Source organism: Mauremys mutica, chromosome 22 (genome assembly GCF_020497125.1).
Source record: "Mauremys mutica isolate MM-2020 ecotype Southern chromosome 22, ASM2049712v1, whole genome shotgun sequence".
Taxonomy (NCBI): Eukaryota; Metazoa; Chordata; order Testudines; family Geoemydidae; genus Mauremys; species Mauremys mutica.
This window is the reverse complement of record NC_059093.1, coordinates 21429749-21488909: the sequence shown is the minus strand read 5'-3', so window position 1 is coordinate 21488909 and position 59161 is coordinate 21429749. Positions and strand designations below refer to the sequence as shown.

Below are 59161 nucleotides of genomic sequence, written 5' to 3'. Positions count from 1 at the left end.
GGGATCTTGTTATACCATGTCTTTTATTTAGGCAATTTCTTCTGTGCTGGCAGTTTTTACCTTCCTTTATCAGTTAGGTAATTTGCATTAACACAGGCTTGGCTTGTGGATTCAAAGCCATTAGCAGAGCTCAGAGACTTTGTCTTAAAAGGGACACAATTAACTTCCACCAGAGTTTTAATTTCTTTCCACTTTCAACTCCTGCTTACAAAACACACAGAGATCTGAAAAAGAAAACAGTCTATTGCGGCTCTTTTTGGAGCCCTAATAGGATTTTAATTCAGTAGCATATTTCATTTGTATTTCTTTTACCCCTTTTTACAATATACACTGCACATGTCCTAGGGAAAAAGCACATTCCTTCTATATTACAACTTTTTTTTTTAAACATTAGCCATATCAATTTTTACATACGATGTAACTGTTTTTTTTTTTCTTACAGAGTTTTCATGTACCCTTATCAAAAGTGACAGTCTGATGACACAGAGCCATTTTAAGGCTCAGTGTTTTTAACATTGCTTCTTTTTGTTTTGTGCACCTCACCTCTGCTGTTGCTTCAGAGGGGCACTGTTAAATTTTTTTAATTCTTTCACTACAGCTCTTATCTGCTATTGTTACCAAAAAAAAAACCCAAAAACAACCAACCAAACAAAAAGACTCCAGAATCTCTCCCTATTCTCCTGATTTTGACTGCCCTATTGCAGCCATGACTTGGTTTTTATTTAAAAAACATTTTAAATTTTATAAAGAATCAAGTTACCCCTTAAGGGTTAAATGCTAAATCCCAAAGCCAAACAACACTAATTACCTGTGTCTTGCAAAAAGGTCTGTCGGTTTTGCAACTTTGAATTAAGAGTCAAATGAATTTTTAGTGGCATTAAAAACAAAAACAAAACTAATTTATCTTACACCTACAAAACAGGAGTTTTACAAACCAGATGTGCTGGTTTAGATTCTTAGAACTTTACATATTTTCACAGACAAATAGATACATACACATTTTCTTTTCCTTAACATTCCTTTACACTGCTTTGTTTTTACATAGCTCTATATATATTTGGATTATTTAGAGGCATTCTTTTGGGAAAAGGGCCCATTTTCCCTTCAGAATGGCTGCAAAGAAACCAAGAATTCTCTCTTTAACATGGTCCTTTTTAACATTTTCACAAAATTTAACTGCTTAATTCTCTCCAGCCTTTGTAGAGTTAACTTTTCACTCTCTTTCCTTAAATCACTTGTTTACCTCCCAAAATAACGCCTTTATCATCTCAGATTTCACCATTTTAAGTATTGTTCCAGGGGTTCATGCCTGCACTTACTGCTTTTCTTACTCCTTACACTATGCCCTTAGGGCTTCCAACCTGTTTTTCAGTTTCTTTATCTGTTGCTTGCCTGCTTTTCTGGGCCCGATCCTGCTTTTTTTTTTTTTTTCTTGAATGAACTGTTTGAGTGATATTGTGGTCACTTCACAATTTTGAAATAAATGTTCAAGGAAAGGGACCAGGAAGGGTGAGGGCTAGTTGAGGAGCCCCTCCCCTTGCTGAATTGGTAGTGGAACACTAAAGAATCAGTTTTTTGAGGCAGACAACAAAGGGGAACAGAACAAGGGGCTTTTTGTCCTTTTTACAATGAGATAGGAGTATTAAGGGGGTTGGATCGATCCGAGGTGGGTTTTTGAGAACGGGGTAAAGGGGAGCGCTCGGTCTGGTGGTGGGAGAGGAGGCTTTTAATAAAGCTTTTAACTTATTATTTGAATATTTGAGAGAGGCGAGTTTTGATTTTGTCTAGCTACGATTTGCCTCTTCCCACCACTGAATGAAACAATTAACCTCTTCTTTAGCCAATTTAGTTTTAGGTTGGCCGAGTTTGTCCTTTAAGATGTCCACTCGGTCTTTGTTCCAAGATTTTAACAGTGGCCACTGAGTTTTGGGATCCCCCTGAGTTAGCCTAGATCATTTTTCCAGAAATTTACAGGAGTCTGGACCCTTCTTACAGGAGTCTGGACCCATCCTAAATACATAAAATGAGCCGGCGTTCGTTTAGGGAACTGTCCCGACTTAGACGTCTGGTTACCCATACAGGAGGACTTCACACACCAATCGCACAAGAAGGAAATTCGGGTTCATCAGAGCAATGCCCGGTGCAACACACAAAAGGAGCCCACAGGCTACTGCCTCAATTGCCCTTGCTTTCACACCCAGGGTTTTACCCAAAGTGTGGTGCGGCTGCAATTGTGCAGATTCCACTCACTCAGACCGCAGGGACAGGAACCCCTTAGTCGGCCGATCCCCGGACGGAGATGGCACCCAGACTCAAACACTCCACAGGAAGACAGATAGACACAGAGACAGGACAGTCCTCAGTCCGGACAAAACACAGAAATAATTACCTGACCAGATTCCTGATGTCAGATCCCGGGATCCCTACCAGAACAGAGTGGGAACCAACAGGTTCAATGGCGTAGACTTCACTGTGGTCGTGCACCTTTCCGTTCTGGTGGAGGACCGCTCGGGCCAAATGCCCAGGTGCCGGCTGCCACGGTCATCCTACAAAAACAGTCAGGAATCACACAGCCCCAGTGAAGACGGTTGCCATCTCGGTGGAACCTCCAAATTGTCAAAGTTAGACTCAGGACTCACAGTTTGTTTGACCACTCTGTTTTATTAGCACAGCGCTTCTGCTAATAACACCCAGATAATGTGAGCCCCATGCAAGACACAAACTATCTTATTTATACAGATAAAAGGGTGAGAACTTAACAAGATAACAAAGGAAGCAGAATCAGATAAGTTTACCTGGGCTAGGCATGCATATCTTATTTCCTTACTACCCATCTTCTGTTAATGTTTCGCCATTAGCACCATTGTTTATGCCTAATGTTTCTTTTCCTGGCACCTGTATTTCAACATTTCTTATTTCTGCTTAAAGGTACATACAACATTTCTTTAATCCATTCTTATTTTTACAATATAATTCATTCTACTTTCACACTAGTCCATTGTGCTCTGCATGCATGGGTTTGAATCCCATTCTTATCGGATGCATTTAGTTTTCACCCCTCCTTTGTAGACAACAATCTCCCCCTTTGGTACAATGACAGATCAAACAATGTTGCTTCTTGCAAACAAAAACCTTCTCAGAAACTCAGAACTCCCTTGCTTTAAATAAAATGTCTAAATCCCAGATTTCTTAAAAAAAGAAATTCTCTAGTGCTGTATTTCTTAGTTTTTATCTCAAAAGGGAACATCCTCATCATCTCCCCCAAACACCCTGGGACCTGCCCAAATTATTAAAATACCCTCACCCCGAGCAACGCCAGAGCAGTGAACCAGAGCTAGTGTCTAGGCCAAGCTGTTCTGAAGGAGACAACTCAAACATTTTCTCCCTGCTTCCCTTGGAAAAGTCTGACTGGGAAAACAAAATTCCCCAAACTGAAAATTTTCTGCCGAAAAACCAATACTAGTCTGTTTGGGGACTTTGGTTTGCAAGTATTATTGTTGTTATTCTCTTCTGATTTCTGAATCAGTTCAGTTCAGTCTTTGTCCTCCAGGTGTGTTTCCACCTGCTGAGTTGTGGGGGAGAGAGGCCAAGTCATGATGTCTCTTCCCCTCTTTCATAGTTTCTTCCAACTTGCTAGGAAGCTCCTTTGCTACCATGTGAGTCAAGCAGTGTCCATTGTCGCTGTGCTATCTCGGAGAAGCCTGCATTGTACATGGTTCCTGGGCTAGTCCTTGGGAGTGTGGATCCCTTCAATGGGCCAGCGAGTCTGGCTCCTCCCTTGTCACACCTGAAAGGCTGGTGGGGGGCATTTCTCAACCTCATAACATATTTCAGTAACACACACAGAGCAAAACTTCATAACTTCCCAACCAATGCGAGCACACACAATCCAACACAATATTAATTTTCAACAGATCAAGACTTTTGAAATGATAAGTCACAAGGCAGACTTTGAACAAACCATGTCATCATTATATGACAGTGGTGAATATGGGGCTTCCAGGTGCTGCTCTGAGCACAGCATGCCACACCTGGGCTTACATTGCAATAGAGACATACCCTTAGAGTCCATCTCTCCTGGGATAAAGATGGCCCACACCTGACTCTCTGCCAATCCCCACTGGGCCCTGACAAGTGTTGTTCGTGTTTGTATTCTATAAAGCAGAGGAGCAGATGAAGTTTTGCTCCCAGGGTGTGTGTGTGATTCTTTGGACAGGTCTATACTACAAAATTAGGTTGGTGTAATTACATTACTTAGGCTGGCAATGCAGTTCTATCAAGCTAATCCCGGTATAGATAGTGGCTCAGCTGTCAGAACTTTCTGGAGCTATGAAAGGGGAGGGACCCAGCCTCTGTAGCAGGAATGCAGGGCAGGTGAGTTCACGGCAGGCATGGTGGGATACTGGTGGAGGCCAGTTATGGTGATATAATGAGCAGCAGCATTTACACTGACATTTGTCACTTTAAGTTTGCTGCAAAAAGCACTAGGCCTCTCGTCAAGGTGTTTTTATTTTGTCACCAAAACAGGGCAATGTTGTCGCCAGACGTGGTATTGCAGTGTGTGCACCAGCCAAAAACTGCCGACCGAGGGAGCGTTGTGTGTTTTTCACACATCTGAGCAATATAATGACGCTGAAGTAACCTTGTAGTGCAGACCTGGCCAAAGATTCACACACACAAACACACACACAGCTTGCAAGGAAAACCTCACCTGCTCCTCTGCTTTGCAGAATCCAAACACAAGCAAAGCTTTTCAGGTCCCAGTGAGGATGGCAGAAAGTCATGTGTGGGCAGATAGTATCTTTTTACCACAGGCAGGCACCATGGCTTAGCTGGCTAAAGCACCTGTCTTGTAAACAGGAGATGCTGGGTTCAATTCCCAGTGGTGCCTTGTTGACTAACTCTTGGGCAACCTGGTATTGGCTACTGTGGGAGGACAAAACATAGAGCTTCTTTGGTCCAGCCCAGTATAGTTGTTTAAATTATACTCACAGGCACTGATAACAGACTTACTGAAAGTTTGGGAGTTAAGAGCTGATAGGTCAGTGGTCCAGCCTGTTACAGATGACCCCTTCCCTCTGGGACAGGGGCAGGTCTGGGCTCTCACACTGAATGGCTCATTGTGGCTGCCAGAACCTGTAGGCAGCTCATTTAGTTTACACCAAGGGTTGAGTTCTGCTTTGTGCACCGGGTATGAGAATGAAAATCCTAAACCGCCCTTTGAAATAACGAAAGCAGCAAGACGTGTTATTGTCCCTGCCCCAAAGCAGACAGACCAATGGAGAAATGCCGTTGAGTCCAGGGTAATACTCCACTGCCATTTTACCTTTTTCACTTGCTAAACTCCCTCCCAACCTTGGGGGGTCCCAGAGCCCGGTATTGAGCCTGAGCCGAGATGTCTACACTGCAAATTTACCACCCCACGGCCCTAGCCTGGGAGCCTGCACTGGCACGGGGCAGCCGTGGGTGTTTCATTGCAGTGTGGACATAGCCTAGCATTATGTCTACACTGCCATTAACACACCCAAGTCACTATTCTCAAACCCTGGGTCAGTTGATTCAGGCTTGTGAGGCTTGTGCTGCAGGGTTATAAAATTACAGCATAGACACTTGGGCTTCAGCCCAGCCTCCGAGACCCCACGAGGGGTGAGGGTCTCTGAGCCTGGGCTCCAGTCTGAGCCCAGATGTCTACGCTGTAGTTTTTAGCTCCGCAACCTGAGCCCCAGGAGCCCAAATCAGACCATCCAGGCCAGCGGGATTTTGTCACAGTATAGATGCCCTCTCAGGGTATGTCTACACTGCAATGTAAGCCAGGGTTAGCAGAAGTCATGTCAGCAGCCCCAACACATTAACATAAACCACGAGGGAAAGACCCACCCCCCAGATAAGCTGGGCAGTGTCCTTCTCCCTACGGTTCGTAAGTCCAGCAACCAAAAGTCCTTTAACATGAGCCATCCCCTCTCTGCACCCCACTCACAGCTGTTGTCCTTAGTCAGTGCAAGCCCAGAGGTGCCTCTGTAGAGTTCTGTGGCACCTTATAGACTAACAGACGTTTTGCAGCATGAGCTTTCGTGGGTGAATACCCACTTCTTCGGATGCAAGTGGTGGAAATTTCCTGGGGCAGGTATATATAAGCAAGCAAGAAGCAAGCTAGAGATAACGAGGTTAGATCAATCAGGGTGGATGAGGCCCTGTTCTAGCAGTTGAGGTGTGAAAACCAATACACTAACGCCAGAACTAATCAACATACCCTTAGAGCCCCGACCAGGGTTATTCTATCTACTACCCAAGATCCACAAACCCGGAAATCCTGGACGCCCCATCATCTCGGGCATTGGAACTCTCACTGAAGGACTGTCTGGATATGTAGACTCTCTACTCAGACCCTATGCTACCAGCACTCCCAGCTATCTCCGTGACACCACTGATTTCCTGAGGAAACTACAATGCATTGGTGACCTTCCAGAAAACACCATCCTGGCCACCATGGATGTAGAGGCTCTCTACACAAACATCCCACATACTGATGGAATACAAGCTGTCAGGAACAGTATCCCTGATGATGCCACAGCACACCTGGTTGCTGAGCTCTGTGGCTTTATCCTCACACACAACTATTTCAAATTTGCTGACAATATATATCTCCAGATCAGTGGCACCGCTATGGGCACCCGTATGGCCCCACAATATGCCAATATTTTTATGGCCGACCTGGAACAACGCTTCCTCAGCTCCCGTCCACTCACGCCCCTTCTCTACCTACGCTACATCGATGACATCTTCATCATCTGGACCCATGGGAAGGAGACTCTGGAAAAATTCCACCACGATTTCAACAGCTTCCACCCCTCCATCAACCTCAGCCTGGACCAATCTACACGGGAGGTCCACTTCCTAGACACCACGGTGCAAATAAGTGATGGTCACATCAACACCACCCTATACCGAAAACCTACCGACCGCTATGCCTACCTTCATGCCTCCAGCTTCCATCCCGGACACACCACAAGATCCATTGTCTACAGCCAAGCACTGAGGTACAACCGTATCTGCTCTAACCCCGCAGACAGAGACCAACACCTAGAAAATCTCCACCAAGCATTCTCAAGACTACAGTACCCACACGAGGAAATAAGGAAACAGATCAACAGAGCCAGACATGTACCCAGAAGCCTCCTACTGGAAGACAAACCCAAGAAAGAAACCAACAGGACTCCACTGGCCATCACATACAGTCCCCAGCTAAAACCCCTACAACACATCATCAGGGATCTACAACCCATCCTGGACAATGATCCCACACTTTCACAGGCCTTGGGTGGCAGACCAGTTCTCGCCCACAGACAACCTGCCAACCTGAAGCATATTCTCACCAGCAACTGCACACCACACCATAGTAACTCTAGCTCAGGAACCAATCCATGCAACAAACCTCGATGCCAACTCTGCCCACATATCTACACCAGCAACACCATCACAGGACCTAACCAGATCAGCCACAACATCACCGGTTCATTCACCTGCACTTCCACCAATGTAATATATGCCATCATATGCCAGCAACGCCCCTCTGCTATGTACATCGGCCAAACTGGACAGTCTCTAAGGAAAAGGATAAATGGACACAAATCAGACATTAGGAATGGCAATATACAAAAACCTGTAGGAGAACACTTCAACCTCCCTGGCCACACAATAGCAGATCTTAAGGTGGCCATCCTACAGCAAAAAAACTTTAGGACCAGACTTCAAAGAGAAACTGCTGAGCTCCAGTTCATCTGCAAATTTGACACCATCAGCTCAGGACTAAACAAAGACTGTGAATGGCTTGCCAATTACAGAACCAGTTTCTCCTCCCTTGGTTTTCACACCTCAACTGCTAGAACAGGGCCTCATCCACCCTGATTGATCTAACCTCGTTATCTCTAGCTTGCTTCTTGCTTGCTTATATATACCTGCCCCAGGAAATTTCCACCACTTGCATCCGAAGAAGTGGGTATTCACCCACGAAAGCTCATGCTGCAAAACGTCTGTTAGTCTATAAGGTGCCACAGGATTCTTTGCTGCTTCTACAGAACCAGACTAACACGGCTACCCCTCTGATATCTGTAGAGTTCACCTGCCATCCTGGGTGGAAAAGGGGGAAAATAAGAAGGCACCGTATGTTCCCTGCCTAGCAAGTGCTATTGAATTGAGCAAGTGCAGTTGTGCTGCCCTCGATTCACACAACAAGGATAACAACCCTTTATTTCTCGTGCCCCTGTAACATGGAGACTGGGAATCCAACACCAGCCACAAGTGATCATTTCGGCAAGCAACCCAACCTATTTCCAACATACTGTAAAATCCACATGCAGACTCATACACGAAACCTTGCAAGAAAATCTTCCTGAGGGGGTCTGAAGCACCTGCTGCTGGAGGGAAGGAGGGAGCTGTGGGTTGGGATTGAGGAGCAGCGTGAGGAGGTGGGGCCTGTGGGTTGGGATTGAGGAGCACTGGGAATAGGAGGGGGCTGTGGGTTGGGATTGAGGGGCACTGGGAATAGGAGGGGGCTGTGGGTTGGGACAGAGGAGAAGGGTGAAGAGGAGCAGGCTCTGGTTGGGTGTGAGGAGCAGTGAGCATAGGAGGGACTGAGGGCTGGGATTGACGGGCACTGGGAAAAGAGGGGACATGGGTTTAGGCTGAAGAGCATCCTCGTTTGGGGATCCAGCAGGACAGGGGAAGGCAGCAGGTGATTCTAATTCCTTAGGGATATTCTGTGTGTGTGTGTGTGTGTGCAGGGAAGGAACATGCTCTATGCCCAGAGGCCTTTATTCCTCCCGGCTGCAAGGACACAGGGGCTGTCAGGAAGTTGCCCCTTCAAACCCACACACAAAAAGGCCCTTCTGAGGAAAGAGAAAATCCCGAAGAGAAAAAGTAACATCAAAGAGAACTCCAGGTTAAGATCTGGGTGAGTAGCTTATCACCTGACTAGGGACTTGAACCCTGGACCCTCAGATTAAAAGCCTGCTGCGCTGCCAACTGACCTAGCCAAGCTCACAAAAAACAACAGCAAGTTGGTGCAGAGGAGAAGCTAGTCAAGAAAACAAGAGCAGGAAACAATACAGGAAACCTGCTGCTCTCTCTGGCCTGGTCAACACTATGAGTTTATATCGAATTTAGCAGCGTTAAATCGCATTAACCCTGCTCCCGTCCACACAACGAAGCCCTTTATATCGATATAAAGGGCTCTTAATACCGGTATCTGTACTCCTCCCCGACGAGGGGAGTAGTGCTGAAATCGGTATTGCCATTTCGGATTAGGGTTAGTGTGGCCGCAAATCGACGGTATTGGCCTCCGGACGCTATCCCACAGTGCATCATTGTGACCGCAGTCTGGACAGCAATCTGAATTTGGATGCACCGTAAAATCAGAATAATCCCGTAGTGTAGACATACCCTGTGATTAACAACTTTGGTGGCTAATTGAAAGGTTGATGGTTCAAACCCAAGTGAAGATGGCGGTGTTTTTTTTAGTGATGCTAATCCAGTACATTTTAACAGGCAGAAAAGCTCCTCAATGCTGCTCTAGCCTCATTGGGCAAGCATAATTGGTACTTTTGCTATATGCATTAGTGGTATAGTGGTGGGCATAGCTGCCTTCCAAGCAGTTGATCTGGGTTAAATTCCCAGCCAATGCAGGGATGTGATGTTTTCTCTGCTGGGAATGGGTTTAATTTCAGTCACATTGTATCAGTTTAGCAATGGAAGGAAAGAATCAATGTGCTGCAGGTCATTCAACACCCAGTGGAGGAAAAATGGGGTGGGACTATACAATGAGCTGTTGGAGTACTGTGTCCAGTTTTGGGCCCCACACTACAAGAAGGATGTGGATAAATTGGAGGGAGTCCAGCGGAGGGCAACAAAAATGATTAGGGGGCTGGAGCACATGACTTATGAGGAGAGGCTGAGGGAACTGGGATTGTTTAGCCTGCAGAAGAGAAGAATGAGGGGGGATTTGATAGCTGCTTTCAACTACCTGAAAGGGGGTTCCAAAGAGGATGGATCTAGACTGTTCTCAGTGGTAGAAGATGACAGAACAAGGAGTAATGGTCTCAAGTTGCAGAGGGGGAGGTTTAGGTTGGATATTAGGAAAAACTTTTTCACTAGTAGGGTGGTGAAGAACTGGAATGGGTTACCTAGGGAGGTAGTGGAATCTCCTTCCTTAGAGGTTTTTAAGGTCAGGCTTGACAAAGCCCTGGCTGGGATGATTTAGTTGGGTTTGGTCCTGCTTTGAGCAGGGGGTTGGACTAGATGACCTCCTGAGGTCCCTTCCAACCCTGAGATTCTATGATTCTATGATTCTATGATCCTGGTATTACAATGTTTGGTTTATATTTTAAAAAAAAATTCTTTACTTCCCTCTCCCATTTAGACTCAGAGCCTTTAAGGTCAGAAGGGACCAGTGTGATCATCTAGTCCGACCTGCTGCACCTTGCAGGCCAAAAGACCCCACCCACCCACTCCTGTAACAGACCCGGGAGGGGAGGCAGCTCTGTTCACTGCCCCTACCCCAGGCAGCACATGGAGGCCCTCTGCTCCCCTCCCCCCATGGATGTGCAGAGATGTGCCAGCAGCACTGAGGTGGCTCCCTGCCCACTCTGCCTCTGTCCCTCCGTGCCGCTCCCAGAAATGGCTGGCATGTCCCAGCATCCCCTGGGCCGGGGGGAGTGTCTCCATTCATTGCCCCTGCCCCAAGTACCAACTCCGCAGCCCCCATTAGCCAGGAACTGCAGCCAATGGGAGCTCTGGTGGCAGCGCCTGCAGGCAGCGGCTCACAGAGACCTCCCTGGCATGGCCCACCTAGGACCTGCTGCCGGAGGGTTGTGTGTACCAGTCACTTTGGGAGCTGCACTGGCCGGGGTAAGCGCCACCCCGCCTGTACCCCAACCCCCTCCCCCAGCGCAGAGCCAGTACCCTGCACCCAAACTTCCTCCCAGAGCTTTGCTTGTCTTCCTTTCACCCAGAACTCTCCTTCTTCTCCTGGGCTGCAAGTAGCCATCCCTGGGAAGCCAAGAGGCAGGCACAGGATTCTACCTCCCAGTAGTCAATCGCACCTCCCCAGGCTTTGCAGAATGACTGCTGGTGCTCTACTAACCCCACTTAGCCGCACTGAGGTGCTTAGCTTCTGCCCTGCCTTCCTCAGATCAACTTTCCTCTTTTGCTCCATTCCTGCCTCACTCCCTCCTTTGGCAAGTCACGCAGAAGAGCCGGCCGCCATAGGCCAATCTCCCAGGGCAGAGGAGACCAAGCCACAAGGCTTCAAAAGGTGACTGGCCAAGATCCTCTAGCTTTCCCCTGCTGATGCCAAGGCTTTTTCTCAGCTCATTTCACTACCCTCTATCCTGCAGGGGTTGGGGTTTATCGCAGGTGTTACCCGAAATTGGGCCAGCTAGTCAGCGTAGGGAGGACTAATGACCCACCAGAGTTTGGCAGAAAGCAGCACGTTTGTTATAATGACAGCTAAGCTCAAAAGAAGGGGGGGCGGGGGGTGTCACACTCTCCCTCCCAGGACAGGCACAGCACTGGAGATGTCAGGATTCTGCAAGGTAAGTGTCCCACAGCACCGTGATGGATGGTGTGATGAAGGTAAGTCTTCCTGAGGCACAATGAAATACAACGCTGTGAACCACTGGCCAGGCGGTTCGGGCAAAGGGCATTCACTGGAGGTACAAGCTTGTGAGTGCTCCCCTGAGCACAGGGCCCCTTCCCCTTTTAAGGGCCTGCACCTCATGCCCTGTGACTAGAGATGACTTGGCTGCATCTGGTGGGTCACACTCCACCTTGGGCAGTGTCCATGCTCTGGGTGTGTGAGTGCTGCCTAATTAGCGTCCCAGACACCTTGTCTACCTGGAAGCTCTTCTGCTCTTCAACCAGCCCATTCATCCCACGAGCATTCCAGGGGGGAGCGGGAGGGGAAAAGCCACTTCACAGGCATTCAGAGAGGGAGAGGAGAGAAAAGTGGGAGCAGGGGAAGTATAACAGACCTTCTGAGCACAGAAATCACTGCTGCTCCTACAACAGCAGGGACAGGCCAGTAGGAGCTGGGAAAATTAAGCCAGCATGTTTCTGCCTGGTTTTGAACTAGGGACCTTTTGTGGGTTAGGCAAATGTGATAACCACTACACTACAGAAACTCTGTCCCAGGGCTGTGCCCCTCCCTTCATAAGACCATAAGAACGGCCATACTGGGTCAGACCAAAGGTCCATCCAACCCTGCATCCTGTCTGCCAACAGTAGCCAATGCCAGGTGCCCCATACGGAGTGAACCTAACAGTAATGATCAAGTCATCTCTCTCCTGCCATCCATCTCCACCCTCTGACAAACAGAGGCTAGGGATACCATTCCTTACCCATCCTGGCTAATAGCCATTCATGGACTTAACCTCCATTCATTTATCTGCAAAAAGAACAAGGAGTACTTGTGGCACCTTAGAAACTAACAAATGTATTTGAGCATAAGCTTTCCTGGGCTAAAACCAACTTCATTGGATGCATGTAGTGGAAAATACAGCAGGAATATATATATATATATATACACACACAGAGAACATGAAAAATTGGGTGTTGCCATACACACTATAACAAGAGTGATCAGTTAAGGTGAGCTATTATCAGCAGGAGAAAAAAACCTTTTGTAGTGGCTTTCATGGCCTTTGAGAAAGCAAGACAGAGCCTTGGAAGACCCAGCAGGGTTTGTGGCACAGGAATTATTCTCAGATTCCACTGAGACTTCACCTCAGATTGCAGGATTCAAAGTCCTGAGCGCTGGCCCTTACACCATGGGAACAGCACAGCACCTGTTGATTACTGTAGACTTCCAGCAGGGAGGACTCTATGGGCAGGGGCAGCTCTAGGCATTCTGCCTCCCCAAGCATGGCAGGCAGGTTGCCTTCAGCAGCTTTCCTGCGGGAGGTCCGCCGAAGTCGCAGGACCAGCGGACCCTTCGCAGGCATGTCGCTGAAGGCAGCCTGCCTGCCGCCCTTGCGGTGACCGGCAGAGCACCCCCCGCGGCTTGCTGTCCCAAGCACGTGCTTGGCATGCTGGGGCCTGGAGCCGCCCCTGTCTGTGGGGACAATTTTTTCTGGCAGGGAGGACTCAGTGGGAACATGCCTCTCTGGCCAGCCCTGCATTTGCTCAAAAAGTCAGAACACAGCACTTTACTGCAGGCCCAGATGCCTTTCTTCCTCCAGACTGTGAGGCCACTGGACAGGTGAGGCAGTAGCACCTTCAGTCCCAGGCAGTAAAGGGCCCTTCCTGGGAAAGGCCATGTCCTGAAGAGGAAAAACTAAAGTCAAGGAGAGTCCTTCTGAAACTCTTTGGGGATGTCACAAGGGGAAAGTGTTTCTTTGCTTGACCAGGGACTGGAACCCTGGGCTCAGATTAAAACTGAGGTAGCCAGGGTCATGTTGGAAAAAAAAAGGCAAATTTCTTGCAGAAGAGAAACTAGTCACGAAAAATGAGGGCAGGAAACAATACAGAAAGCCTGCTACTCTGGCTCTCTTAGCAGTCCTAGCCCCAGCCTGCTTCTCCATCCAGTGCCCTGAGACCATATTCTTTTTTTCATTAAATATCAAATCCAGGAGAAAACACAGTTATACAAAGCAAAACAAAATCACAAACATCATTGGAAATACAGAAATAAAAAAGGAAAATGCAATTCCCATCGCTTTATCGTATCTGGGCCATTCCTGTATCGAGAGCACCCGCCAAGGTCCCTGTGTGCTTATGAGAAACCTGGAGGAACTCATTCCACAGCCTGAACATGAAACTCAACTGCTCCCAGGTGCCGCAGTAAAACCCTTTCACTGCTGTGAAGTTGCACTCCATAGGATTTTATGAAAATATGCTAATGAGTGTGAATATAAAGTGACTGGACTATGCTTCATGCAAAAGGTCTCTTGTAAGGTATCATTACAAAGCTTATAATCTATTGTGTGTGTTCATCCTATTTGTATGAACTGATCATTCTTGGATCTGAAACTAGAAATATGAACTATAACTCTGAGGTCCTGTTGTAATGATGCAAAGTGTGGGCCATTAATAGTGGTTTGGACTCTTGATGGCTCCCATTAACCAGGACAATTGACTGGAGATGGCTCTGTCCTGCACCATCTGTGAGTCAGGCCAGGAAGAATGAAGGCTTGGGGGTCTCACAGGACATGTGACCATGTCACCTGGTACAGGAATCCATCTTAAACCTGGGGCTCTTCCCCAGGAGAGAGACAAAAGATTCCTGCCTTGTACCAAAGCTGTATAAGGGGGTGGAACTGAACAAACATGGCTGCAGTCATGAGACATCCCCCAGCTACCACCTGAGCTGGAACACGGACTATACCAGGTGAAAAGATTGGGCCCAGACAAGAAACAAGTCTAGTGTTTGCCTCTCAGTCTGTGCAGATGGGACCTTTCCCCTCCAGTGCTGGCAGATTCTCCTCTCTCATCTACCCTTGTCCCAAGCAGCACAGCTGGTGGGAATCTTAAATGTACAGAGGAGACTTAGGAGCAGAAACCCCCCCAGACCTTCCATGCAATTGGCACTTACCTCTCACTGAGCAGGATTGAAATTCCTGCAGGGTCACATCCCCTCTGGGCATGAGCAAAGCAGCAGGGTGAAAAGAACCTGGAGATGCTGGGGATTGAACCCAGGACCTCATACATGCAAAGCATGTGCTCTACCACTGAGCTACATCCCCACATGGGCCATGTGTGCTATAGGTTACACTCAGAGCCCTTTTGTTTCCAGAGCACCCAGTGGCCTAAGAGCAGCCTGGGGGACACATTCCCTGCTCTGAGGCCAAACTTGCTGTCCTGGAGGTTGCTGGTTCTTAGGGGTCACTTTGCAGCAGGGCCAGATTCGATGTGTGGGGCAGAGAGAGTGGGTGCCCTGGACTCAGGGTGCAGAGATACACTCAGCCCTATCCCCAGCATTGGGTGGGGGGTGCTGTCACCTCCTGCTGGAAGGTAATGGGAGGGAAGAAGCGCTGTGAGTCACTCAGCACCTGACCCTGGTGGCAGCAGTGGTGTGGGAAGCTCCAGGTGTTTCTAGGATCTGCTATTGCCACCTGCCTGTGAAGTCCAGCTTTCCCCTGCACATTCACTGCGGTGCAATTGGGTCACTGTTTCCATGGCTTAGCAGCAAAGAATCGCTCCCAGTTTCCCTTCTATCGGCAGCAGGATTAGCCTGTGCTGGTGGTTAATGAGGTGGATCTAGTTGTAGATTGTTATTCATTCCCCACCTTGACAATTCACACAGTCCCTTTCCCATGCAGATTCCCCGCACCTCGGTGATCCTGGTAGCAGGGGTTGGGGCCTGAGATTTTCAGGGTCATTTTTCCCCTCCACCTGCAGTGAACTCAGCTTTTCCCCCATCCCAGACAATCCATGAAATAACAACAGGGGCATAAAGAAAGCGGGGAGGGAACATCTCACGGCCAGGGCTGGATGTGCCCAGGGCCCCCTGCTTGTCCATTGTTTCCATGGAATTTGGCCCCCTGCTTTGCACAAGGGACAGAGAAAGATCTTGCTGTTCCTGTGTCTGTGCAAGGAAAATTGTGCTTCCCTAGGAAAGAGAGGCAGGAAATGGCCCCATGGTGGGACATTATCCTCAGGATTAAGACCTAAGGACTCAGGCTGAGAACTGATAGAACTGCACTCATCTGGGATTTAACAAATTGTCTTCCCTGGCGCAGGGCCTGATCCAGCATTTTTGGCACCCCAAGCGGAAAAAAAAAAGCTGTAATCAATGGCAGCTCTACCGCTGCCACTTTTGGTGGCAAGTCCTTCCATCTGAGAGGGACTGAGAGGGCTTAATTGCTGCTGAAGCCTCCCCTTTCCATTGACCACCCCAGGGACCTGCTTGCTGTGCTGCCATGGAGACACTGGGAAGATGGGGGAATCAGGAAAATAGCATGGATTTATTTACATCGCAAGTGAAGAAAAATCAAAGCTTTTTTTGGTTTAAAGTCACTTTTCCCTGACTGGGAATTGAACCCAGGCCTTGGCAGTGAGAGTGCCAAATCCTAACCACTAGACCATCAGGGAAGAGAATATGTTGTTTTTCTTCTCACTTATGCTACACTTTCTTAGGCTACTTTCTAGCCACTTCCTGAAATTGCTCCATTATCTACTCCCTGAGGGCCTAGGAGCAGAGTGCAGGAACCCCTGTGCTCAGGGTCACAACCTGAGCCCAACCCAAGCCACTGAAACAAACTCAAATGATGCTTCAGCTTCCTCCAGCAGGATCACAGAGCAACACAAAGAAAACCCATGAGGAACAATCCTCCTCTGTCTTCATTTACCCCATCACAGCCCTCTCAGCAGCCCGCTCTTGTGGGAAGGACACTGAGCTGATAGGAGCTCTGGCACAGAGACCAAGGGAGGGGTGTTGCTCCCCCACACTGTGAGCTGATCACATTCTGATTCTGTGTAACGGGGCTCTGAGCTTTGCCATCTTGTGAGTTCTGTGTCCTCAACAAGCAACCACAGCGCTGACCCCTTTCCTTGTCTTCCTCAGATTCCCTGGCCCTTCCCCACAAATGGTTCTATCAGGCGCTGGAGGGATCTAAGGACCTGCAGGTTTCCCTCACCCATCTCTTAAGGCAAACAGTGATTCCCTTCTCTGACACTCCTGGGCCTGGGCTTCTTTTGAGTTTTTCCCCAGGGGACCTGATTCCCTGTGAAAATGTGTGTGTGGCATGTGGGAACTCAGACTCGGACTCTCCCCCACTAGATGAGTCCAACAGCACCTCCCCTTGGTGGGAGAATCCTAAATTCCACCCTCCCACCCTGGTTACTCTGACCAGCTGATGGCGACAGCATGTTAAATCAACCCCAGCTCTCTGGGCTAGAAAGCAGCATCTAACCAGCCTTGTAACAGCTCTGGTTTGCTCGCTGGAGCCATAATGAACCAGGAAAGAAGGCAAATGTCAGACAGGGAACCTCAGCTCCACAAATAAACACCCTCAGGCTCCTTTTACACTGCGACTGGGCAGTTGACTGACTTCAAATCCAGCTAACCCAGTTGGTAGAGTGTGAGACTCTTAATCCTGCCATCATGAGTTTAAGGCCCATATTGGGCAGCAGCAACAGGCCTTAGGTGTCACTCTTCTGCTTATAGTCACAGCCCAGAATGAAAGTTCCACACCCCAGGATAGGCTTTGCAGCAAGACAAGATAAGCACATTAGCCAATGGTTAACAGGTTACATAATGTCTCCGCCCATGGTCTTAAATTAGCAAGTTAACATTTAATGAATACTTTGATACAATGTTAGTTGTATAAAATATCTATGTTGAATTCTGATTTGGGGTCCATTGGAATGGAGCAACTCCTTTGATTGTCCAACAGGTAGATTCCTAGGGGTTAAAGCAAAGAAACAGTGAAAGTATATGGCAATAAAGATTGTTTTCTGTGTGTCTAAAGGCAGGCATTGGTCCCTGGGAAGGGAGGTGGAAGGATGCCATAACTTATACTGACATGTGACAACTTCTCATAAACTCAAGGTTGCATCTGTGGGAAGAACGTCTCCCTACAGAAGAGACTAACACAGTAGGAACAGGGATTCTTTGTTCAATCTGCAACTCTGAATAAGACACAGTTATTTAGTTCTTAGCTCCAACACCTGGCAATTTGCTGACCAGGCCTATCTTAGCAAGCAAGGCTTTCTGTTTACCCAGCTTTCTCTTAGCTGATCACGATTTGCTAGGCCTCTGGTCCCTTGACTTTGCTACCCCTGGGTGTGAGCTGATCACATTCTGATTCCATGTAACGGGGCTCTGAGCCAATGGTTAACAGGTTATATAATGTCTCCGCCCATGGTCTTATATATTTTATACTAATAACATTTTATCAAAGTATTCATTAAATGTTCTTCCCTGGACTTTGGGTCTGGAAAAGAGCTGGCACAATCCATAGACCAGGTTGTTATACAAAATGCACATGGATTTTAACTCTTCACATACAGTAATGGCATAGTTCTTGGTTTAGGCTTGTAGCAGTGATGGAATAAATTGCAGGTTCAAATACAGTCTCTAGAGTCCATCCACTGCTGGGATGGGACATTGAGTCCTTTGTACAGAGCTTCAGTTTGTAGCAAAGTCACTCCGGAGGTATGAAGCAGGATTGGAGATGAGGCATCAGCCTTTTATAGTCTCTTGCCATGTGGTCTTTGCTTTCTTTGTCTCAAGGACACTCTATCCAGCACGTGGCATAGAAAAACCGGAGTTCTGTCCATAGGCAGGTCCCTGCATACCTTGCTGAGTCACAAGGTGTATCTGCCTTCTCTCAATGGGTCAGTTGTACAGCTGATGCTCCTTAATTGGGTGATCCACAGGGAGTAGCTCAAACCTCCAAAGTGCCTGGCCAGGGGCAGGACATTAGCACAGCAAGGGAGGGGTGCGGCAGTGACATCACAAAGGCCTTTTGCAGGACCTCAGACTATTGGTCAAAGGTGGTGGGGAGGTGGTGACCTCACAGAGAGATGCTGACATCAGGCAGGCAGGACAGGGGCGAGGGGCCAGGGAAACCTCAGAGACCCCTGTGGCTTTGCTTCAGCAAGTCTCCTTCTCCAGGTCTCTCTTTGAGCACTGAGGGAGTATTCGGGTTCATGTACGTGAGCGCCAGGAGCCTCTTTTGAGTTTTCTCCTTCCCTTTTAGTGATTTTACTAGAAAACAGCCGTCCCTGTTTAGAAGGTAAGAGCCTCCTCGAGGTTTGAAACCTGTTCAGTCTGATCCATCTGGTGACAGTTGAATTCTAGGCATGGAAAACATGAACTTAAGGAGGCAGAATTTTATTCCGCACCTGGGATTTTGTCCCTTAGAATCACTGGGGACATTAGGGTTTGTCCTTTTTGTTTCACCTTCTCCTCCATCCATCCCTCCCTCCTTTCTCTTCTTCTCTTGCTTCTTTTGTCCTTTCTCGTGTTCCCCTCCCAACACCAGGAGGGGTGTGTGTGTGTGTGTGTGTGTTGCGGGGGAGCAGTGTGGTTTTTCCCCGTGTAGCCAGCACCAGACCTGGCACCATCCCCAGCTCTGCCCCCTTCCTGCCACTGCGACCCCATCTCACCTCCTGACCCTGGCTGGGCGCCCCTGGCCCCTCATAGCAGGGGGCTGTGCAGGAGGGTGCAGGGGGGTCTCCTTGCAACCATGAGTGGGTGTCTGGTGGGTGCTGTCACCTCTGCCAGAGACCCCCAAGAAACTCACTAGCTTCCTCCACATGTGGGGAGGGGCTCCTACTTTCTGACTTGGGTGGGGGGAGATTCCATTATGTCAGAGCCCGTGGGGGGAGGGGTTCAAATCACGAGTCTGAGTGGCAGGGCAACCCCCTCCCCCAGTCAGATTCTGCTAGGGGGCTGGGCTGGGATCTGTAGGGAGGGAGACACAGGAAAAAGCAGCCGCTACTATGGAACCCAGGAGTCCTGGCTCCCAGTCCTCCTGCTCTCACCTCTAGACCCACCCTCCACTCCCAGAGCCAGGGATAGAACCCAGAGGTCCTGGCGCCCAGCCCCCCTCTCTGCTCTGACCACTAGACCCCACTCCTCTTTTAGGCTTGCTGCCTCTTCTATCCACCCAGCCCACCTGTCCATCCCTTTGCTGCAGGTTTCTGGGGTGTCACCCCTGCTCTGCACTCCCCCAGTGCAGCCCAAGGCCTTTCCTCCCCCAACCACACATCCTCTCCCCCTCGTGCTGGATCGTCTGCTTGGCCCCCCACCTCCTCTCGGGGTGCGCTGTGCGGCGTGGCTGGGGATTGTGCAGTGGCTCAGCACCAGGCAACGCAGAACAGACACCACAGGCCCTGCCCTGCCCCACCGCACTGGAGCTGCCTTCCAGGTGCATTGAGCCCAGCACCCTGCACCTGTGCCCTCCTGCCCCACAAGGGGTGAGCTGCAGTCACCACCACGCTCTGCAGAGGGGAGAAGGGTCAAGCCAACCAGCCCATTTAGGATGGGGGAATCAACACCCTTTTTTCTGCACAGCCACTGACCATCAGCAGGATTCCTCCTCCCTCCTGTGCCTCAGTGCAACTAAATCTCTGTACCTAGACAGCCGGTCCATCCGCTGTACCTCAGTCCCCCATGCCTGAGCCTCCCTGCCAAGCCCTGCACCTGGCTCCATAGAATTAAGTCTCACATCTCGCTGGGAACTCGACTTCTGTGCCCAGAGAGTCTCAACCCCCCTCAGTAGATGACCTGAGTCTGAGAAACACAGTGTCCGTCTTCTCTAAAGAAGTACTTGGAGATATTTTTTCTTGTGTGACCACGTGGCCTAATGGATAAGGCGTCTGACTTCGGATCAGGCGATTGAGGGGTCACGTCCCTTCGTGGTTGTGTTTGTTCAGTTTTACCTTTGGGCTGAAAGTCCTGCTCCCTTCAGGGCTGGAACCTCTTCTTGGCCGCTCAGGCCAATGCTCTGGCTTCAGCTAGAGCCCCGGGAAGGAGTTGGGGGTTGGGTGTCACAAAGGCTGGGGCATGAGCCCCAGGTGCTTCCAGTCTCGCCTTTGCCATTCCTGACTTGCCAAAGAAAATGGGCGGCTGCCCGGGCTAGTGTGTGGAGCAGTTTCCCTCTTCCAAGTGTGCGCCTGTCCCTGTGCTGGAGGGGGGTTGCTACATAGCACCTTGGGATCCTGGGTGTTTCTCTGCTTCTCGCCAGCTGGGGAAAAGCCTCTTGGGGAAAAATCTCCTGCCCCACTGCCAAAGTGAGCACCTGGAGTGGGAACGGTAAGAGGCCCCACCAAGGGGGCTGGCCCTGCTTTCCTACCGTCTTCTGATGTTGGCCATAGAGCATCAGCAGCCGCCCCCGCATGCTGGTCTGTGGGTGGCCTTCAGTGGGTGTTTGGCATGGCAGGGAGCAGGCTGGCTAGGGGTCTTTGTCCCTGTCTGCTGGCCACGCATAGGCATGGGCCTCCCCTCCTCTGAACAGCCAGAGTTAGTCTGTGCTTAGAAAGCAGAGACACAGGAGACTCAAGACAAGAGGGTGAGAAAGATTGAGAAAGGACCTATGCAGACAGCCCACACTACAGGGACACTGCCTGGTTAAGGGATGTGGAGGCACCAAATTGCCCCAAATTTCCCGGTGCCCCACGCAGCTGGGTACTGCTCCAGTGGCGACCTCGATCCCCCGACTGGCTGAGCCGGCCAGGAAAGCTGCCCCTGCCCCTGCCCCTGCTCCACCTCTGCCCCCCCCCCCGCTCCACTCCATCCACCCCCCACTCCGCTCCTTCCCCTGAGTTACACCCCGGTGGACGGCAGGAGGGATCAGGTGCACCATGCACTCACCGAGCGGTGGGAAATGGAACGACCTGGCCCCAGCCTGCTCTGCTCCACCAGCTCCCAGCCACACCACTGGTGAGTGCTGGGGGGTGTTTTTCCCCCACCCCCCATGTTCCAAGGCTGGGAGCAGAGTGCAGCAGGCTGGGGCTGGATCACTCCACTTCCCGCCGCCCAGTGAGTGTGGGGTCAGGCCTGCCCTGCAATTACCGGGCGGCGGGAAGTGGAGTGACCTGGCCCCAGCCCGCTCCGCTCTGCCAGCTCGGGCTGGGGGACGGGGGTGCCGTGTAGGGCACCAAAATGTCTAGGGACAACTCTGAATAGATCATTTTCCCACAGGGACCGATGGCTGTTAGAATAGAGATATTCAGGCTGCCTGCACAGGCCTGGACTTTAAGAACTGCGGTGTCAGAGCTGGGAAGGGGGACACTGGGGAACAGACTCTGTCGGTGTATAGAGATAAGCCCGACTGGTGTGAAGGGTTTCGGAATCTGCTTGCTGGGAAACTAACCCCAGTAAACATCCCTTTGTCTGCGTTTCTGACTTCTGGTCTTTTGCTGTTTATCGATTGTGTGACAAGAGCCAGGGAAGTGGGCAGGGGAAGGGAAAGCCCTCTAACAATGGCTCCTTGCTCCTCTCCCTCCCCAGGCTCAGGGGTCAAGGATGGGCAGGACTCCAGGCTCTGCTTGAGGGATCCTGGCACAGGGGCTGCAGGGGAGGGGGGGAAGAAAGGATTGCAGGTTCTGACCTGTGCTCTGGAGAGGAGGTAATAGGTGAAGGGGGTGTTTTTGACTCTTCCCCTGCCTCAGGGTCCCCAGGGCTGGAATTCTACCTGCCACAGGGCCAAATAAGGGGGTGAAGCCATTTGGCTAATGAAAACCAGTGCTCCAGGTGAGGCTTGAACTCACAACCTCAGCATAGCTCCTCTCAGCACTGCCCTATAAGTACTGTGCGCTAACCAATTGTGCCACTGGAGCACCTGCTAGTTATCATTCTCTGAGACCCCCTAGGTTGATACAGGCAAGGAGTGACCCCAAAACATTCTCAGTGGGGCTGGGAGCAGGTAGCAACAAGTGTTGGTACTCAATGGGGTGGATTCTTCTTAAGGGTTCCAGGCCCCATTTGACCCTTTTGTTCTTCCCTGTGTAATAACAGAGCTGGTTAAGACTCAATGGAGAGTCTTGCTGCAGACCGACAGAGCTGAAATCACTGGTAACCAGCTCTAAGCATTAGTCCTGCTTTGGGACAGAGTCTCTCATGCAAGAAACTGCCCAGTCTGCGCTAGCAGTGAGGCTCCCTCACTAACAGCTGAAATCAGGGAGAGCTGTGTGAAGTGCAGGGCCCCAGGGGTGCCTGAACAGGGGGGAACAACACCCCAGGGCTTTTAAAAATGGGAGGGCTCTGCCTTGCCACTTTGTAATGACCGTAAGGGCGAGTGAGTGGGGGAGGGGGTGGAGAGCAGTGAGTGGGAGGAGGGGTCTTGGGGGAAGAGGCAGCGTAGGAGCGGGGCCTTGGGGAGAAGGGAGGGCAGGGGCGTGGCCTCGAGTGGAAGGGATGGGGCTACTGTTTGGGCTCTAGTGGCTGCTACTTTTAGGCAGGGCAAGTGCGGGGGGCAAGTGGGGCAATTTGCCCCACAAGCCCTGGCCAAGAATCCCTTCCCTGGCTAGAGGCGCCTTTTTAATTTTTACTCACCCGGCAGCGGTCCGGGTCTTCGGCAACACTTCAGCGGCGGGTCCTTCAGTTCTGCCGAAGACGCGGAGCGAGTGAAGGACCCGCTGCCACTGAAGACTCGGACGCCACCCAGTGAGTACAAGCGCCGCAGCGGATGGCACCTTTTTTATGTCCCCTCCCCCGCTTTGCTGCAGGCCCCCGAATCCTCTGGGCGGCCCTGCTTTTAGGGAGCCTGTTCTGCTCCTGGTGGGACCACAAGGTGTCAAATGGTGCCTGGAACCATTAAGAAGGATCCACCCCACCGAGTACAACACTTGTCGCTACCGGCTCTCACCTCCACTGAGACTGTTTTGGGGTCACTCCTTGCCTGTATCAGCCTAGGGGGGTCTCAGAATTATATTTAACAGGTGCTCTAGTGGTGCAATTGGTTAGTGTGTAGTACTTACAGGGCAGTGCTAAGAGGAACTATGCTGGGGTTGTGAGTTCAAACCTCACCTGGAGCACTGGTTCTCATTGACCACATGGCATCACCCCCTTATTTGGCCCTGTGGAATGTAGAATTCTAGCCCTGGGGACCCTGAGGCAGGGGAATAGTCAAAAACACCCCCTTCAATTATTACCTCCTCTCCAGAGCACAGGTCAGAACCTGCAATCCTTTCTGCCCCCCTCCCTCCTGCAGTCCCTGTGCCAGGATCCCTCAAGCAGAGCCTGGAGTCCTGCCCCAGGCGTCTGTACTATTGACAAAGACTAAGTGACAGGGACAAAACACTCAAATCCTGCCTGGTGCGGGGAGCCAGGTTTGCTCTTCAAATTCTGTCGTTGGTACATTTCCAGGCCTGGGAATGTCCCACAACAGCATTGAATGGGAAGCTGCCTGCAGAACAGTTACACTGCACAGAGCTCCTGTGGAGGAGGGGTGGGAATTAGTAACATTTTGAGGATCGTTTGGGAAATGAGCCTTTGCTGACAAGGTTTGTCTCTGTTCATATTTCACCTTCAGGTGTTATGTTGAGGGATCTTTAGTATATTTTTGTGAGGTTAATAACTATCTCCTCAACTTTATTTACTCAACTTGAAAATTGGTGTCACTTGATTTTTGCATCTCCCTGTGAAAATACAACTGACACGTGTGGCTTTCTACAGGGGGTCATGATGTTATAGTTGGGGAATTCAGTCTCTGTACTTCTGGGGGGGTGTGTTGCTTTTTTACAGCTGCCTCACGGCCAGGCACACTGGGCTGTTAGCTGCACCCACTGTCCTTGCCAGGGGCCCCTGCTGAACCCTGGGCGGCTGCACTGCCGTGCTGGGGTGACTCTGCAGGGGGAGAAGCTGCTGTGGAGCAATGTAGAGCAGGTGCAGGAAGGAGACGAGGTCACTATTCACATTCTGAACTGCACAGTTTTCACTCCCAGCCCTACCGGTGCCCCTCAGTCCCAACCCGCAGCCCCCTGGGTTCCCCGCTGAGCTCCCCAGTCACTGAGCGGCTGGTGCTCCTCACTCCCGACCTGCAGCCCCTGCTATCCCAGCCCTGACTTCCAGACTCACAGGTCTGCTGGTGCCCCTCACTCCCGACCCGCAGCCCCCTGGGTTCCCCCCAGCTATAGCGGTGCCCCTCACTCCTGACCCGCAGCCCCCTTGGCTCCCCACTTTGCTCCCCAGTCACTGCGTGGCTGGTGCCTCTCACTCCCGACCTGCAGCCCCCTGGGCTTCCCTCAGATCTACCGGTGCCCCTCACTCCCGAACCGCAGCCCCTGCTATCCCAGTCCTGACCTCCAGACTCACAGCTCTGCTGGTGCCCCTCACTCCCGACTTGCAGCCCCCTGGGCTCCCGCTGAGCTCCCCAGTCACTGCACTGCTGGTGACCCTCACGCCCGACCCGCTACACCTGCTATCCCAGTCCTGACCTCCAGATTCACAGCTCTGCTGGTGCCCCTCACTCCCGACACGCAGCCCCTCGGCTTCCCCCAGCCCTACCGGTGCCCCTCACTCCCGACTCGCAGGCCCCTGGGCTCCCTCCAGCTCTGACGGTGCCCCTCACTCCTGACCCGCAGCCCTTGCTATCCCAGTCCTGACCTCCAGACTCACAGCTGATTGCTTTGAGAGACTGGTAGTGAGTTGGGTGTGGTGGCTAGAGAACAGACAAAGTGGTTACTGGTTTATGATTTTCTGTTTGCTCCTTTCGGGTAAGGGAAATAGGGAAAGAAAAATAAGCAAACTAATGAAGAGTGAAGAGCAGAAGAAGCTGGAACTGCACAGGTTGCAAGTTGCTGCCCAGAAAGGCTGAACACTGGGCGCTGGGAAAGTCTCTGTTAACTAAGAAGCCCCCTGAGCTGAGTGCATCCCAGTTTCAGTGAACTGCAGAGGGGGTGTCTCAGCACAAGAAAGGAGGAAAATGACTACCAGAGAGGCAGCTACTTAACTAGAGCTGGCCAGACTGGAAGCAGAAGAGAAGGCAAAGGACCGGGAGTTTCAATTGAAGCTCAAAGAAGCAGAAGGGCTATGGAAGCAGAGGCAGCCAGGGAGGGAGCTGCTCACACAAGAGCCCTGGAGTTAAGAGACAGAGAAATAGAGGCCCAGACTGAGGCCCAGAAGCATGGACTGGCTGTTATGCAGTGGAAGAGACAAAACCCTCCAGCAGCTGGCTCCACTTCCCCAAAAATCCACAAATGGGAGTGACTATGTCCACAGTATGATGAATCCAGTGATATTGCTGAATATTTCATCACCTTTGAGAGACTCTGCACCTCTGTGAAATCCCTGGTGATCAAAAAATGGTCACATTGGTAGCCAAATTGACTGGAAGAGCTATGGACATATTGAATGAGATGCCTATTGATGATGCTACAAACTATGGTAAATGTAAGGAACTAGTTTTAAAACAGTTTCAGATGACACCTGAAACCTACAGGGTTAAATTCAGGAGTCTTAAGAGGGGATCTGGATTCAGTAATGTGGTTTATGTAAATGAAATGAGAGATTTGTTCGATACGTGGGTGAGGGGAAAAGACATTACAAGCTTTGAAGGAATATGTGATTTGGGCCAAGGGCAGGCATGGTTGCAGTGCACCCTTCCTTGCCAACACCTCAAGCACATGCCTGAATTTAAAACCTTCTCCAAAGAGGCAGAACAATCTGCATCAGAGCACTTACGAGGGTACACAAAGGAATTGGGAAATGTAATAGACACTAAACAAGTTAAATTGTGTGAACAAAACCTGTCTGCTGTAGATTTGCTGTTAATCTGGGGGTCTTTTGCTACGTCATCAAGACCAAGGAGTTAATACTAGTGGTAAACCTTTAAAGATGAGGGACATACCTGATTTGTGGGGGAAAAAAAAACTTTTGTACATGCTAGGGATGGTGACAAGACAGTCCCACAAGCATTGTTTCTTTTCAACTCATACCTGTAAACAGGCTGGAAGCTTGGCACAGCAGCAAAAGCATAGCAGGTCTACGCTGCTGTGTGGGAGGGGAAACCGAGGCACATTTGTGGCTAAATGTCAAGACACCTACACATTAACATATATTGCTGTCTGAACTCTGTTAGCAATACTACACCCCAACATGTTTTCAGGCAGCCGGGGACCAGGAACCCCATACCTTGCTAGACCACCCATGTAGGAGATCATACAGTTTAAAGGTACTGAAAGGGTGTGTGACCAGAGACAAGCAGGGATTTTAGGCATCCCACCTCCGCCATGGACAGTGTCCAAGCCTCTGGCAGTAAGTTCAGGAGGAGGGTGTGACGTTGCACCCCCGCCCCAGGCCCGCCCTTCAGCATTCCTGGGGAAAGACCATCATGGCCAACATGACTTTGGGCCAGTAGGTCAACCAAGAGGGCTGTCTCCTAGGCCTGGCTGCAGCTCAGCTGCAGGACTCAGAGTAAAGCCAGCTCCCATCCTTCCCTATAGGGCTCCAGGCGAGGCCAGTCTGCTGACTCCGGCGTCCCCTCTGGTGCACAAGTCACAACAGCCAGCAGGCAAAAGACCGGCTCCCGCGTAATTTGAAAGAGCAAGACAAAGCCTTGAAACTCCAACTTAGGTATGAAGCAACAGGTCCCAGAGTCCCCCTGAGATCTGAGCTCAGCTCGCACTAGTCAGTGTTCTGACAGCTGAACTTTACGCCAGGGGACCAGATGGCGTCACAGTCTCTAGACACCTGTGACCCTCAGCTGGCAGGTTTGCACTCTGCACTCACAGCTGCTCCCGCTCTCTTCTCCCCTCGGCTTTCTCAGCACCTGGCCCCACAGCGCTTCCTGCCAGCCAGAGACTGCGCTTTCTGGGCCCGCTCCTGCAGATGTGGGCTTCTATCCTGCTTCCTAAGAACTCAGCAGGAGAAAGGGGCCTTTCCAGGAAATTGCTGCGGCTTCTGGGAATCCGTGTGTAGCTCTGGATACCACCAGGAATCACTGGACTCCTGGCACACAAGGCAACTTAAAAGTTGAGTGCTTAGAGAGGGGTGGCTTAAACCCTGGGCTCCCAGATTAAGAGCCTGATGCTTTAACCAACGGAGCTAACCAGATTCGCTGGCTGGGTCTTCTCCTTTTACCACAAGAGCGAGCAGGCAGGTAAATAGAGGCAAAAAAACCTCCCAGGAACCCCTCCTCTTTTTCTGCACAGCCACTGCCTATTAGCAGGGTTCCTCCTCGTCCTCCTCCCTCAGTGAGACTGAATCTCCACACCTAGACAGCTGCTCCGTCCGCTGCACCCCAATCCCCCATGCCTGAGCCTCCCTGCCAAAACCCTGCACCTGGCTCCAGAGAATTAAGTCTCACGTGTCGCTGGGAACTCGACTTCTTGTGCCCAGAGAGTCTCGGCTCCCCTCAGTAGATGACCTGAGAAACACAGTGTCCGGCTTTTCCAAAGAAGGGCTTAGACCCCCTCATCATGTGGCCTAAAGGATAAGGCATCTCCCTGTGGATCGGATGATTCAGGATTTGAGTCCCCTCGTGGTTGTGCTCACTTTGTGCTGCAAGTCCTGCTCCCTTCACAGCTGGAACCTCTTCTTGGTCACTCAGGCCAATGCTCTGGCTTCAGCTAGAGCCCCGGGAAGGAGTTGGGGGGTGGGCGTTACAAAGGCTGGGACATGAGCCCCAGGTGCTTCCAGTCTCGCCTTTGCCCTTCCTGACTTGACAAAGAAAATGGGCGGCTCCACTGCCAAAGTGAGCACCTTGATTGGGAACGGTCAGAGGCCCCACCAGGGGGCTGGTCCTGCTTTCCTACCCTCTTCTGATGTTGGCCACAGAGCATCAGCAGCCACCCTGCATGCTGGCCTGTGGGTGGCCTTCAGTGGGGGTTTGGCATGGCAGGGAGCAGGCTGGCCCAGTGGGTCTCTGTGGCTGTCTGCTGGCCACGCATAGGCATGGTCCTGCCCTCGTCTAGCTTGGCCTTCCATTGCTCTGTGGCTTTTAAACCTTCCCTTGGAGCTGTCAGCACCAGCCGCCTCTGCTCTAGGTGCCCAGAGGAGGAGAGGTGCTGGGCTCCCGACTGGGACTCTGCCTCCCTCCTGCCTTTCCCTGACTATGAAGCCTGGCCCTGGCCCTCCTTCCTTTAAATGCCATGTGGGCAAGAGGCAACATGTGGCTGCAAGCAAGATGGCCAAACTTGTGGGCATCAGGTGAAGCCATGAGAATCCCAACCCTCAGTAGCCAGTTCTAGAGCCCTGAACCACCCCACCCAGAGCCTGAGCCAGCAGGATGGGAAAGACTGGTTCTTGCACAGCTGGAGACAGGGAAGTTGAGCACTGTGAGCTCCAGGGCTTTACCACAAGGTCTCACTGAGATTTGAACTCAGCTTGCAAGATTCAGAGTTCTGAGTGCTGCCCATTACACCATGGGACCAGCTTGTGCTGCCTTCTTTGCACATTGGTGACCCTCATGGGACTGGCTCGTGTAAGGGACTGTTGGCCCCTTAATGAAACTTAGTGGGGGTTTGGTTGGCTAGTTCCCAGCACCAATAGAAGGGGGAAGGGCCAATGGGAAATCAGGCCCCTGAGACTGACAGTCCCCTGGGCAATGGGGAGAGGCCAAAGCTCCAAGTTAGCCGCACTGACAGGCCAGGCAGTGTAATGAGGGAGTCACCAAGCCAGGGGGTCCCATCCTCCGTGGGAGCTGGAACTGCCTGGGCCAGAGTGGGGTGGAGCTAAGGAGAGAGCAGGAGCCCGAGAAGAGCCGGGGAGCAGAGCTGTGCAGGTGTAGTGCCAGAAACTGCTCCCTGTAGGACTATGCTACCTGCAGCAGTTACTGACACCTGAGGTTGTTCTTATTTGCTGACTTGTCCTAATTGGCTAAAACTTGACAGTGGTGGGGGATGGAAGCATAAAGGCTTCATCCTCCAAACAACCCTGCCTGGTGTCCATCTGTATCTATTACCTCTTAACACAGGATTGTAAAAAATAGAGTGAGGTCATTTAAACATCATTTATTTTGCAGCTTCATTTACTGTGCTAACAATGTAGCATCCTGACACTGATACTTCTGCCCATGTGACCTGTGGGCTGGATTCATTATAGTGGGATGCGGGACATGTGGAGGATAATTTAAACTCTTAATTTCCTTAGGGTTTCCCTGCAATATATTTTGATGCTGGTGCGATTTCTGACCATTGCACGTCTATTGTATTTATTACAATAGCACAAGTAAGTCACACAAGTGACATAGTCTAGGGCAGGAGTCGGCAACCTTTCAGAAGTGATGTGCTGAGTCTTCATTTATTCACTCTAATCTAAGGTTTTGCTTGCCAGTCATACATTTTAACATTTTTAGAAGGTCTCTTTCTATAAGTCTCTAATATATAACTAAACTATTGTTGTATGTAAAGTAAATAAGGTTTTTAAAATGTTTAAGAAGCTTAATTTAAAATTAAAGTAAAATGCAGAGTCCCCCAGACTGGTGGCCAGGACCTGGGCAGTGTGAGTGCCACTGAAAATCAGGTCACATGCCACCTTCGGCACACGTGCCATAGATTGTCTACCCCGGTCTAGGGGCTTGGCTACATTGGAAGTTAGCGCTCATTAAAGCAGCCCCGGGCGCCCTAACTCCTGAGGTGTCCACACTCGCAAGGCACATGGAGCACCTGGGCTCTGGAGCTCTCCTGGTAATCCACCTCCATGAGAAGCATAAAGCTCGCTGAGCCTCTGCTGAAATGCCCGGGCGTCAGGGTGGATGATGTGTTGTGTTACTGCACTGTGATCGGCCTCAGGAAACATCCCATAATCCCCTGAAGTCAAGTGCCCACTCTGGTCATTGTTTTGAAATCGGCTGCAGGCATGCGGATATCCCCTTTCAAAGCTCCGTTTCTGACAGCCGGCTGCTTATCTGCTCCAGGACAAAGCAACCATTAGTGTGGAATGCTGCTGTTGTGAGTGTGTGTGCGAGAGGGGGGGTCTGCTGCTGTCCAAACACACAAGACAGCATGCTGACACACTCTCAGCCCCCCCAAACACACTGTCGCTCCCCCCACGTACACACAACACACTCCCTGTCACATTCCATCGCCGTCCCCCATTTGAAAAGCACGTTGCAGCCACTTGCACACTGGGATAGTTACCACAGTGCACTGCTCTCTGTGGCATTGCCAGAGCTGCTAATGTGGCCACTCCAGTGCGCTTGCAGCTGTCAGTGTGAACACACGGCAGCGGTTTCCCTGCTGTGGTTTAACTCCCAGTGCTCTACCTCTGCAAGTGTAGCCAAGCCCTAAATTTGCCAGACCAACCGAACTCAGTAACTGCCCTCCACCACCACATGCAGGGAGTAGGGGCACCATGGAGCACACACCACACTTGCTGGCTCAGCCTTGTGCATGGTGGGGTGGCCACTTCCCCATTGATGAGACCTGGTCCCACCATCTCCATGGAGCTCCAGTCTGCCCTGCTGCCATCCCTGTCTGTGTTGTCTTCTCTAGCAGTTGACTGGAAGGTGAGCACTGGCCGCATGCCATGTAGCCGTGTTGTCTCGAAGGGCAAAAGCAGGAGAAATGGTGCCTTCATAGCCCACCTAATATTCCATAACAGAGTTAAGGAAAATATTTCTCAATGAACTCTCAGTAAAAGATCAGAAGCAGCCAGTGTCCGCATCAGTCTACGAGCACTGGTATTTTCTTGAAATTTGTCAGACCAACCTATCTAACACCTAACACACATTTGAAGTTCTTCTTTTCACACCGTTGCTCATTCTCAGGTTCTGCTTTGTCTCCAGACAGATCCATTCTCTCTCAGGACGGCCTTGCTCTTTCTGTCTGTGTCACTCACTGAGGTGTCGGAGTAAACACTCCCCTTCCTTCTATTCTCAGACAAACACTAGTATTAAGTGTTTGCTACTGATGGGTCTAGAAAGCATTTGTCAAGTGGAAGATGCCATTTCTGGGCGTTTGCTCCCAAGATCCAGTACTTTGGGTTCAAACGTCTCCCAGCTTCCTTGGTGAAAATAACACCAAGGCTTCCTTGCAATATACAAGAAGAAAGGCATTTTTCACCCCAGATGGGACTTGAACCCACAATTTTTGGTTTAGGAAGCTAATGCCTTATCCATTAGGCCACTGGGGCCCAGAAGAACAATGGAAAGAGGGATGGAAATTCCCTCTCAGGATTGCACATTCCTCACATTCATTCAGAAGCCAAATACCCCATTTAATGGCCTTACAGAAACGTCTGCATCCCCTGGCAGCGAGGCAACTGGGCAGGTCGCTGACAGAGCTGAGCACCACCTTTCTGCCAGCCATCTTTAGAGAAGAACCCCACCCTAGAGTCACCCCTCCCTCCTTCAGCACCTCCACGTCTGTGGCTCTGAGCGGCAGTAGGATGATTAGGGGGCGAATCCGGGGCTGGAAGGGGGGTAAGGTTGGCCTGTAAGGAGTAACCAGGTGGGGCAGACCCAGGGGGAGGCTGTGGGCTGCTGGTTGGTTGTTGGGATCCGAGCTCTAGATCAAAGCTGCACCGTGACCTGACACCCAGGGTTATAGGGCCGACATAGTGACCCCTTACTGGCCTCGGTGACCCCCAAACCCTTGTTACTAAGGGCATTGAGGAGTCTCTGTCCATTAATAACTTCTGGGAGCTCCCCAGCAGGCTGCGGGCGTCAGCCGCCTCCTGCCGCACAGGTTAGACTCTTGGTGCTGTGCCAGCCGCCCCCTCGCTTGCAGGCCCAGTGTAAGAAGCAGGAGGCCTGGTGCTGGCAGAAGAGGGTTTTGATTAATCAACCTCTGTGTTCTGGGCACAGGAGGGGGAGTTTATGCTCCCCCAGGGATGCCACTGAAGGCTCCTCGTGGGCTCCTCAAGGTCTGCTGGAAGCTGTGATGTTCTCCTTTTGTCGCCTCGAAGGCTCGCTCTTGGACACAGTGGGGTCACCTGCTACCTACAAGAGTGTGGGGGCCGCGCTGCAAAAGCCCATATCCCAGCAGCCACGCCGGAGCCTCAGGTTTAATCCTCAAGGCCGAGCGCAAAACCTTCAGCCGGGAACGTTTCGCTCCCTTCCCGCCTCCGCCCAAGGAGCAAGGGAGAAGCGGAGGAGACAGGCCGGCTCGAAGACGCCTCCCTCCCTCTTCCCTGTACACTCTGCAAAGCTCTTGGCCTGCCTCATGCCTCGTCAGGAAAGCGCGGCCATGCGGCCCAAGCCTGAGTCACATCCGCAGCCTGGCCCGCCCCGCCCCGGCTGACGGCGCGCAGAGCCACGCAAGTCAATGGCAGGTCAAGTCGGGAGCCTCGGCTCTTTCCCCTGACAGCCACACACACAGCGCTGCCTAGCGCCCCGAGAGCCTCCCTCGTGTTCTCCCGCAGCAGCCGCCTGCCGGTGTGGGTGGGAAAAAGGGGACCAGGAAGCACTGCAGCCTCATTCCAGGACAGGAGGCCCTCGCCACGCCCAGGCCTGCCTCTTGCCTTCAGCCCAGGCAGCCAGAGGTGCCGGGGAGCTCCCTGGCAAGCCGCCGCCTCAGCCAGGAAATAAGGAAAAGGGGATGAATGAAGAAGTCAGGAAATAACAAGGAAATGAAGAGGTTTGTCGAACGGGTTTCTGCCCGATTTACCATCTTCTCAGATACTGCTCAAAGTTAAAGACCTAAAGTCGACCTATCGGCATAAGTACAGATGGTTGGATGGGAATTAAAAGGAGCTGCTGTCACAAGTGTTAGGTGCCTGCAAGCAGCATGCAGACCGTTTAAAAACACTGCAATTAGAGGCTCAGCGGAAACGTTTGCCCTAAATCAGAAATGACAATAGGAGGACCAGCAGAACGCCACTCTAGGTAAACCGCCGAGTAATGGAGGCTGTTAGAGGCAAAAAGTCATTCCTCAAAATTTGGAAATCAGATCCTAGTGAGGATAATAGGAGGGTGCACAAACTCTGGCCTGTTAAGTGTCAAAGTGTAACAAGTCAGACCAAGAAAGAATCTGACAAGCAACATGCTAAAGACACAAAAGCTAAGCATAAATCCGGTCAGTGCAAGTCCTGGTCTGTCCCCGCAGAAAGGTGAACCCCCTCTGTGGCTGGAGTGAGCTCCTTTAAGCTGACCTCACTACAGACCTGTGCCAGGTAGTGCTCATTGTAAAAATGTTTCTTCTGATGGTTGGGAAAACGGGACCAGCGGTCCTCAGGCCGGCTGACACAATTAAAATCCCCCCCCCAACAACAAACATCATGCAGTCCAGAGGAAGGGAGCCTTTGATCTTCCCTCTCATGCCTTAACTGGGGACCATACACACTAATATAGCAGTAACCAGTGCCACAGAGCACAAAGCCCACCAGTAATGCCCTCCCTGGTCGGAGCTCCAGCCCCTTCTGTACTCGCACCGCGAATGTGAAGATCAAGACTCCAGCCCCATCATTCTTCCCTGGCCAGGAGGCCCTTCCTCCAATCACCCTCTGCCCATTGATCTACCCTAGAGTTGTTAATGTGCATTTCCTGAACACCCACCATGGCCAAGTCCAGCTGCTCCAAGGCACTGAACATCAAGCGCCTCCTCTTGGGCCTCCAAATCCCTGCCACCATCCACAGGGCCACTTTCACAGACGCCCCTTCCCTGGTACTGCCCTCGCTCAGCTGCGCAGAGGAGTTTTCATCCCCAATCCCTGCCTGTCACTGCCCAGCAGCCCTCTGGCACCATTCCTGAGGGTCACCCTGCCTTGCTCTCTTCCTACCATGTTGGGAAAGACAGCTCCCATCTCTCCTTGTTAAAGGTCAGGTGGGCCAACTAGGGGCAGAAGCCCATTCTATGTTTTCCTACTGCAAAGCCCAAGATCAGAGACTCACCTTCAGGGCCACCCAGAGCGGAGGCAAGTGAGGCAATTTGCCCCAGGACCCGCAGGGGCCCCATGAGAATACAGTATTGCCACTTTTTTTTAATAGAAGGGGCCCCCAAAATTGCTTTGCCCCAGGGCAGTGCTGCTCACCTTGGGTACAGGCACTGCTGTGCTTCCAGAGAACAAGCTGCCTCTGCACAAAGAGGATGAAAGATCCTGCTAAAGCCTGGGATTGAACCAGAGACTTTTAGATCTTCAGTCTAACGCTCTCCCAACTGAGCTACTTTGGCAACTGTGTAGCAATATTTTGGCCTGTTGCTTCTCTGTCTGGGAGGTATTTGCAGATGCACACAAAAAGGACGTCATTGTGAGCGGCCCATGAAGACAAGACTCGCTTTTGCCTGCCTTGCTCAGCTTGACTTGCTGCCTCACCCCGTTCCTGCCTTAGTGCCCGGGTTGACCTGGTGGTGGAAGGGGACTGGGGGCCAGTGGCGCGGGGAGGAGGTTGAGCTGGACCCTGAGCTAGACTAGACCCTGGCGGTGAGTCTGGCCACCACCTGCCGCCCCACCCTGTTGTCCTGGCTTCCCCCACTGGGCATCATTTCGGGAGGGACGTGGGGCTTCTGCCTCCCCTCCCCGATTTTCACACCGCAGAGGAGTGCGAACAGGAAAACGAACGGCTGCTCCACACCCCCACCAGAGGAACCCGGCGCCCTTAGCTGTGGGGAGTAAGAAGTGGCTGTTGGCTGACAGGGCCTGTCCCCGAGGAGCTGGAACAGCAGCTGCCGCCTCCCGCTCGGCGCCAGGCTGTGGGAAATGCTCCTTGCCTGGCTGCATGGGCGGCTGCTGCTCCCTGCTCTGGAGAGCGTCTGTATTGCTCTGTCAACCCCTCGTCTTCACTGAGCCAGTCTGGTAAGGTCCCAAGTGCCCCCTCCGGCCTGGCAGCTGAGAGTCTGTGCAGACATCAGCCCCCCTGCCAGCCCCACAGGCGGCAGCAGCAGCACCAGCCCGCCAGCACCACAGGGGCACTCAATGCACTTCCTGTGGGGAAATGGCTCCTTGGCGTCCAGCTGCTAGAGTGAGAGCCAGGAGAGAGCAGTGTCTGGCTCACCGTGGGGGAGAGAAGAGACCTGGTGAGTGCGGATCTCCCTCAGCCTCCCCCGCAAGGCTGGTCAGTTGTATTGTCACTGTGATAGTCGGTGCTTCCCTTCAGGGCTGTCCCGGAACAAATCCCCCCCTTTCCTCCCTAGGCCCTGTCCCCACTCCACCCCTTCCCCCAAGCCCCCACCCCTGTCCCATCTCTTCCCATCCTGCATCTTCCTGCCCCATTCCTCTCCCTCCCCCACCTCTTCCTCTCCCTGCTCCTCCCCATCCCCCGCCAGCCCCTCCTGCACCCCACTGAACAGCTGATCACTTTTTTTTTTCTGTTGGTTCTGCAGCCCCGTAGCTCCCATGGAGTTGCTGACTCAGCTCCTTTCACACTCTAGAGGGAGGAGCAGAACCAGGGCTATGGCTGATCTATGGGGCACCAGGTGAGTGGCAGTGGCTTCAGGTGCTGAGAGTTTGCCTGACCCCTCAGGGACACAGTGTGAGGGGGTGTCCCAGGGATCTCTATGAAAGGAGCAGAACAGGATTTACTTGGGGTGGGGAGAGAATTGAGAGTGTCTCAGGGGGTTGTACAGAGGTGTTGCCGGGTGAGAGACTGGCTAAAAGACAGGCCTCGCTGTGAGCAAGATTTGAACCTGTGCAGGGGAACCCTATTGGATTTTGACTCCAACCCCTTAACCACTTGGGCATCACAGCTCTGAGCCCAGTAATGCCTCAATGCCAGAGAAACTGGTAAAGAATCACAATGCCCAGGTGTGAAGTCATCTGAACTACAGGATTCCCACCGCAAACCTGGCTCCCAAAGCACAGGGGATTGGTGGTTCGTTCCCTTTGCTTAGCCATGTGCAGTCGCACAGCAGGATGCAGCTGGTGGGACAGGGATACTGAATGCTCAAGGGTCAGACCCAGGAAGGTTGAAGCTGCATAAGCTTCTTGCCCTGCAGACAGCCTGCTCAGAGAAAGGAAACTCCTGCAGAATCCGGACTGGCTGTGTATAACACACTTCCACAGCATTGCCCAGCGCCCCAGCGACAAGCCAGAGCTGTGGTCTGGGAGTGAGAGGCACAGGCAGAGCGCTGACTGGGAGCTCAGGGCTGGGACAGCAGGGGCTGCGGGCTGGGAGTCAGGGGCACCGGCAGAGCATTTAATTGAACCGATTAAAATCCCAATTTTGATCATTCCTGGGACTGGACCCAGCTACGACACTAGGGCATCACTGAAGTGTCCTTGAAATCAGGTTTCAGCTTTGTCCAGCCCCGTCCTTTTCTGAGCTGGGCTGCAGCCCCTGACGCAGCCGCCGGCCGGCCGGGGAGAACTGGGCCCAGCAGAGGCCCCAGAGGGGACTGGGCGGCACTTGGTCAAGGGCTCTTGGTGGCGCTGAAGAGCCGGGGAAGGCCAGGGGAGTGAGCTGGGCAGGCAGACAGGGGGAGGGGTCCAACTGGAGGGCCGGAGCCGTGTGAGCAAGTGTGGGAGCAGTGCATTGCATTGTGGGAGAGAAAGCAGGAATAATCCAGTGTATTTTCCTGTTGGATTGACCCGCGTTTGGTGAATTTAACGTTCGGTGTTTTGCAATCTTTGCCACAATCTAGTTGAAGCAGGGTCAGTATGAACTCTCCCCTGCCATCTGTTGGTGATCTGTCGTCAAGGCCTTTTGGGGCTGATGTCATTTGCATGGTCACACCCACCCCAGATTGCATGATGGGAGAGCTTGTCCAAACGGTCATTTCAGCTGCTGTGGGATCCCCAGTCTCTTTGTTATTGGGGCAGGAGTAATCCAGTGTATTTTCCCATTTATTTTGGCTCAAGGACAGAGTAACTGTACCTGGGATTTGAGGCCTGAAAGCTTCACCCTCGCCTGGAAAGTCCTCACCATTAAGGGGTATGGGTTCCAAACCACCAAAACCTGGTGGGAGGTAGAAGTGGATGTTTGTTGGCGGGTGGGCGTGTGTGTGTGCGTGTGTGTGTGTAAAGGCAGAGGCATTTTTGAATCTCTTACAATCGTTGTTAGTGCTGCAGTTGCTTGCCCTAAACTTATGCCATTAGGTTTCTTTCACGGTCTCTTTGGGTCCTGAGTGGTAACAGGCTGCTCTGTGTGTGGGGTTATGGAGTGAGGTAGCAAAGATTGGTTGCAGAGATGGTGCATGTGCCAAAAAAGTTGTGGACCTTGCTCTCAGCCACCCCTGTCCCACAGTGCAATCTGCAAAATTTCTTCTGAGGGGAAAAGAGCATTTTACTCTATTATGAAGTTGTTTATAGCTTTTGGTTTTTAACCAAAAACAGAACCTACTAATTTGAGTAATCATAATTTTAAATCTGTGTTATAAAACTAAATTTTTAGTAGGAACATAAATATTATTTTTTAAACTAAAGAGAAAAGAAAACTATATAATGTGCATTTACAGATCTCAAAAGAAACCTGTAGTGCTAATTGCACATATTCATTTTCACTCTCTTTTAATTCATCATGCTTTGGAACCCATGTCCCTTGCCTAATGAGAATTATATAGGTTCGGGTGAGTCCCAAAATCATGACCTGCTAAGTACTGTTCTACTGTCCTTGATGCATATCACCAGGATAACTACACTTTATTACTCCTGCCCTAATAACAAAGAGACTGGGGATCTCACAGCAGCCAAAATGACTATTTGGACAAGCACCCCCATCATGCAATGCGGGGTGGGTGTGACCATGCACATCAGCAACAAAAGGCCTTTACAACACATCACCAACAGATGGCAGGGTAGAGTTCATTCTGACCCTGCTTACATCCTCCCCACAGCCAAGAATTGGTGGTCCTGATAAATCAGTTTCTCTATTATACCAACTCATTGGTATTGAATGCTGAAGTTATGGCTAGCAAAAGTAGCCACCCATCTCTGCCCTGTAGCATCCAGCTTATCCCTTGTTAACACATAAGTCAGTGGATTGTTCTCTGTCCATACCTGAAACTGAGCACCAGACAAGTAGTCTGGAAATTTCTCAGTGATGGCTCATTTCAAGGCCAAGAACTGCAGCTGGTGGATGGGATAGCGAGTTTCGCTATCAGACAGTCCTCAGCTGGCAAAGGCTACAAATTTACATTTACCTTCCACTTCCTGGTACGGGACTGCTCCCAGACCCTTCAAACTGGCATCAGCATGCAGGATAAACGGTTGGTTGGGTCAGCAAGGACTAGGACTGGCACATGAATCAGGCAAATAATGATTTCCCGTAAAGCCCTGTCACATCTCTCATCCCGCCATGTCCCATACGGAGAGGAGAGGATTCCCTCCCCTGTCCCAGGCGAGGACTACCAGATCTGTGGGGGTTAGAGGTTTATGATCCAGCCCTGTTTCAATTCACCCATCTTGCTCTTACTAGAGTTGCTGGAGAGAGAAGTTCTTTTTTCAACCTAGGTCTACTAGAGTTGCTGTTGCAGTAGAGAAAAGATGTTCTAGAGAGAGCAGCGGGAAAATTTTGTTCTTTCTGCAGTTTTCATTTTTCTTCTTTTTTTGCACTAGCCTGGTTTCTTTTTGCATCTCAATTTTATTTTTCCCTGCTTTGTTCCAGAGGCCTCACAGCCCAATTTTCTGCTCTAATTCTCAGTCTTCTACTGCACCCTGAACCTTTCATTCCAACCCCACCCCAGAGTCTGCACCCCCCAGAGCCAGTACTCTCATCCCCCTGCACTCCAACTCTCTGTCCCATGTAGCCTGATTTAGGATGTATTAATATTAATTTGGATAATATGATGAAAAATTAATTTATTATTTTACATTTAATTTAATTTAATTGAGTTACAAAGTTACAGTTGCATTACTGCTATTCAAAAGATACATATGGCATTATAGGCAACAAAGTTTTGGTTAATGTACTCACACCCTTCCTTGATAACCTGGTGGGTAAGAGACACAAGACCAGCTTTGCAGTTCAGGTTTCTCAATTCTTGAGTGAAAGATGCATTGTTTAGAAAAAGCTAGTGTTACTTAGGGTTCACTTGACTATGTTATACTTAAAATCAAAACCTAATAAACAATAAAAACTTAGGGAAACCGAGCTTAGCCTAGTTCCCTTGAAACTTAAAGTTTAAGAACTTAACTTAACTGATAGATAGAGAAAGAGAGAGTGGAGAAAGTAAGTCAGAATGATAGAGTGAAGTGCTCTAGTGAGGAGGGTTACCTCTTTTATAGGGCACAAGCACTGGAAATCCTTCCTCCTCTGCCCAAATTTCATTCATCACCCACAAAACATTAGGGTACGCTTACTTCATAGGCTAGTATGTTTGTGCGTGTTGATGACATGTACATATGCACATAAGTTCCCTTGTGGTGTACCTAAGTCAAGTCTGTGGGTACAACACTGAAAAACCCCCTATGCCATTCTCCATTGTCAATTGGTCTCGGTAAAGGTCTTAGACAGGCGTGGGTACTTCTCTATTTAAGTAACAAGATAAAGGTCAATATATAGATATGCTAACTTTGCCTTAGCTTAACATACAGGATAGGGCCTGTAGGTCCTCGTAAGTCATGTGCCCCAGCCTCCTAATCATTTTTATTGCCCTCTGCTGGACTCTCTCCAGTTTGTCCACATCCCTTCTCATGTGGGTCCCAACCCCAAAAGTACTCACATTTCACCCCAATGGCTCCAAAATGCCGGCTTTTAATATGTAAATAGGGTGCTGCCATGGTCAAGTCACTCCCGATCTCTCCAGTGGAGCCTGCGGGCGGAGAACAAGGTGAAAATTAGCCAGGATATCACTCAGTCAATTCCCTGTGCTCCCAGCAGGTGGTATCAGAAACCTCCATGATGGCTCACTTCCCTTTCTCTCATCAGCTTCAGGCCCCAGGGTTACAAATGCACAAACCAGTTGGGAGTCTCTCCTGGGCTCAGGGTGTGGGGCTGCTCTGAGGGGATGGACTTGCACACTTGGGATATTAGTGCAAAGATACAATTTCAATTTCTTTTAGAGAAATTTGAGAGCAGATTTAAAGTTTATTAGAGAATATTTAAAAATATTTAAAAATAAACGATACAAAGTGTTTGAAGCATCAGTTATTGTGTCATTGGGGGTAACATACAGGTTGTAGCGGGATGTTATCATTTTGGTATTAGACGGCATATACATATACACAGTCTGTCATGTCCCCAATGTGGGGTATACGGTGGGTGAGTTCAAGGTACAGCCAGCAAGCAGTGAGGGTACATCACTCATACAAACAGGTTATGGATAGTCATGGGCATGAATAAATGAGCGGACTGGGTAATGATGATAGGATGACCTTCACAGGGCACTTGATCTGAGCTGCGAGGCTCCTTATTTAGTGAAAGGAAAGCTGCAGTGACAGCCTGGTTACTGGGGTGCAAAACACTTTCCTCCTGGGAGAAACAAGAAGTTAGAAATAGAAATTTACATCGTTTGTTCCAATGTTGGCACAGGTTTAATTTTGCTTATGTGTAGGTTTATTTCAGGCTGTGACTGTTTTGGTTTATTGGGTTGTTTTGGTTTTTTTTAGTTGGAATGGAGCTTTTAAATGACATTTGCTGGATTCGAATGGCTGACCTGCAACACCAGTTTTGACATAGTTCTGCATATTTTATACAGATTGGCCAGTATTCAAGGATTTGATTCCTTTATAGGAGGTTTTAGTGGTCAGGCTTATTTATTTTATGTTATTTTATCATCCTGCTGTAGCACACCTTTTTGATAAAATGTTGAAATTATTAATTTATGGCATTTGTTAGTTTTTATTTTTAAAAACAAAGTTTTTCTTAGTGTTTGGGTTTTAAATTAAGCATTGTTTTTTGTTTCAATTTTTCATTTAGGTTTTGGTTATTGATGGGATCTTTAAGAACTTTGGATTTAATACTAAAATTTGGACAGATTTAAATTATTTAAAGTAAACCCTGTTTACTACTTTATTTTAATAAAGGTTGTATTGCTGTAAACCCTGGCCGGGTGGAGAGGAGATGAGCCTAGCCTTAAAGTGGGAAGGAGCAGATGCATGGGAGGCATGGCCTCCCGTGAAGGGTGGGGCCAGATGATGGGGGTTACAGCCCCCTCAATTTCTTTTGTCTAGCCCACCTCAGTTCCCCACCAAACGAGAAGAGTCTGATGCCACCTGCTGGTCACTGGGTGTCACTGCTGCTCCATGGGAAACATGCTCTGTGCATTACCCAGATTGGTGGGAAACACACTCTGTGCTTTACCGTGACTGGTCAGTGTGGGGTCACTGCTCCTAGAAGGCAGACACACGCTGTGCATTACGCCACTTGGCCACTGGGTGTCACTGCTGTATCAAGGGAAACACCTTCTGTGCATCACCAACAGATGGCAGGGGAGAGTTCATACTGACCCTGCTTCAACTAGATTGTGGCAAAGATTCCAAAACACCGAACGTTAAAACGCACCAAACGCGGCTCAATTCATCCTCATCGTCGTAGCCGCTCGTTATACTCCGCTCCTGAACGTAGCCCTCACATGGACAACATACCCTCCTAACTCAGTATCTGTACGTTAACCTTTTACCCCCCAGTCGGGGCCATTGCAGATTATGTGTTCCTTACGCCACCCGATCTTAAACCGAACTTCGCACCCCCTGAGTAATCTATACGTTGTTCCCTGATCACCAGAAACTTCTATGCCTAAACGCTGTACCGAACACTTTTTTTTCTTTGAATGTCATCTTAATAAAATGTTGACATTTGTTTGACATCCCGGCTCCTGTTCCTTTGCAAGGCATGTGCGTTTGCTCCGGATTTCAGTCTGCTAATACTGGGGCGGGGGAATGAGCCAGAGGCGCCTGCCTGCTGCAGACACGGATCCAAGGCTGAACCTCGTCCCCCCACAAGCTGAAGGCTTAACTGAAAACAGTTTAAGAAGTGCTCCCGTCTCCGGTACTCAGCTACCCAGCTCCCAATGGGGTCCAAACCCCAAATAGATCCCTTTTACCCTGTAGAAGCTGTACAATCCTGCGACCAGGGCAGCTCCCTAGTAGCCTGTGCATCTGCCTGCCAGCGCGAGAGCTCGTAAGGCACTAATCCGGATAGTGGCGAGGGAGGGAGCGTGAAGAGCTAGCAGAGTGGCGCAGCAGAAGCGTGCTGGGCCCATAACCCAGAAGGTGTACCAGAGATGCTGGTTGTGATCTCCCTGCGCCACAGAACAGGGTGATGTGTTTTCCTTTCCCATCTTTCCTTATGTTTTACATTGATTGCTGGGTAATAAATGGTGTTTGCTTGAAGCACATGCAATGAGGAGTGGGTCAGGGAAGTGCCCAGAGTGGGGACACTGTAGCCCTGTTCAAGTGATCATGACAAGATTGGGGGTCATCAAACCCCCCAGGATTCCTGGGCCCAGCCTTGTCGGGGTTACGAGGTCTCTGCCACACAGGAGAGTAGAAAGAGCGTCCTTGGGGTCAGGCAGCCTCTGGGTAAGGGGGTGGGGACTCAGATCCTTCCCCTGGCCAATTCCACCAGGGTCATGTATAAACCAGGGAAGTTCCCCACAATAGCCAGACCTGAACCCCCTGTACACTTATACTCTGTCCTCATTGCTTCTCTGTCTCTCTTACTCTCATCTCTGCTGCTCCCCCTCTGGGCTTTCTCAGCACTCAGGACTCTGTATCCTGCAATCTGAGTTCAAATCTCAGTGGGACCTTATGTCGGCTTGTGGTAAAGCCCTGGAGCTGAGAGTGTTCCACTTCCCTGTCTCTTGTTGTACAAGAACAAGTCTTTCCCATCCTGTTGTGTGACTCAGGCCTCTGGGTGGGACAGCTGCAGTGGGTCAGGGCTCTAGAACTGGCTACTGACACCTGAGGGTTGGGATTCTCATGGCTTCACCTGATGCCCACAAGTTTGGCACTTGCCTCTGTGCTTTTCCTCTTGCCCACCTGGCGCTTGAAGGAAGGAGTGCCAGGGCCAGGCTTCATAGTCAGGGCTAGGCAGGAGGGAGGCAGAGTCCCAGGCTGGAGCCCAACACCTCTCCTCCTCTGGGCACCTAGAGCAGAGGCGGCTGGTGCTGACAGCTCCAAGGGAAGGTTTAAAAGCCACAGAGCAATGGAAGGTGGGGCAAGAGGAGGGCAGGACCATGCCTATGTTTGGCCAGCAGACAGCCACAGAGACACCTGGCCAGGCTGCTCCCTGCCATGCCAAACCCCCACTGAAGGCTACCGTCAGGCCAGCATGAAGGGCGGCTGCTGATGCTCTGTGGCCAACATCAGAAGAAGGTAGGAAAGCAGGGCCAGGCCCTGGTGGGGCCTCTGACTGTTCCCACTACAGGTGCTCACTTTGGAAGTGGAGCCGTCCATTTTTTTGGCAAGTCAGGAAGGGCAAAGGCTAGACTGGAAGCACCTGGGACTCAGGTCCCAGACTCTGTTATTGCTACTGATCTCACTGACAAACTTCCTTTTCTCAGGGCTGCTCCCAGCACTTAGGGAATTTTTCCTCTTCTCTCTTCCAGCTGTGGTGATGGGACTGCAGCAGCTCCCTGGATGGCCGGCTTTGCTCTTTCACTTACATCCTTCACTTCTTTGGCTGAAGCTGTGTTTGCCACCAGTTTAATCCATAGCTGAGACCTCAGGTACCAGCAGCTAGTTACAAAGGCTCAATTCCCATCACCATCAGTGGGAGGTTATCCTGGGCTGCAGGATTTGGCCCATGGACAGTCAAGGTGCTACAGCAGCTACATGCTTACGTGGTGAGTCCTGCAGCCTATTACCAAACTGCTCTGCCATAGTCTGCAGGGGGCCTGACTTGCTGAGAATCTGGCAGAAGAGAGACCCTGGAGCAGAGAAGGAAAATGTCCTCAGCAGTCACAGCCGGCAGGAGCAGCAAAGACTGAGTATCAGACACACTTTTTCACCAGGACAATAAATGTGCACAACCCCCTGATATATTGTCAATTCACGCCCACACCCAAGGAAGCCCTATTCTGCTCTATTACACTCCCATGGGATGAGAGGGAAGGTCCTCTCATGGGTAAATAACTGATTACAAGGTAGGAATAAATGGTCAGTTTTCAAAATGCAGAGAGGTCAATAGTGGTGCCCCCCAGGGGGTCTGGGACAAGTACTATTCAACATATTCATAAATGATCTGGAAAAAGGGGTAAACAGCGAGGTGGCTAAATTTGCAGATGATCCAAAACTACTCAGGAAAGTTAAGTCCAAAGCAGCCTGCAAAGAGTTACTAAAAGAGCTCACAAAACTGGGTGAAAGGGCAACAAAATGACAGATTCGTTGATAAATGCAAAGTGATGCACATTGGAAAACATAATCCCAACTATACATATAAAATGACGAGGCCAAAAATAGTTGTTGCCACTCAAGTGAGGGATTTTGGAGTCACTGCGGATAGTTCTCTGAAAACATCCACTCAGTGTGCAACGACGGGCAAAAAAGCAAAGAGAATCTTGGGAATCATTAAGAAAGGGATAGAGAATAAGACAGAAAATATCATATTGCTTATGGCCGACCGCATGCATTGGCCTCCCCTCAGGCAGGGGACTTATAGGCCCTTCTGCCAGTTGGTGTTGGCAGCAGCAAGGGCTGGGTTCAATGTCTAGGGGAGGAGAGCAGCAGAGAGGGAGGAGGAGAGAGAGTCCCAAGAGCAGAGTGCAAACCAACCAGCTGAGGGTCTCACAGGAGTCCTGAAATAACAGTAGCTCCAGGTCCCATCAGGGCCGCCCAGATGGTGGAGTAAGTGGGGCAATTTGCCCTGGTCCCCATAGGGGCCCCCACAAGAGTTTTTTGGGGCTCCTGGAGTGGGGTCCTTCACTAACTCTGGGAGCTCTGGAAAACTCTCGTGGGGTCCGGGCCTCCGGAGATTCTTCCACTCTGGGTCTTCGGCAGCAATTCGGTGGCGGGGGGTCCTTCATGAATGAAAAGTGACTTCACTGAAGTGTTGAAGTGCCTTAATGGAGAGAAAAGATTGGGTATGAAAGGGCTCTTGAATCTAGCAGAGAAAGGCATAACAAGCCCCAATGGCTGGAAGGTGAAAAGAGACAAATTCATATTACAACTAAGGCACAAATATTCAACAGCAAGGATGTTTCACCACAGGAACAAGCTACCAAGGAAAGTGCTGGATTCACCATCTCTTGATGTCATTTAATGAAGACTAGATGCCTTTCTGGAATGTGTTTGCCCCAAAAGTAGCTCTTGTGTCATACAGGAGGCGTGTGATATGCAGGGGGTCAGATTAGATGCTCTAATGGTCTCTTCTGGCCATAAAGTCGAATAATTTCTGAAAAACTGAGTGTAGCACTGGGAGCAGCGTCTGATGTTTTCCTGTCTAGCCGGCTTGCTGCCTAGAACGAACGCTCCTTGAGTGGGGTGATCCACAGGGAGTAGCTCAAACCTCCAAAGTGCCGGGGCAGGACATTAGCACAGCAAGGGAGGGGTGTGGCAGTGACATCACAAAGGCCTTTTGCAGGACCTCAGACTATTGGTCAAAGGTGGTGGGGAGGTGGTGACCTCACAGAGAGATGCTGACATCAGCCAGGCAGGACAGGGGCGAGGGGCCAGGGAAACCTCAGAGACCCCTGTGGCTTTGTTCAGCAAGTCTCCTTCTCCAGGTCTCCCTTTGAGGACTGAGAGAGTATTCGGGTTCACGTACGTGAGCGCCAGGAGGAACCTCTTTCGAGTTTTCTCCTTCCCTTTTAGCAATTTTACAAGAAAACAGCTGTCTCTGTTTTGAAGGTAAGAGCCTCCTCGAGGGAAGGGGTGTCATGGTGGCATCACAGTTCGGATGCCGCTGCCCCCCCCCCATGTATGGAAGTTCCCGCCACCCTGCTCTGTGTTCGCAGGGCGGGAGAGAGCAGCATCCATGGCAGTGATTTGCTCCTGGCTGCCAGAGTAGAGCAGCAGGCTCAGCTGTCAGAACTTCCCTGAGCGATGGAAGGGGAGGGGCCCATGGCTCTGTAGCAGGAATGCAGGGCAGGCAAGTTCACAGCGGGCATTGTGGGATACTGGTGGGGGCCCGTTATGGTGATATAATGAACAGCAGCGTCTACACTGACACTCTGTCACTTTAAGTTTGCTGGAAAAAGCTCTAGCCTTCTCATCAAAGTGGTTTTATTTTGTCACCAAAACAGGGCAGTTTTGTCACCAAACGTGGCATTGCAGTGTGTGCACCAGCCACAAGCTGCCGACCGAGGGAGCATAGTGTGTTTTTCAAACACCTGAGCAATATAATTCTGCTGAAATCACTTTGTAGTGCAGACCTGGCCAAAGATTCACACACAGAGACAGCTTGCAAGGAAAATGTCACCCGCTCCTCTGCTTTTCCAAACACAAGCAAAGCTTGTCAGACCTAGGTGAAGATGCAGGGAGTCTGGTGTGAGCAGACACTGTACCTTAGTCACAGGCAGGCACCATGGCTTAGTTGACTTTATGAATATTGGCTTTATGCTGTCCATATTTCAAACTTGTGCTATGCTTCTGGGGAACACCCCAGCCAGACAAGTTGGTGTCAGTTCTGCCTAGCCTGCTTGATGGCCCATAAAGGACCATCAGCTGTACAATTGACCCATTGAGAGAAGGCAGATACACCTTGTGCCTCAGCAAAGTATACAGGACCTGCCTATGGACAGAACTCAGGTTTTTCTATGCCGCGTGGTGGATAGAGTGTCCTTGGGACAAAGAAAGCAAAGACCACATGACAAGAGACTATAAAAGGCTGATGCCTCGTCTCCATCTTGTCTTCAATCCTGCTTCATACCTCTGGAGGGACTTTGCTACAAACTGAAGCTCTGTACAAAGGACTGAATGACCCATCCCAGGTGTGGATGGACTCCAGAGTCTTGATTTGAACCTGCAGTTTATTCCATCACTGCTACAAGCCTGAACCAAGAACTTTGCCATTACTGGATGTGAAGGGTTCAAATCCATGTGCATTTTATATAACAACCTGGTCTATGGATTGTGCCAGCTCTTTTACAGGCCCAAAGTCCTGAGCATGGTCAAGGGACCACAGGCCTAGGAAATCATGATCAGCTAAGAGGAAGCTGGGGTAAACAGATGTAGAGCGCTGGGAGTGAAACCAGCCCTCGGAGATTGCAGCAGGGAAAACGCTGCCGTGTGTTTACACTAACAGCTGCAAGCACACTGGAGTGGCCACATTAGCAGCTCTTGCAAATGCCACAGAGAGCAGTGCAGTGTGGTAACTATCCTAGTGTGCAAGTGGCTGCAACATGCTTTTCAAATGGGGGGTGAGACAGTGTGTTTGGGGGGCTGAGAGTGTGTCAGCATGCTGTCTTGTGTGTTCGGACAGCAGCAGACCCACCTCCCCTCATACACACTCACAACAGCAGCATTCCACACTAATGGTTGCTTTGTCCCAGAGCAGATAAGCAGCCGGCTGTCAGAAACGGAGCTTTGAAAGGGGATATCCCATGCCTGCAGCCGATTTCAAAACAATGACCAGAGTGGGCACTTGACTTCAGAGGATTATGGGACATTTCCGGAAGCCAATCACAGGCGCAGTGAGCTTTATACTTCTCATGGAGGTGGATTACCAGGAGAGCTCCAGCTGCAGAGCCCAGGCGCTCCATGTGCCTTGCGAGTGTGGACACCTCAGGAGTTAAGGCTGCTTTAATACGCTCAAACTTGCAAGTGTTGCCAAGCCCTTAGACCAGGGACAGGGGCACTTTTGGAAGAGGGAAACTGCTCTACACGCTAGCCTGGGCAGCCGCCAATGTTCTTTGGCAAGTCAGGAATGGCAAAAGCGAGACTGGAAGCACTTTATGCCCATCCCCCAACTCCTTCCCGGGGCTCTAGCTGAAGCCAGAGCATTGGCCTGAGCGGCCAAGAAGAGGTTCCAGCCCTGAAGGGAGCAGGACTTGCAGCACAAAGTGAGCACAACCACAAGGGGACTCAAATCCTGAATCATCCGATCCACAGGGAGATGCCTTATCCTTTAGGCCACATGATGAGGGGGATCTAAGCGCTTCTTTGGAAAAGCCGGACACTGCGTTTCTCAGGTCATCTACTGAGCAGAGCCGAGACTCTCTGGGCACAAGAAGTCGAGTTCCCAGCGAGACATGAGACTTAATTCTCTGGAGCCAGGTGCAGGACTTTGGCAGGGAGGCTCAGACATGGGGGATTGGGGTGCAGCGGACCGACCAGCTGTCTAGGTGTGGAGATTTAGTCGCACTGAGGGAGGAGGACAACAAAGAACCCTGCTAATAGGAAGTGGCTGTGCAGAAAAAGAGGAGAGGTTCCTGGGCATTTTTTTGGCCTCTCTTTTGCCTGCCTGCTCACTCTTGTGGTAAAAGGAGGAGACTCTTCCCATGAGTCTGGTTAGCTCAGTTGGTAAAATATCAGGCTCTTAATCTGAGAGCCCAGGGTTTGAGCTGCCTCTCTCTAAGCACTCAGCTTTTACGTTGCCTTGTGTGCCAGGAGCCAAATGATTCCTGGTGGTATCACAGAGCCACACATGGATTCCCAGAAGCTGTAGCAATTTCCTGGGAAGGCCCCTTTCTCCTGCTGAGTCCTTGGGAAGCAGGATAGAAGCCCACATCTGCAGGAGCAGGCCCAGAAAGCGCAGTCTCTGGTTGGCAGGAAGCGCTGTGGGGCCAGGTGCTGAGAAAGCTGAGGGAAGAAGAGAGCGGGAGCAGCTGCAAAGAAGCTGTGAGTGCAGAGTGCAAACCTGCCAGCTGAGGGTCACAGGTGTCTAGAGACTGTGACACCATCTGGTCCCGTGGTGTAAAGTTCAGCTGTCAGAACACTGACTAGTGCGAGCTGAGCTCAGATCTCAGGGGGACTCTGGGACCTGTTGCTTCGTACCTGTGTTGGAGTTTCAAGGCTTTGTCTTGCTGTTTCAAATGACGCAGGAGCCGGTCTTTTGCCAGCTGGCTGTTGTGACTTGCGCACCAGAGGGGACGCCGGATCCAGCAGGCTGGCCTTGCCTGGAGCCCTGTAGGGAGGGATGGGAGCTGGGTTTACTCTGAGTTCTGCAGCTGGGCTGCAGCCAGGCACAGGAGACAGCCCCCTTGGTTGACCTACTGGCCCAAAGTCATGTTGGCCATGTTGGTCTTTCCCCAGGAATGCCGAAGGGCGGGCCTGGGTGTGTGGAGGGGTGTGCAATGTCACACCCTCCTCCTGAACTTACTGCCAGAGGCTTGCACACTGTCCACGGCGGAGGCGGGACGCCTAAAATCCCTACTTGTCTCTGGTCACACCCCCTTTCAGTACCTTTAAATGTATGATGTCCTACATGGTGGTCTAGCAAGGTATGGGGTTCCTGGTCCCCGGCTGCCTGAAAACAGGTCAGGGTGTAGCATTGCTAACAGAGTGCAGACAGCAATATCTGTTAACGTGTAGGTGTCTTGGCATTTAGCCACCAATGTGCCTCGGTTTTCCCTCCCACACAGCAGCGTAGGCCTGTTATGCATTTGCTGCTGTGCCAAGTTTCCAGACTGTTTACAGGTATGAGATGAAAAGAAACAATGCTTGTGGGACTGTCTTGTCACCATCCCTAGCATGGTACAAAAGTTTTTTTTCCCCCCACAAATCAGGTATGTCCCACATCTTTAAAGGGTTTACCACTAGTATTAACTCCTTGGTCTTGATGACGTAGCAAAAGACCCCAGATTAACAGCAAATCTACGGCGGACAGGTTTTGTTCACACAATTTAGCTTGTTTAGTGTCTATTACATTTCCCAATTCCTTTGTGTACCCTCGTAAGTGCTCTGATGCAGATTGTTCTGCCTCTTTGGAGAAGGTTTTAAATTCAGGCATGTGTTTGAGGTGTTGGGAAGGAAGGGTGCACTGCAACCATGCCTGCTCTTGGCCCAAATCACACATTCCTTCAAAGCTTGTCATGTCTTTTCCCCTAACCCACATATCTAACAAATCTCTCATTTCATTTACATAGGCCACATTACTGAATCCAGAGCCCCTCTTAAGATTCGTGAATTTAACACTGTAGGTTTCAGGTGTCATCTGAAACTGTTTTAAAACTAGTTCCTTACATTTACCATAGTTTGTAGCATCATCAATAGGCATCTCATTCAATATGTCCATAGCTCTTCCAGTCAATTTGGCTACCAATGTGACCATTTTTTGATCACCAGAGATTTCACAGAGGTGCAGAGTCTCTCAAAGGTGATGAAATATTCAGCAATATCACTGGATTCATCATACTGTGGACATAGTCACTCCCATTTGTGGATTTTTGGGGAAGTGGAGCCAGCTGCTGGAGGGTTTTGTCTCTTCCCCTCCATAACAGCCAGTCCATGCTTCTGGGCCTCAATTTGGGCCTCTATTTCTCTGTCTCTTAACTCCAGGGCTCTTTTGTGAGCAGCTCCCTCCCTGTCTGGCTCTGCTTCCATAGCCCTTCTGTGCACAGGTGCCTCTGCTTCTTTGAGCTTCAATTGAAACTCCCGGTCCTTTGCCTTCTCTTCTGCTTCCAGTCTGGTCAGCTCTAGTTAAGTAGCTGCCTCACTGGTAGTCATTTTCCTGCTTTCTTGTGCTGAGACATCCCCTCTTCAGTTCACTGAAACTGGGATGCACTCAGCTCAGGGGCTTCTTAGTTAACAGAGACTTTCCCAGCGCCCACTGTTCAGCCTTTCTGGGCAGCAATTTGCAACCTGTGCAGTTCTAGCTTCTTCTGCTCTTCACTCTTCATTAGTTTGCTTATTTTTCTTTCCCTATTTTCCTTACCCGAAAGAAGCAAACAGAAAATCATAAACCAGTAACCACTTTGTCTGTTCTCCAGCTACCACACCCAACTCACTACCAGTCTCTCAAAGCAATCAGCTGTGAGTCTGGAGGTCAGGACTGGGATAGCAAGGGCTGCAGGTCGGGAGTGAGGGGCACCGTCAGAGCTGGAGGGAGCCCAGGGGGCTGCGGGTTGGTAGTGAGGGGCACCAGCAGAGCTGTGAGTCTGAAGGTCAGGACTGGGATAGCAGGGGCTGCGGGACAGGAGTGAGGGGCACCAGCAGAGCTGTGAGTCTGGAGGTCAGGACTGGGATAGCAGGGGCTGCGGGTCAGGAGTGAGGGGCACCGGCAGCACAGTGACTGGGGAGCTCAGCGGGGAGCCCAGGGGGCTGTGGGTCACGAGTGAGGGGCACCGGTAGAGCTGGGGAGAAACCAGGGGGCTGCGGGTCGGGACTGAGGGGCACCGGTAGGGCTGGGGGGAACCCAGGGGGCTGCAGGTCGGGAGTGAGGGGCACCAGCAGAGCTGTGAGTCTGGAGGTCAGGACTGGGATAGCAGGTGCTGTGGGTCGGGAGTGAGGGGCACCGGCAGCGCAGTGACTGGGGAGCTCAGCGGGGAGCCCAGGGGGCTGCGGGTCGGGACTGAGGGGCACCGGTAGGGCTGGGGGGAACCCAGGGGGCTGCAGGTCGGGACTGAGGGGCACCAGCAGAGGTGTGAGTCTAGAGGTCAGGACTGGGATAGCAGGGGCTGCGGGTCAGGAGTGACGGGCACCAGCCACGCAGTGACCGGGGAGCCCAGGGGGCTGCGGGTCGGGAGTGAGGGGCACCGGTAGAGCTGGGGAGAAACCAGGGGGCTGCGGGTCGGGACTGAGGGGCACCAGCAGAGGTGTGAGCCTGGAGGTCAGGACTGGGGTAGCAGGGGCTGCGGGTCGGGAGTGAGGAGCACCAGCCGCACAGTGATGGGGGAGCTCAGCGGGGAGCCCAGGGGGCTGCGGGTTGGGACTGAGGGGCACCGGTAGGGCTGGGAGTGAAAACTGTGCAGTTCAGAATGTGAATAGTGACCTCATCTCCTTCCTGCACCTGCTCTACATTGCTCCACAGCAGCTTCTCCCCCTGCAGAGTCACCCCAGCACGGCAGTGCAGCCGCCCAGGGTTCAGCAGGGGCCCCTGGCAAGGACCGTGGGTGCAGCTAACAGCCCGGTGTGCCTGGCCCTGAGGCAGCTGTAAAAAAGCAGCACCCCCCCCCCAGAAGTACAGAGCCTGAATTCCCCAACTTTAACATCATGACCCCCAGTAGAAAGCCACACGTGTCAGTTGTATTTTCATGGGGAGATGCAAAAATCAAGTGATATCAATTTTTAAGTTGAGTAAATAAAGTTGAGGAGATAGTTATTAACCTCACAAAAATATACTAAAGATCCCTCAACATAAGGTGAAGGTGAAATATGAACAGAGACAAACCTTGTCAGCAAAGGCTCATTTCCCAAATGATCCTCAAGTTGTTACTAATTCCCACCCCTCCTCCACAGGAGCTCTGTGCAGTGTAACTGTTCTGCAGGCAGCTTCCCATTAAATGCTGTTGGGGGACATTCCCAGGCCTGGAAATGTACCAACGACAGAATTTGAAGAGCAAACCTGGCTCCCCGCACCAGGCGGGATTTGAATGTTTTGTCCGTGTCACTTAGGCCTGGTCTACACTAGGAGGTTATGTCGAATTTAGCAGCGTTAAATCGAATTAACCCTGCACCCGTCCACACAATGAAGCTATTTATTTCGACATAGAGGGCTCTTTAGTTCGATTTCTGTACTCCTCCCCGATGAGGGGAGTAGCGCTAAATTCGACATGGCTATGTCGAATTAGGGTAGGTGTGGATGGAATTCGACGCTAATAGTTCCGGGAGCTATCCCACAGTGCACCACTCTGTTGACGCTCTGGACAGCAGTCCGAGCTCGGATGCTCTGACCAGCCACACAGGAAAAGCCCCGGGAAAATTTGAATTCCTTTTCCTGTCTGGCCAGTTTGAATCTCATTTCCTGTTTGGACATCGTGGCGAGCTCAGCAGCACTGGCAGCGATGCCGAGCTCTCCAGCAGAGGTGTCCATGCAATCTCAGAATAGAAAGAGGGCCCCAGCATGGACTGATTGGGAAGTCTTGGATCTGATCGCTGTGTGGGGCGATGAGTCTGTGCTGTCGGAGCTGCGCTCCAACAAACGGAATGCGAAGATCTACGAGAAGGTCTCCAAAGCCATGACAGACAGAGGATACAGCCGGGATGCAACGCAGCGCCGCATGAAAATCAAGGAGCTGAGACAAGGCTACCAGAAGACCAAAGCGGCAAACGGACGCTCTGGATCCCAGCCCCAGACATGCCACTTCTACAAGGCATTGCATGCCATTCTCGGTGGGTCTGCCACCACTGCCCCACCAGTGACCGTGGACTCTGAGGATGGGATAGTGTCGACGGACGGTTCCTCGGAGATGTTCGCGGACGGGGAAGATGAGGAAGGAGATGAGGAGGACGAGGCAGTCGAAAGCGCTTACAATGCTGATTTCCCCGACAGCCAGGATCTCTTCATCACCCTCACGGAGATCCCCTACCAACCCTCCCCAGATGTTAACCCGGACCCTGAATCAGGGGAAGGATCACTCGGTAAGTGCTTTAAACATGAAAACATTTATTTCTAACAGAACAGGAATATTAACTATGCGAAAAAAGGTCAATATGAACGTGGATAGAACAGAAATCCTCTTCGGAGATCTCCACCAAGCTCTCCTGGAGGAAATCGAAAATCCTCTGCATGAGGTTCCTGGGGAGAGTGGCCTTATTGGGGCCTCTGTGGTAGCACACTCTTCCACGCCAGGCTATCCTCTGGTACTCTGGGATTATAGCCTCGCAGAGCATGGCGGCATAGGGCCCTGGTTTTTGCTGGCTTTCATGCAGCATGCGGTCTTTATCAGTGGCAGTGATCCTCATCAGGATGATGTCGCTCATGGTGACCTGCTTTGAATTAGGGGAATGTTAGGATTGGGACTGCTTGCCTGTTCCTTTACATAACTGTAACCGGCGGTTTACAGCCACGCGGTGGAGGCGGGACAGGGGCAGCATACAGGGATCTTTCCTGGGGACAGCCACGAGGGACAGAGTGCATGCTTTCTGGAATGCCGGCAGCAGGAACTGGCCAACAGTAGGAGCATTGCTTTGACCATGAAAGGAGGGCACTGCTATAAATTAAGTTTTAAGCAGCCAAAAGTCTGCGGCTTACCATGTCTGCCTGCAACACGAATTCTGCTGTCCTGCCCCGCTTCTCTGGTCTCCACTGAAAGGCCCCAGGCACTGAATGCGACGGCCGAAAAGTCGACCTTGTCCTGAGTGCGCATGAGATAGGTGCTGTGCATGGTCTTGTTCACAGAGACAGACTAGACTATGTTCATTGTTCACAAAAATGTATCTTTGTAAGGAATTCACTCCCTTTTTCCCATCACACAGCTGCGGCTGTCTCCCGACCTACCCCGGCATCCCCCTCACAGAGGCTGGCGCAGATTAGGCGGTGAAAGAAAAGGACACGGGACGAGATGTTCAAAGAACTTATGGGCTGCTCCTGAGCCGAGGCGGCCCAGCAGACCCAGTGGAGGGAGAACATTTCTCAGTACCAGCGCTCACACAGCGAACGGGAGGACAGGTGGCGGCAGGAAGACCAGCAGGTGACTCAAACGCTGCTTGGACTAATGAGGGAGCAAACGGACACGCTCCGGCGCCTTGTGGATGTTCTGCAGGACTGGAGGCAGGAGGACAGAGCCCCACTGCAGTGTATCTGCAACCGCCCTCCCCCGCCACAAAGTCTCATACCCACCTCACCCAAAGTACCAAGAAGGAGGGGCGGCAGGGGCCGTGAAAACTGTCACTCCACCCCTGCACAGTGCTCAATTACAGGAAGGCTCTTATTCCCTAAATTTTGATAAGTCCTTTCCTTCCCGCCTCACCCAAGCCCCCGTCCCAGTTTCATCCCCTAAGTGTGTAGTTGATAATAAAAAATACTTTTCTGTTAATTACTGTTTCTGTCATGTTCTTTTAGTGGAGACTGTGTTTGAAGGGGGGGAAGGGGGTTGGTAATTGGACAGGACAGTCACCTTTACCAGGGTACAGACACGGGGGCAGGTTCAGCAGCAGGTCTCACACACACAGTGCAGTCACTAGGCACCCTGGTCAGTCTGGGAGGTGGTTTTCATGTTCTGGGGGGGGGGCTATGTGACTTTGTGGCGGGGGAGGGCGGTTAGAGATCTTATGCAGCGGTCCTTATGCTGGATCACAGAGCCACGCAGCAGGGGATCTGTAACCGTCCTCCCCCGCCACAAAGTCACATAGCCCCCCACACACAGAGTCCCGAAAAGGAGGGGCGGCAGGCTCCATTGAAACAACCAGTCCGGCACTGCAGACCGCTCTAGGAGCAGGAGCCTGTCATTCCTCGAGTTTAGAGGCGGTCTTTACATCACTACACACCCTACCCAGCACAGTCTGCGTCCCAGTTTCAACCCTTTACCGCGAAATCAGTAATAAAGAAAACGGTGCTAATTAACAAAGTTCCATGTATTTTATTTTTAAACGTGTGTTCGAAGGAGGGGGGGAACGGGGTGAACGGGGTATGTAACTGCAGAGGATAGTCAACATTAACTGGGTAAAGAAACGGGGGCAGGTTCAGCTTCTCTGTAAACAAACTTAGTAGTCACAGGTTACCCTGCTCACTGAGGAACTTAGCTTTCAAAGCCTCCCGGATGCACAGCGCTTCTCGCTGGGCTCTTCTAATCACACAGCTGTCTGGATGGGCGTAATCAGCAGCCAGGCTATTTGCCTCAACCTCCCATCCTGCCATAAAGGTCTCCCCCTTGCTCTCACAGAGATTGTGGAGCACACAGCAAGCTGCAATAACAATGGGGATATTGGTTTCGCTGAGATCTGAGCGAGTCAGTAAGCTTCGCCATCTCCCCTTGAGACGTCCGAAAGCACACTCCACCATCATTCTGCACTTGCTCAGCCGGTAGTTGAAGAGTTCCTTGTCACTGTCCAAGGCACCTGTATAGGGCTTCATGAGCCAGGGCATTAGCGGGTAGGCTGGGTCCCCGAGGATCACTGTAGGCATCTGCACATCCCCAACCGTTATTTTGTGGTCTGGGAAGAAACTACCATCCTGCAGGTGTCTAAACAGACCAGAGTTCCTGAAAACATGCGCGTCATGAACCTTGCCCGGCCATCCGACATTGATGTTGGTAAAACGTCCCCTGTGGTCCACCAGTGCTTGCAGCACCATTGAAAAGTAGCCCTTTCGGTTAATATACTGGCTGGCCTGGTGGGCTGGTCCCAGGATAGGGATGTGAGTTCCATCTATAGCCCCACCGCAGTTTGGGAATCCCATCGCGGCAAAGCCATCTATGATGACCTGAACGTTTCCCAGGGTCACTACCTTTGAGAGCAGTAGCTCAACGATTGCATTGGCTACTTGCATCACAACAACCCCCACGGTAGATTTGCCCACGCCAAAGTGGTTTGCTACTGACCGGTAGCTGTCTGGCGTTGCAAGTTTCCAGAGGGCTATGGCCACTCGCTTCTGCACACTCAGGGCTGCTCGCATCCGGGTGTCCTTGCGCTTCAGGGCAGGGGACAGCAACTCACACAGTTCAAGGAAAGTTCCCTTATGCATCCTAAAGTTTCGCAGCCACTGTGATTCATCCCAGACCTGCAGCACTATGCGGTCCCACCAGTCCATGCTTGTTTCCCGGGCCCAGAATCGCCGTTCCACAGCATGAACATGACCCATTGCCACCATGATCTCCACGGCGCAGGATACCGTGCTGTGTGAGAGGTCTGTGCTACTCTCTGACTTCATGTCCTCACCGCGCTGCCGTAGCCTCCTCGCCTGATTTCTCAGCATCTGACTGTGAAAAAGGTGGAAGATAAAGTGCGAGGAGTTGACAACGGCCATAACTGCAGCGATGATCGCAGCGGGCTCCATGCTCGCAGTGCTGTGGCGACCGCACTGTCACTCACCAGAAAAGTGCGCGAACTGTTTGCCCGCCGGCGGGATTGACGGTTGAATGACGACAGTTACCCAAAACCACCCTTGACACATTTTTTTCCCCCAGGAGGCATTGGGGGCTCTACCCAGAATTCCAATGGGCAGCGGGGAGTGCGGGAACTGTGGGATAGCTTCCCACAGTGCACCGCTTCCAATGTCAACGCTTGCCCCGTTAGTGTGGACTCACAAAATCAAATTATTGTCCTTAGTGTGGATCACAAATTCGACTTTGTAATATCGGTTCCACAAATTCGATTTAAGTAGAATCGAACTACTCTGGTAGTGTAGACATACCCTTAGTCTATAAGGTGCCACAGGACTCTGTCTCTTTTTATAGATCCAGACTAACACAGCTACCCCTGTGATACTCAAAAAGACAGTGTCCCCTGTTGGGTGTAAATCACTGACCTCTCTCCTCTCTGAGCACTGACTGCCCCTCTGTTTCCTTGCCTCTCAGTCTGAGCAGATGGGACCTTTCCCTCCAGTGCTGGAGGATTCGCCCTTCTCATCTACCCTTGTCCCAAGCAGCACAGCGGGTGGGAATCTTACATGAGCCAAGGTGACTTAGGAGCAGAAACCCCCTGTCAAAGTTAGACTCAGGACTCACAGTTTGTCAGACCACTCTGTTTTATTAGCACAGCGCTCTGCTAATAACACCCAGATAATGTGAGCACCATGCAAGACACAAACTATCTTATTTATACAGATAATAGGGCAAGCACTTAACAAGATAACAAAGGAAGCAGAATCTGATAAGTTTACCAGGGCTAAGCATGCATATCTTATTTCCTTACTAAGTATTACCGATCTTCTGCTAATGTTTTGCCATTAGCACCATTGTTTATGCCTAATGCTTCTTTTCCTGGCACCTGTATTTCAACATTTCTTATTTCAGCTTAAAGGTACATACAACATTTCTTTAATCCATTCTTATTTTTACAATATAATTCATTCTACTTTCACACACCCCCGACCTTCCATGCAATTGGCACTTGCCCCTCACTGAGCAGGACTGAAACTCCTGCAGGGAGACTGCTGGGCCACATCCCCTCTGGGCATGAGCAAAGCATGAAAAGAAGAACCTGGAGATGTTGGGGATTGAACCCAGGACCTCATACATGCAAAGCATGTGCTCTACCACTGAGCTACCTCCCTAGATAGGCTGAAGGTTACACTCAGAGCTGTCCTATTACCAGAGCATCCAGTGGCCTAAGAGCAGCATGGGGGACACATTCCCTGCTCTGAGGGCCAAACCTGCTGTCCTGGAGGCTGCTGGTTCTTAGGGATCACTTTGCAGCAGGGCCAGATTCGATGTGTGGGGCAGAGAGAGTGGGTGCCCTGGGCTCAGGGTGCAGAGATACATTCAGCCCTCTCCCCTGCATTGGGTGGGGGGTGCTGTCACCTCCTGCTGGAAGGTAATGGGAGGGAAGAAGCGCTGTGAGTCACTCAGCACCTGACCCTGGTGGCAGCAGTGGTGTGGGGAGCTCCAAGTGTTTCTAGGATCTGCTATTGCCACCTGCCTGTGAAGTCCAGCTTTCCCCAGCACATTCACTGCGCTGCAATTGGGTCACTGTTTCCATGGCTGAACAGCAAAGAATCACTCCCAGGGTATGTCTACACTACGGGACTATTCCGAATTTGCATAAACCGTTTTTGTAAAACAGATTTTATAAAATCGATTGCGCGCGGCCACACTAAGCCCATTAATTCGGTGGTGTGCGTCCGCGGTCCGAGGCTAGCGTCGGCTTCTGGAGCGTTGCACTGTGGGTAGCTATTCCCTAGCTATCCCATAGTTCCCGCAGCCTCCCCTGCCCCTTGGAACTTCCGGGTTGAGATCCCAGTGCCTGATGGGGCAAAAATCATTGTCGCGGGTGGTTCTGGGTAAATGTCGTTAGTCATTCCTTCCGCTGGGAAAGCAACGGCAGACAAGCATTTCGCGCCTTTTTCCCCTGGATTGCCCTGGCAGATGCCATAGCATGGCAATCATGGAGCTTGTTTTGCCTTTTGTGACTCTCACCGTATGTGTACTAGATGCCGCTCACAGAGGCGATTCAGCAGCGCTACACAGAAGCATGCTTTTGCTTTTGCATGACAGCAGAGATGGTTACCAGCCATATTACACCATCCAAACCCTTCCATAAATTGGA

At 51.0% G+C, this 59161-nt stretch overlaps 6 non-coding genes across 6 annotated transcripts; 1 reads left to right on the top strand and 5 right to left on the bottom strand.

The window, feature by feature from the left end:
- Positions 1-4817: 4817 nt before the first annotated feature.
- TRNAT-UGU lies at positions 4818-4891 on the top strand. The gene has a single exon. It is a non-coding gene; the product is annotated as a tRNA-Thr (tRNA).
- Positions 4892-14663: 9772 nt separating this feature from the next.
- TRNAA-UGC lies at positions 14664-14735 on the bottom strand. Its single transcript has one exon. It is a non-coding gene; the product is annotated as a tRNA-Ala (tRNA).
- Positions 14736-16011: 1276 nt separating this feature from the next.
- TRNAE-CUC lies at positions 16012-16083 on the bottom strand. The gene has a single exon. It is a non-coding gene; the product is annotated as a tRNA-Glu (tRNA).
- A 6104-nt stretch (positions 16084-22187) lies between these two features.
- On the bottom strand, positions 22188-22281 carry TRNAI-UAU. The gene is made up of 2 exons: positions 22244-22281; positions 22188-22223 (listed from the first exon to the last, which is right to left on the bottom strand). It is a non-coding gene; the product is annotated as a tRNA-Ile (tRNA).
- A 13644-nt stretch (positions 22282-35925) lies between these two features.
- Positions 35926-36007, bottom strand: TRNAL-CAA. The gene has a single exon. It is a non-coding gene; the product is annotated as a tRNA-Leu (tRNA).
- Positions 36008-58097: 22090 nt separating this feature from the next.
- On the bottom strand, positions 58098-58167 carry TRNAA-UGC. Its single transcript has one exon. It is a non-coding gene; the product is annotated as a tRNA-Ala (tRNA).
- Between the last annotated feature and the right edge of the window lie 994 nt (positions 58168-59161).